The sequence below is a fragment of the Aegilops tauschii genome, chromosome 7, assembly GCF_002575655.3.
Source record: "Aegilops tauschii subsp. strangulata cultivar AL8/78 chromosome 7, Aet v6.0, whole genome shotgun sequence".
NCBI classification, from domain to species: Eukaryota; Viridiplantae; Streptophyta; class Magnoliopsida; order Poales; family Poaceae; genus Aegilops; species Aegilops tauschii.
Window position 1 is genome coordinate 58,588,004 of NC_053041.3, and position 72,089 is coordinate 58,660,092.

Consider the following 72,089-nt stretch of genomic DNA (forward strand, 5'->3'; position numbering starts at 1 on the left):
TCCTATGCATAGGCATTTTATAAGCAAACAAATTATCAAGGCAAGCAAAAACTACCATACGCAAGGAAGAAGAAAGAAACAATAGCAATCTCAACATAACGAGAGGTAATCTTGTAACATGAAAATTTCTACAACCATATTTTCCTCTCTCATAATAATTACATGTAGGATCATAAGCAAATTCAACAATATAGCTATCACAAAACATATTCTTAACACGATCCACATGTATGCAAAGTTGACACTCTTCCAAAATAGTGGGATTAACATTAACTAAAGTCATGACCTCTCCAAACCCACTTTTATCAAAAACTTCATAAGATTGAACATTCTCCAAATATGGGGGATCTAAAGTTGACACTCTTCCAAACCCACTTTCAATATTATTGCAAACATTATTATCAATCTCATATTCATCATGGGGCTTAAATAAATTTTCAAGATCATAAGAAGAATCACCCCAATCATGATCATTGCAACAAGTAGATGACATAGCAAAACTAGCATCCCCAAGCTTAGGGTTTTGCATATTATTAGCACAATTTACATCAATAGAATTTATAATAAAATCATTGCAATCATGCTTTTTATTCAAAGATCTATCGTGAATCGCTTCATAAAGTAATTCATCACACTTTTCAGATTCACGAATTTCAAGCAAAACCTCATAAAGATAATCTAGTGCACTCAACTCACTAGCAATAGGTTCATCATAATTGGATGTCTTAAAGAGATTAGCAAGTGGATGAGGATCCATAAACTTTTAGCAAGTGAAGATGCAAGCAAAAAGAAGGTACATGGTAACACAAGATCAAACGGAAGAAGGGCGAAAGAAAAGGGAAAAGGTGAAGTGGGGGAGAGGAAAACGAGAGGCAAATGGCGAATAATGTAATGCGAGGGATAAGAGTTTGTGATGGGTACTTGGTATGTCTTGACTTGACTTGACTTGGCGTAGATCTCCCCGGCAGCGGCACCAGAAATCCTTCTTGCTACCTCTTGAGCTTGCGTTGTTTTTTCCCTTGAAGAGGAAAGGGTGATGCAGCAAAGTAGCGTAAGTATTTCCCTCAGTTTTTGAGAACCAAGGTATCAATCCAGTAGGAGACTACACATAAGTCGCCTCGTACCTACACAAACAAATAAGAACCTTGCAACCAACGCGATAAAGGGGTTGTCAATCCCTTCACGACCACTTGCAAAAGTGATATCTGATAGAGATGATAAGATAATATTTTTGGTATTTTTATGATAAAGACTGAAAGTAAAGATTGCAAAGTAAAAATAGATTGGAAACTTATATGATGGAGAATAGACCCGGGGGCCATAGGTTTCACTAGTGGCTTCTCTCAAGATAGCATAAGTATTACGGTGGGTGAACAAATTACTGTCGAGCAATTGATAGAATAGTGCATAGTTATGAGAATATCTAGGCATGATCATGTATATAGGCATCACGTCCGCGACAAGTAGACCGAAACGATTCTGCATCTGCTACTATTACTCCACACATCGACCTCTATCCAACATGCATCTAGAGTATTAAGTTCATAAGAACAGAGTAACGCATTAGGCAAGATGACATGATGTAGAGGGATAAACTCAAGCAATATGATATAAACCCCATCTTTTTATCCTCGATGGCAACAATACAATACGTGTCGTTTCCCTTTCTGTCACTGGGATCGAGCACCGCATGATTGAACCCAAAGCTAAGCACTTCTCCTATTGCAAGAAAGATCAATCTAGTAGGCCAAACCAAAATGATAATTCGAAGAGACTTGCAAAGATAACCAATCATACATAAAAGAATTGAGAGGAGATTCAAATATTGTTCATAGATAATCTTGATCATAAACCCACAATTCATCGGATCTCGACAAACACACCGCAAAAAGAGTTACATCGAATAGATCTCCAAGAAGATCGAGGAGAACTTTGTATTGAGATCCAAAGAGAGAGAAGAAGCCATCTAGCTAATAACTATGGACCCGAAGGTCTGTGGTAAACTACTCACACATCATCAGAGAGGCTATGGTGTTGATGTAGAAGCCCTCTGTGATCGATGCCCCCTCTGGTGGAGCGCCGAAAAAGGCCCCAAGATGGGATCTCACGGGTACAGAAGGTTGCGGCGGTGGAAATAGGATTTCGTGGTGCTCCTAGATGTTTTCGGGGTATATGGATATATATAGGAGGAAAAAGTAGGTCGGTGGAGCTGCGAGGGGCCCACGAGGGTGGGGGGCACGCCCAGGGGGGTAGGCGCGCCTCCCTGCCTCGTGGCCTCCTCGTTTCTTTCTTGACGTCCACAACAAGTCCCTTGGATCACGTTTGTTCCAAAAATAACTCTCCCGAAGGTTTCATTCCGTTTGGACTCCGTTTGATATTCCTTTTCTGCGAAACACTAAAATAGGCAAAAAAAAGCAATTTGCACTGGGCCTTCGGTTAATAGGTTAGTCCCAAAAATAATATAAAAGTGCTTAGTAAAGCCCATTAAACATCCAAAACAAATAATATAATAGCATGGAACAATCAAAAATTATATATACGTTGGAGACGTATCACGGGGCAGGGCAAATGGCTGGGCGGGGCGGGCGGCGTTGGGGGAACGGCGGGGCAGGGCGGGCAGCGATGGGAAACAGCGGGGTGGGGTCTGGGGGCGTAGGGACTCTGGCAGCGGCGCAGTTCTGGAGAAGTGGAGAGGAAAGTTGATCTGGGTGTGGGGTGGACAGATGGAGAAGGAGGAGTCTTGACTCGGTCAAAATTATTTCCTTCTACGCGCCACTCGTCGATTGTTGTCGTTCTGCTCTTTCTTATTGAGCACTGGGCCCAGCGTACATGACAGATGGTAAATGGCGCGAACCATCAAAATATGTGGCGCGCGCTCTGCTGAAAACGCGTCAGATACTATCTACGTGTCCATGGTGGGGTTTCACATGGTGTTATTTTAAGATTTGTTGGCATTTGCATAGTCCAGCCCTAGGGAAAGTATATTTCCAATTTTTTTGCCTTGAAATCCATCTTTACCTAGGGTGCACTGTTCATTACTTTTCTTTCCCTTGAGGAGGCCAATTAGCTCTAGGTGAAGAACTTGGCCCTAGGTAAAATCGTAGTTTCTAGTAGTGATCCATCACATGGGAGAACCGTAGAAGATCTGGTCATTTGGGCATAATCGTATGCTCCCAGCTGCCCTGCTCTTTAGATCTTCCCACTCTTCAGCATCCATCTTGACAGGCTTTACAACATTAGCTTTGATTGTCCTCGGGCATCCTTGTTGACACAGGATGTCCTTGACTCTTATCTACCACATTGCGAAGTTCCTCGTACCATTGAATTTTGACGCATCGAATCTTGTTGTTGTAGACATGTCTGCCCACCCCGGTCTAACAGACCGCTCTCCAAGATCCGCGAACAACCATCGCCGATCTAGCCGCTTAGTTCAAGGCGGCTGAAGTGACCCAAGCCTCTCTGTTCAGTTCAGCAAAGCCTTCCGTGTGCGCCACCTTGCTTTCGAAACTCGTGCTCGAGCTCTGGGGCCAAGAACATGTTATCTCTTTTTCATTGCCTCTCCCAGCCCCTCCTTTTGTGACCTTGTGGCACCTATCCCTCAACAGACCATATGTCTTATCCGAGTAGGACTCCACCAACCCGATCGTATCATGATTCGAGATAGATTTGGACCATATCTCCACCTTCAATCCGACCCCACGTGGTGGTCTTGAGCTCCAAGTCACCTTGCGTCATCTGACCTGGCCATCTGTTCCATCATGTGCACGAAGTATTGAGTGGTCCACACCATTATCGAATTGAACCATATGACCCTCACAGGCACACCCGAACCTTAAGAGTCACAGACACCGCGCACCAAAGACACAATCCTAACGACCTCGGACTCAAGATCCTTGTCGTCTCACACCTGGTTTCTGATTCATTTGGGACGGTCCCTCCGGTTGAACCGACCGGTCCAACCGCCCGAACCCATCCGCGTCGCCTCAATCCTCCTGACTTGCGTGCCAAGACACCTAACCAATGCTGCTTGCTAATCAGATCGATATCGCTTCAACCATCTCTTGTGATCGTTGTTTAGCAGACGCCGGACCGCCCCGTCATCATGCCCACGATCAATGCCGCCCTTCGTCCATGGTGTTCCTTCACCGCTGACAACTCGTACTATTCCGCTCCGGGACACCGCTCCGCTCCGCTATGGCCACCGCTCCGACTGAAGCCCACCTTTCCAAGAAAACAACATCGCCTTCATCGCCCCTGTCTAGATTATCCGCACCATGATCCGATCCTCGCAACCATAGCTCATGATACTACTTGTTAGAAAATATGCGAGTAGATCATTGCAGAAATAGTAGATGGGATACACAATGTTTTGTAAACGAGGTTCACCATCGTGTGTAATCTACCTCTCCAGGTACTAAATCACATTATACAGATCTACAATATGCCCTCCAAGGCCATCAGGCAACGCTCTGACCACCGCGCCACGGCCGACGCACCCCTGCCACGGGCGCTCGGGCCGTCCCTCTTGTGATCTCTGTCTAGCCTACAACTTATGTCTAGTCTATTTTGGCTACCCGCGGTGACCTTATATTATAGTCCCGGTTACATGTGCCCGAATCAAACACCTAAAATCCTCCACATACTCCAAGTCTCAACCGTAATCAAATACACATATTCAACATAATTTTAACATGCATCATTATGAGCACACAGTTATAGCTTCTGTGGCATAATTGTATTAATTAAAAGTAATTTGGCAGACCTTAAAAGATTGAATATCAGCCAGCCACATATGGTTTAACTAACATCACGAGTTCTAACTTTGTTTTCATACTGTATTGCAGTCACCTTGGCCACTCCTCTTTGAATATGCAATTCCCACATATTAAAAGTTCACAACCACTGAAAGTGGCAGATACTAAATTTCGCTAAGGTCACGAAATTATCGATGATTGAAAGCAAGACTACCCATGATATATGCCCAGAAAAAAAATGCTAGGATTGAAAAACTACTCTATGACTCTATGTGTACAACTGGCCCCCATTTGGTCAATGATGTGAGATTCGATCATGGATGCCACCAGATCTAGTATATTCAAGACACATGGTGTCGATAATAATTGTACTTATGCCCTGCAATAGTCAAATAGGACGTTTGGACATATAGTCTCCGACTGCCACCAGCCAGAGCATCAAAATTCTACATTAAACTCTGTGGACTACCAAGTCATGCATACCAACTCTCACATGGCTGTACGGAGAAACAATTGCAAGCCCAAACAAACCGGACCATCGCCATCGCTGCCAACTCAATTGCACAAAACTCTAACAGCGAAAGAACAGGAAGTTGGAACAGGGCCTGCATGACCTAATTCCAGAAGAAGATACAATTTCCATGGAAAAGGTGAAGAGTTTGTTGCCACTGGACGTGGATTGCTCGAGTCGTGAAATACAGAGATACAGAGTTCCTGCGTGAGATACAGAGAGGAGGAAGAAGAACGACATGTGGGCCCCACCTGGCATAACGGTCAACTTAACGGTCAAAATAAACAGAGTTGACTGTGCCGCCACGTCACCCCTGACGGATGGGTCCCGCACGTCATAAACCTGTTTAAATCGTCTAAACCGGTCATTTTTCAAATGTGGTAGTTTTTAGTCACAAAATTAGAATTTTTTGGTAGTTATCAGTCACTTTTTTGAACGTGGTAGTTCTGTGGGACGGTAACCCCTAATGTGGTAGTTTTTTGTCAAACACTCGAAACTTGACAAGCACACATACCTTGATTTTTAAAAATCAAGGTTTTACCTACCTCTTTAATTGCTGCAAATTTCAATCCCGGAGCCACCTAACACAGTGTGTAAAGTCCAGCCCGTGTGCACAAATTCAAATACCAAGCTTGAACGGCACTTCAGCTTCCAAATGGAAAATTACGCAAATCAACTAAGCTTGGATTAACAGAAATAAGTTCTTCTCTAGCCGGGTAAATGCTGGATGCAGTTATTGATAATTTTAGCGTAGAGATCAGCTCTGTTGCAAATGGACGACGAGAACCATGAACTGTAAGCAATAGAAAAAAGAAGGTTTCAACGCATTGGGATCTAAAAAGAATGGTAACACTAAATCCATGATAACTGTAAGAGCACCAGTGGGATCACCAGAGGAGGCAGCCAGAACTATACTCACACGGTATTCTAGGCAATCGGCACAACTAACTTTGGATCACAGCACTGTACCTTTTCTTAATCCCCATGAGATTAGCCATGATTAAGGTCAATGGTCTTGCATTTGATTAATGTGTTGATATGTTGATTTCCCAAAGAATTCCATGCAAGTAGTCCACTACTGAACGTGCATGCCTGTGGAAGAGGGGAACCTTGGATCTAGGGAGATTTATCTACGTACTTATTGTCTAGCTAGTCATGGTCCAAGCCTTGCAGTTCTAGCCCAGTTTTTGATGATAGATCTGGCTAGCTAGCGAGAAATCATTAGTTTTACTGTTTTTTTTGTGATTTCCGTTAAAAAAAGAATTTTTGTGAATAAATTATTTTTCTGACCATTCTTAGTCTAATTCATTTTTCTCTGACATAATTACATGACTACTAATCATAGTTTCAAATAGCGCGCTAAGCCTCTTAGCGTCGGACCTCTTCTAAATGCTATAGTGTGCTATAGCGGAGCTATAGCGCGCTATTTAAAAGGGTTTGTTCATTTGTTTGGACCAATGTCTTTTAGCGCAAGACATTTTGTAAATGCTATAGCTCCGCTATAGCGGGCTATTTAAAACCATGCTACTAATAACAAGTACACCGTCGAATTAAGTGGACTTCTTTCTGGCAGGAAATTCTGACTTGTCTAGAAGACACATGGGCCCCCCCTGTCCTCCATGCCCCTCACCAAATCTCATTACATGGATCAAAGACATATATGTATGAGCGATTACGATTGAACTTCCTCTAACGAACGGGCCTACAGGACTGAAATTTGGTCTGAAAGTGATTCCTTGCTTGACGAAAGAGTCTCCCGTTCTATAATAGTGGGCCGAGGTGACGCCGACGCCGAGGACGAGGACGGGGACTCGCGGGAAGCTTCATCAACGCCAGAGGAGGACACGCTCGACGACGTACGCAACAGTCTGGACGCGCATCTTAGTTATAACCGGGGCCAGCAGACAGCAGCAGCATGTGGCGCACGTTGAAGCCTATTTGACACACGTAAATCTCAGTCTCCTCCGCCGATATATGGATTTTTCTGGCTCTCTGCGAGTCTTCACCAAAGAGTGCGGCTATGTTTGACATCTCTGACGCTGACTGCCTGATCAGCGTACGGCGTTTGTTTATGCCAAAATACATCCAGTCCAAACAGGAGGGGGGTGGAAGAGAAGAGAAGGTCGAGGCCATGGTCTAGGCTTCTAGCTGCCTGCCTATATATACAAGGCCATGGCAAGGTCTGGTGCTGGCTAGAGAAGGAAGTGCTGGAAGGCTAGAGAAACTAGAAAGAGGAGGAGAGGGACGTTGCCAGAAAGGAGATCGAGATGATCAAGGGAGACCAGAGTCAGCTTGGCGGCCATGAAGAGCGGCTGAAAGATCAGGTTTAGAGCTGTTTAATTACTTCTCTTGATTTTGTGCTTTGCATATATATATATGCTTCAAAGAGTTTGATTCTTTTTCTTGAACGAGTGTTCATTTGGTTGGATGAGTATATGGTACGCCTAGTTATTAGGACTGAAGACTTGGTTGAGTTCCTCTCTTGTCTGGCCTGCGGGTTGGATGAGTATCTTGATCCGTGAATGGAATGGGATCAGGGACTTCTCCTTCTGATCGATGTCAAAATCAATCAGATAATCATCTTTAGGGACCACAGATCCTGGTGCACGTAGAATAATAGTCAAATTAAACATGTGGATGAGCCAAGAAATGGAATTTTCCACATCTTGTCATCCAATAAATTCATGCTGTTATTAATTGTTTGCTCATCTTATACTAATTAATATGACTTTCATGTTTGTGTTGCAGATAAGAGATGATCATCGAGCCTCGGATCACAATTTTTTCAAGTTCTTGCAAAACCAGTCAAGCACAAAAAAAGAGGTACATAATTATCTTTTAAACTAAAACTACTAATAGGTAGTCTTTAAATTTCCTAATTGCCCTGAAATTCCCAAAAATTCAAGAAAAAGAACCTACATCTATTAGCTGTATTTATTTCACTACAATTTTGTTCATCTTCCTATGTAGTACAAACTAGTTAGTCTCCAGTAGTCAAATAGTACCTACACACCAATCCAAATGGCCAACTGGGCATTATCATATGTGCTTTGCTTCACCAATGAGTATATAGCTAATAACGGGTCTTGCTGTTGTGATGCTTTCATCGATTCAGGATCAAGAAGACAAGATCGCGTCCACAAGGGCAGAGATGGGTGAAGTCAGAAAAGAGAACGAGAGGCTGAAGATGATGCTGTCAAGAATGGTGGAGGACCATCGATCCCTTCAGAAGCAGTTGGATGCTCTCCACCAGCAAGGGCGAGGCAAGAACCTCGCTGTGGGCTCAGCGGCGCACACATCGCCTTCCAACAATGTCAAGGAGCCTGGGTTCGTCTCTTTGCGCCTCGGAATGAGTGCCGGCACGAGCAGGCAGAACATGGGAGAAAAGATCAAGAGAGGCACTAATAATCCAGAAGGCAGAGACATGTCTCTTGAACTATCACCAGGCTGCAAAGCTGTTGGTGCAGCCGGTCAAAGTGAGACGAAGGTGCGTCGGGATGTGCTGATGTTGAGCCCTGGAGGCAGCTCCGAGGAGGAGGCCGTGGAGACGACGACAACGTCAGCCGCAGCGAGCAAAATGGTGAAGAACCCGAGGAGCACCGGCAGTGGCGTGGAGACGGAGGACGAAGTGGCCCAGCAGCCACTGCCCAAGAAGGCCAGGGTGTCTGTGAGGGCTAGGTGTGACACGCCAACGGTACGTACATATATACATATATACATACACAAGTGACTAAACAATGAAATGTTAAATGGGTGAGATGGAAATTCATTATAAAGATTATTTGTGTTTGCCTTATATATGAAACGGAGTGAAAGCCTGTTTCAAGAGAACATAAATGATTTGTGTGGTTTGTTGGCCTCAGATGAATGATGGATGCCAGTGGAGGAAGTACGGGCAAAAGATATCCAAAGGGAACCCATGTCCGCGCGCCTACTACCGCTGTACGATCGCAACAGGGTGCCCCGTCAGGAAGCAGGTATGGTTTGCATGATCATTAGCACAAAGTAAAATTCTTAACTGATGTTTGGTAATTGGTACTACCAGTATACTACATGGATCAGTGTACTGTGCGTCTGAAGCCCTCGGGCGATCAGTGTACCTAACGTCAAAAATATATCCATGCTAAAAGTTCTCAAACAAAATTAAAGCAACCAAGTTCATACCCGTAGCATACCTCTCACATACCACAAAATTTCAAATATAAGTGGTCAGCTTCAGAAATAAATATAACAGATTCAAATAATGTGGTAGGTTAACATGCACATTCACATCCCTATTTGAACTGCTTAGTGTTCGTGGCATGATTTGTCTTTTTTTTTTTCCTCAGGTTGCGAGTTCAATTTATAACTGAAATTTCATGACAAGATAGATGTAAATTGTGTGTGCGTGTGTACTCAATTATTTACATGATTTTTAATAACTTTTGGCATGGATTTTCTAAGCAGCTGCACAAGGACCATGTACAAATGAGTGCACATTTGTGCGCTCGGTATAAGAAAAAACAATCTTCTCTTTGGTAATAGCAGTGGCAGGGATTTGCACTTGAACTAATAAAGTTTGCAAGTAAAATTCTTAACTAATCGTAGATGCTTTAACAGTTGCGTAGTTGCGCTCATATTTCTTCAATGACATGAACACACACTCAACACAACATCCTTCCTGTTAGTAATTTGCGACGAATTAGCACAAAACTGATAGCCTTTTGTTAGGTCTCGCAATTATGGTATTTTTAGCCGACGCTTGCCATCATATTAGTAATTTTTTTGCTATTTACTGTCACCATCATGACCAAGTGACCATGCATTTATGTTTTTCCCCAGGTGCAGAGATGTAAGGAGGACATGTCGATCCTGATCACCACCTACGAGGGTGCGCACAACCACCACCTCTCCGCCTCCGCCACCGCCATGGCATCCACCACTTCTGCCGCTGTGTCCATGCTCATGTCAGGCTCCTCCACCTCACTTGGCTTCCCCTCCACCGCCTCCAGCCTCCACGACCTCAGGTTCGGCCTCCCAACGGCAACCATCGTCAACCCGTCCAACCAGCTGACCGGCCAACCGTTCTTCCTACCGGTAGCCGGCGACGCATCAATCAGTGCCACCCCGTCATACTCCACCATCACCCTCGACCTCACCTCGCAGGCCACCTCGCAACACGCCTTCTCCCTTAGCAATAGCAACAGGTTCTCCTCCAGCTTCATCGACTCTCACGGCCACAACAACAACACTAGTAGGTACCCTTCCACGAGCTTCTCCTTCTCTAGCTTCGACGAGTGTAGCCTACCCGACGCCGCCACGTGGCCATCAGGCATTGGATCATACCTGGGCTACGGATCCTCGTCCGGCACGTCCTACAACGGCCCCAACAAGGGCACATTCAAAGCTGCACTGAGCAGCATCCATGGAAGGCAACAAGGCTCGACGGCATCGCTCTACCAGCCAGTGCATGTGCTACAGAGGGCGGCTGAGTTGAGCGGTGGTGGCACGAGCACGGCGGCGCCGATCATGCTCACTGATACGATCGCCAAGGTGATTACCTCGAACCCAGGCTTCCACACGGCGCTTGCAGCTGCTATCACATCGTACGTCGGCAATCCGACAACAGGAGGCGAGAAGGGGCTCGAGCGGGGGGACCACCTCGGGCTCGGGCCGTCGAGTGCGGCGACTGCAGTGTGCTCGCCAGCGCTTCTGGCACAGTTGTCTTCAACGGCAGCCACCCAGAACGGTTCTCCAAATGGCAGGATGAGGTTGGAGCCGTCGTTGCAACTGTCAAGCTCCACAAGTGCTACTGCTTCGACATCTCCCATATAAAGAGCATGGAGCACATCAATTGGTTAGATGAAGGTTATGAGTTATGTTAGTGGATTAATTTGATCATTTAGTGTAGATATATATTGACTGTAGCATAATTGCTGAAAATGTGTTGGTTGATTCACCATTCACAGCCTAAACACACACCAAGATTTTGTGTTTGTGACAAGCTATTTGCATTTCCCAAGAAAAAAATGGTGCAATGATCATATGAGACAAACTAAAACTCAGATAAGAGAGTAACTAGGCTAGCCGATTTCCCCCATCTCCCCACATTGCTTGCCGCCCTCTGCCACAATTGACCCAGTTTCCTGTTGAATTAGCACATAATTATGGCATGAAATACAGTGGAAACAAGTAATCTTAGGTTCCGTTCGATTCAACTTCCAGACCTGAGCTATGTTGTGAAATGTCAAAAGCTAATCAAATGGGAAATTTATACCATAGATTCTCACATGACAACGACTTTAGCATAGTGTATTTTCCACAGCCGCATGCAACTGCTCTACACTAGTTACCACCACTGTGAGGGCATACATTTTGCGAAAAGTAACCACCTTCCTTTCATTTAGTTGTTGCTCAAGACAACTTCATCTAGTAATTCAATGATCATTGCTCAGTACAGAAGAAAACATATGCATCAACATAGATGGAGAAAATAGCTCTAGCAATACCCCACATGCTCCTCAGACAATGGTTGGGTCAAGAGAACCTCCTCCAAACTGCAATAGTAATATCAACACATTAACACCATATTTTAATGTGGAACCCTTTCACAAAACCAGGGGCCGAAGTCACCCAAATCTTCTTCCACTATTATCAAATGTGGCACACAACAAGTTTTTTCTCTAGGTAACACTATAGACAATCATACATCAAGATTTCTATATGTTGGATAGGAAAAACAAGATTAGGGTTTGCAAGAATAAGGGATTGAAACAATCTCACCCAAAAAATGGTGGAACCACAACTTGAAGGAGAGAAAGTGGTGAATATAATCTTCACAACCTTGGGGATGGATTCCTTTGCTTGATCGGCAAGCTTTTTTCCTTCAATCTCCCTCTCTCCCTTTCACTCTCTTGGTTTTCTTTTTTCCTCTCCAATGGACGCTAAACCTAGATTTGTCGTTCTTCTTGGTGGCTGCTAGATGGGAGGCTATACATCCCCTTTCCCTCATGTGCAAAGTCCAAAATCACCCTAGCTAGGTCATAAACCAAATGGGTAGTGGGCTCTTGCACAACATTGGGCTGCCCAAAAGGCTTCAAATGGTCATCTTCCTACAATCGACATGAAGAGGATATTCCAACACCTCTACCACTGGTCCAACAGCTACCCCGCCACATTGCGGTGGGCGTTGTTGCCACATCGCCTCACAACATGGCCACCCCTCTAACCACTTTGTGGCGCAGACAAATCCCCTCTTACCCAGACACCGAACCGTCAACCTTTGGACTCACCTTCACCGGCGCTGGCACGACCAACCGCATCGTCTATGTCTCCAGCTCGTTCAAAGGATCACCTCCGCCAAAGGGGTCATGGCCAACCAGACGGCTATAGCATCCCCATCAGTGATTTGGTACTGCATGCATGGAATGGACTGATGCCTAAATCATTTGTAGGCAACTTACAAATAGCAAACGTGTTTGTGTTTTATGGGTTAACAGACGACGAGTTGAATTGAACATGATATTGATGGAAATATGACATACAGGCAATAATAAAATGGTTATTATTGTATTTTCCCTCATAATGATAAACGTTTATTATTCATGCTAGAAATGTATTAACCCGAAACTTAAATACATGTGTGGATACATAAACAAATACCGTGTCCCTAGTGAGCCTCTACTAGACTAGCTCGTCGATCAAAGATGGTTATTAAGGTTTCCTAACCATAGACATCATTAGGAGAATGATGTGATGGACAAGACCCAACTGTTAGCATAGCATATGATCGTTCAATTTATTGCTACTGCTTTCTTAATGTCAAAGACATGTTCCTTTCGACCATGAGATCATGCAACTTCCGGATACCGGAGGAATACCTTGTGTGCAATCAAATGCCACAATGTAATTGGGTGATCATAAAGATGCTCTACAGGTATCTCCGAAGGTGTCTGTTGAGTTGGTGTGAATCGAGATTGGGATTTGTCACTCCGTGAACCGCAGAGGTATCTCTGGGCCCTCTCGGTAAGACACATCACAAGAAGCTTGCAAGCAAAGTGACTAAGGAGTTAGTTGCAAGATGATGTATTACAGAACGAGTAAAGAGACTTGCCGATAACGAGATTGAAGTAGGTATAGAGATACCGACAATTGAATCTCGGGCAAATAACATACCAATAGACAAAGGGAATTACGTATGTTGTCATAAAGGTTCAACCGATAAAAGATCTTCGTGGAATATATAGAAATCAGTATGGGCATCCAGGTCCCGCTATTGGTTGTTGACCGGAGAGGTGTCTTGGTCATGACTACATAACTCCCGAACCCGTAGGGTCGCACGCTTAACGTTCGTTGACGCTAGAGTAGTATTGGGATATTTGATGAGTGGTAACCAAATATTGTTCAGAGTCCCAGATGAGATCCCGAACGTCACGAGGAGTCTCGGAATGGTTGAGAGGTAAAAGTTTATATATGGGAAGTCATATTTTGGGGTCTGGAAAAAAGTGCAGTTTTTCGGTATTATACCGGGAAGCTTCTAGAAGGTTCCGAAGAATTCCGGATGGGTCTGAAAGTCCACAAGTGGGTTCACCACGACCCAAGGGCTAGCATGGGCTATGGGGAGGCGCCCTGTCCTTATTGGGCTAGGCGCACCAAGTCCTCAAAAGCCCATGTGGCTAGGGAAGGCAAAAAAGGAAGGAGTCCTAATAGGAATAGGATTGGACTTCGAGTCCAGGTCCTCTCCCCCTTAGTTGCGCCCTAGGGCTTGGAGGGGCTGTTTCCCACACCCCTCCTCCTATATATAAAGGGGAGGGGCGCCCCAAGAGTATACACCAAGCCCTTGGCGCCCCTCTATCTCCCGTTACTCCGTAGTTCCACTGGCTCGTCCCAGCGACGCTTAGCGAAGCGCTGTCGGTGCTCCACCACCACCATCACCACCACGCCGTCGTGTTGGTTGGGATCCCATCTACTTCTCCTCTCCCGATTCCTGGATCAAGAAGGAGGAGACGTCATCGAGCCGCACGTGTGATAAACTCGGAGGTGCCGTTCGTTCGGCACTAGATCGGTTAGATCATGATCGGATCGCGAAGAGTATGACTACGTCAACCATGTGATAAACGCTTCCGCTTAGCGATGTACAAGGGTATGTAGATGCTCTCCCCTCTCGTAGCTATGCATCTCCATGGATAGATCTTGCATGTCCGTATAATTTTTTTGTTTTCCATGCAACGTTCCCCAACAATGACATCACGAGCCAAGTCTATGCATAGATGATATGCACGAGTAGAAAACAAAGAAGTTGTGGGTGGTGATGTTCATACTGCTTACCACCAACGTCTTATTTTGATTCGGCGGCATTGTGGGATGAAGCGGCCCGGACCAACCTTACATGTCCACGTACATGAGACCGGTTCCACCGACTGATATGCAACTTTTTTTGCGTAAAGGTGGCTGGCGGGTGTCTGTTTCTCCTACTTTAGTTTAATCAAATTTGACTACGGTAGGTCCTTGAAGAAAGTTAAAACAGCAAACTTGATAATCACCATTGTGGTTTTGCGTAGGTAAGAACGGTTCTTGCTACTTTCCCGTAGCAGCCACGTAAAACTTGCAACAACAAAGTAGAGAACATCTAACTTGTTTTTGTAGGGTATGTTGTGATGTGATATGATTAAGACGTGATGTGATATACGTCGTTGTATGAGATGATCATGTTTTCTAAAATTGACAACCGACAGGAGCCTTAGGCTTGTGATAATCCCCAAGTGCAAGGAATCATCGTAGCAATTTCCAAAGGTGGAAGTGATAAGTATGGAGTGTCGAACCCACAAGGAGCTAAAGGTAAGATCAATATTCTCTCAAGCCCTATCTGCCACTGATACGACTCTACGTACACCGAACGTTTGCTTCCAACTAGCAACGAGAAATAAAACTACGTTGTGGGTATGAAGTGGATAACTTTGTCTGATATCGGAGAGCTAAAATATGAAAGTAGGTGCTATTATCATAAAGTTAGAATATATTACTAAATATTATAAATAGCGAGTGTGGTATAATGGTGGATCGGTGTGCGGAATTGTCCTAGGCAACCGTTGACAAGACCGGTGATCACTATTGCAGTTTCATATGAGGGAGAGGCATAAGCTAACATACTTTCTCTACTTGGATCATATGCACTTATGATTGGAACTCTAGCAAGCATCCACAACTACTAAAGATCATTAAGGTAAAACCCAACCATAGCATTAAAGCATCAAGTCCTCTTTATTCCCATACGCAACAACCCCCTTACTCGGGTTTGTGTTTCAGTCACTCACCAACCCACTATAAGCGAATCATGAACGTATTGCAACACCCTACAACAGAAACCCCTCACGCTTGCGCGACACGGAGGGCATCATAGGACAGCATCAAAGTAAAACATACAACTCATACCAATCTAGATCATCAATCAACCCAAAGACAAAAGATATCTACTCAAAACATCATAGGATGGCAACACATCATTGGATCATAATATGTGACATAAAGCACCATGTTCAAGTAGGGATTACAGCGGGGTGCGGGAGAGTGGACCGCGTAAAAGAGATGAGGATGGTGATGATGATGGTGATGTTGATGAAGAATCACCGCGGCGATGATTCCCCTCTCGATGGCACTCCGGTGCCACCAAGAGAGAGGAGGAGAGGTTCTCTCCATTGTGCATCCTCCTCCATGGCCTCCCCCCTCTGGTCCTTGGCCTTCATGGTGATAATGGCCCCTCCGGGATCCTCCTCCATGCCCTCCGGTGATGATGGCCCCCTCCGGCAGGGTGCCAGAGAGGGCCTAGATTGGTTTTCGGTGGCTACGGAGGCTTCTGGCGGCAGAACTTCTGATCTAGGTTAATTTTCCGAGGTTTCTGTATTTATAGGAATTTTTGGCGTCGGTCTCACGTCAAGGAGGTGCCCGAGCTGTCCACGAGGCAGGCCCACACACCCAGGGGGGTGGGCGCGTCCCGCACCCTCGTGGGCAGCCCGGGACTCTTCTGGCCCAACTCCGATGCTCCGTGGTCTTCTTTTGGTCTATAAAAAATCATCAAAAATTGGCACGTCAATTGGACTCCGTTTGGTATTCATTTTCTGCAAAACTCAAAAACAAGGAGAAAACAGAAACTGGCACTGGGCTCTAGGTTAATAGGTTAGTCCCAAAAATCATACAAAATAGCATATAATATAATAGCATGAATACTTCATAAATTATAGATACGTTGGAGACGTATCTGTTGGGGAACGTAGCAATAATTCAAAATTTTCCTACGTGTCACCAAGATCAATCTAGGAGATGCTAGCAATGAGAGAGAGGGAGTGCATCTTCATACCCTTGAAGATCGCTAAGCGGAAGCGTTACAAGAACGCGGTTGATGGAGTCGTACTCGCGGCGATTCAAATCGCAGAAGATCCAATCTAGCGCCGAACGGACGGCGCCTCCGCGTCCAACACACGTACAGCCCGGGGACGTCTCCTCCTTCTTGATCCAGCAAGGGGAGAGGAGAAGTTGAGGGAGAACTCCAGCAGCACGACGGCATGATGGCAATGGAGCTTGTGGTTCTCCGGCAGAGCTTCGCTAAGCACTACGGAGGAGCAGGAGGAGTTGGAGGAGGAGAGGGCTGCGCCAGGCTAGGGGTACGGCTGCCCTCCCACCCCCTCACTATATATAGGGGGAAGGGGAGAGGGGGCCGGCCCCTCTAGATGGATCTAGAGGAGGAGGCGGCGGCCAGGGGAAACCCTAGATGGGTTTGGGCGCCCCCACCCCCTAGGAAACTTGCCACCAGATCTAGTCTACTCAAGACACATGTGGTGTAGACATATAGTGAAATTAATAGGACATTTGGATATATAGTCTCCGACTGCTTCCAGCCAGAGCATCATCTACATTAATCTCTGTGGACTACCAAGTCATATATACCAACTCTCACATGGCTCTACGAAGAAACAATTAATCCGAAACAAACCGAACCATCGCCATTGCAGCCAACCCATTTGGACATAATTGTGACAGCAAAATTACGTGGAGTTGGAACAGGGTCTGCGTGACCTTAATTACCAGAAGAAGATTTAATTTCCATGGAAAAGGTGAAGAGCTTGTTGCCGCAAAGCTGAAGGTAGTGTCAGGAGGGGAGATGCACCACTGACAAAACCACCTACAAGTCCGATGCCTGGAGAGAATTCAAAGTTTTTAGGGGGGATGCTTTGTTCATCATTCATATCAAGTATTTCACACATAATTACATGGTTCTCCATGAGGATGCGCGCACCTGGAGAATGGTATGGTTAAATATAGAAAGGCCTACTGAACTGTTTGAAGATATATTCTGCTCTTGAGAAATCCAGTCAATTAGGAATGTGGGATACATCGTATTTTGGCTTCGACGATCGCCAATATTATCTTCTGAAGAAACAAATTGTCATTATTATTGATGATCTGTCATGAACTGTACTTGAGAATGTTGAGCTAATAAACAACCGAAACCTCAGACTCATTAGAGAATAATGTAAATGGGTGACTGACCATACAATCAACGTCACTTGCGATCGAACAGTTCATGAGAAATAAACACGTCTTCTCCTCCTCTGGACCACCTACAATGAACCTACATAATTCTAATACCGACAATTCTAAAGTTCAGATACTAGCAGCAATCTTGACCGTCGGATGCCACTGGTGCACATTTTAATGGGAAAAATAAAACCCAATCAATAGTTGGCACATGCATGCTACTAGTTGAGGACTCCCAATACTGTGTACGCCATGTAAGTTGACGGAAGAATACAAAAACCAGGCATGGGTAAGAGACTCCTTCAGCCAAGGAACAGGTTTGAAACTGGATGATTTTTACCCCAAATTTCCCAATTGTCTGCCTACTTAATTCTTTCCTACCAGTGACAATGAGTAGCCCTTCCCTTGTCCCCATGTGGATTGTACTGTTACCAGGCTCCACTTGTTGACGTTATTATTGAAAATCTCGGCCCCAGACGCCGCCACATGATGTCGACAGAGGAATCGGTATTGTAATTTATCTTATAAGAAACTTCGTATATATTGGATGCTCGGTACACTTTTTTTTTCTGCAGCGAGGTTAATTATCAGCATAGAAATTCCATCATCTCTGCCTTAATTTTTCTCTGAAGAAGTGCTGCTTTCTGATCTGTACTTATCCTACCACGAGTCTAGGACACTTGCATGTTAGGAAGCCAACAAGGGCACAGCTAATCTCCGATGCTAGCATAAAAAATTGGTTCATGTCACATAAGCATGACGTAGCTTGGGCGTCAACTTGAAGCTTCCCTCTCATCATTGCTGGCACTTAGTGAATTAATTAACTATCAACAGCACGTTCTTTGTGTCATGTCAATCTGCTCGTGTGCTCAATCTGTTCTCCATGGAGGACCCAACTGCAACCACCCTATGGGTTCTACTTTCCAAACTCTTTGTGACCTAAACAATACTATATTTTACCAAGATCATCCAAGCTAGATATAGGTTAGCTAGCTCCTACAAAATCGCCATTCTATATATGCACCCTTCCTGATATTATCGATGACCACCACTACTCATGTCACCATGCCAGAGATTAACCGATTGTTTTGCAGTATGGTTGTCATCAAAACCATTGGGCTCCATCGTGTACACATTGTTGCTAACATCCATTTGAGACCATGTGCATTCAAAGATAAAGATGCAGGTTGCAAAGTCGCACTTGCTGCATATTAACAAGCTATCGGCCGTTTTTTGGTGTCAACTTTTTTTCATACACATTCTATATTTTTTGTATAGATAAGGAATATTTTTTATACACACATTTAACAATTTTTAAATACATGATTAACACTTTTTAAAACATATTTTTAGTCAACTCTTTTGCATATATATTGTACATTTTTTGTATACATCAGGAACATTTTTTATACACGTTTAACATTTTTTAATTACATAATTAACATTTTTTAAAACATATATTTTTTATGCCTACTTTTTTTGCAAAAACAATTAGCCCACAGCGAGCCAATTAGCTCTGACCCAATCAGCCCACAGTGGGCCGACAGGGGCCAGTCGGCCAGCTGTAGGCCGACTGGAGTCCAATCGGCCTGCAGCAGGCCGACGGTGTATTATTTTTGAAAAAAAATTACCCAGTGTAATATTTATGAAAATTAATAAAAAATGTATTATTTAAAAAAAATTAGCCAACTATTGTGCCACCGTGGCTTCGAGGTAATTTGTCATTCTGTGTCCTCTAATCCTCTCGGTATGTGCAGGCGAGCCGCCCGTGGGCGAGGTTGAGCGGCTATGCCATGACGAGAGGTCCATGAGCGGCAACTATTGTGCCACCGTGGCTTCGAGGAGCCAGCCCCAGCCCCTGTACCTATGTCCACTGTGATTATTTGTTCCCCGTGACTCGTCAGATCGGAGTTGATTACAGGAGAAACTTGGGGTGGAGAAAACATCAAAAGAAAGAGGTCAAATTCAAACTGAACAAGAATGCCCCCTCGCATAATTGGACCACGGACCTTCAGTTTACTAGACTGAGGATCTGATTATAATGCTTAATATGATTCAGGGGATGAAGAGAAGGAAAAATAAGCGCACACAAGAACAGCATAGGAAGATTGACATGATGGTAGCCATGAGATTATAATTATATTATCTAAAAATACTTATTTCTACCACGTCTTCATTCTAGGTACCACCGCTAGCAGTCTCTGCTTCAGTCTTGTTATTCCTTGCATGAAACTATATCACAGTTCTCTTCTTGGTTTGTCTTTTTGATATATTATGTATAAAGCTGAAAGTGAAGTAACTGAGACAAACCATGAGCAATGTGCTAAGCAAAACATCAGTAGCTATCAACTGAGACTCTTGTGTATTTCCCGTCATGTTTTGTCGGTTGCTTTGATTGATGGTCCATTTAATATCATGGTGATTCAGAGAAACATAAAGTTAGCAGCTATACTATGTATGGAAATGAAAAATCTTCATATTTTAAATCCTGGTGCCGTTTATCTGATACAACTGAAATGTTGATTTGACCAGGCCGGTAAACACGGATGGAGCCTTCATCCTGCTAGAGCTTTTAAATGCATGGATGCAGAGCAAATCGAAGTTAGACATTTTTTTTTGAATAATGGTCATCTATTTGGGAAAGACAAGTGTTATGTAATCTGTACTTTATGTATGGGCAATAAGATTTTTATGTAATCTTTACTTTAGCTGTAAAATTTCTTTTTGTCATTAGATAGAAACTGAAGAATTTGGAGACATGATGTCAGGGAGTCCTGTATGTTTATGATCGACGTTTGGACTGGTGTTCTTATTCAGTGCAAAAAACAATCAAACAGTGAATGAGAAGAGCATCCTATTTTAATTGTGATGACAACACTCATGTAATAAAGAGACTTGTTCAGATGTAATGATGGCCGTTCAACTGTATTTACTACTACTATGTGTATCAATTTATAAGATATTTTTTTTTGAAGAAACTACCTTGATCTTAACAGAACTAAGATACTCCCTCCGTCCGAAAAAGCTTGTCCCAAGCTTGTCCGTAGATGTGTCTAGCACCAACTTGATGCTAGATACATCCATTTGAGGGACAAGTTTTTTCGGACGGAGGGAGCAGATCTCGAATTCTTCACATGAAACTCTACTAGTAAAGCAGATTCATCGCATCATTTGCACTGATGATCTATATGCAACTTCAGCATTGCAAATTGGGACAAGTTAGCAAAAAAGATGAACCGAGCGAAGACTAGCAGCAATGCCATGCCAATTCAGTCGCCATTCTAAACAAAACATCATCATATTATGTCGTCGATGGACATATTCAGCACACTGAATTCATCTGACCAAATCTCTGGACTGGATTTACATAATACATCACAAATCGAAAAACAAATGAACTACTAACAAAGCCCCAACTCATCACACAATGGATATGCTTTACCAAAATGGAAACTGTGACTCCAAGAATCATGGTGCCAAATGAATCAGAGTAGTGAGGAAAATTGAAGAATTTTGGCACTGCTATTTCCAGATGTTCACAAGATACAACTGCATGATATCTCCGACTTCCCTTTTTGCTACGCTTCTGGTTTTCTTTTTCACTACACGTCACATTAATTGTGGTCCGACAAGCTCAATACCAACATCAAAGAAAAAATAATCTAACTACACCATGTACAAGAAGAATGTTATCATCATCAACAGCGGAGCTGGTCGGGGATCACCATGCCCTCGTGGTGTGGCACCTTAAAGGACCTCGAACCATGGCTCCAACGGTTGCTCAGCGGAAGGAGTATCCTTGCTGAAGATTTTGTTCAAATGACTAAACTTATTTTGGATTGCAGATAATGAAACCTCAACCTCTGTGGTTTTTGTAGCTAGAGCACTTTTCATCTGCAAAAAGAAAATGTAACATAGATAATTCAGCTGGTTTTAGTTCACATTAAGCAAATCTCTTAATTTTGCATTGGTTTCTTAACAGTCCGGAATTATGTAAGCTACAGAGATTAATAGGAAACCCTTTAATAGATCGTACAAACATATGTAAAATGGGAAAAATCCACAAATGTGTAAAGTTACTATTTGATGATCATGGCTAGGTAAGAAATTCAGTGTTTCCTGTAAAATTAAATCACCCCAGTGCATGATATCGCTTAAAGAAGCACAATCCAGGAGGAGGTATGTCACGACCAAACATGCACCTTCCTGTATGTATGAGCTATTACGGTCCTGCATTACATGCGAGAGATGATGCTTAACAAAGCTGACTGTAACCAGTAAGACTGTCGGGTGAGGCAGAATTTCTTATCTCAGATATGCAGGATCCTCTCTAACCAGCTACAAACACTTTATGCGGCGACCGAAGACACTGTAGACTACATGCACGACGACTGCAGGACCTACGATCGCTCGATCGAACGCGATGGACGGGGACGGCGGCGACACCTGCAAAGAATCGCAGGGGATACAGCGAGGGCAGGGCCTACAATCCTTCGATGGGGGGAGAGCGCGGTGGCCGATGCTGCCGGCGATGGCAGGGGAGGGCGCCGCCGGGCAAACGGGATTTAAGAAAAATATAAATCCTAATCGGGTTGTGTGCTCTGGCAAGAGAAAAGTCCGAAAAAGCCTTTGGGAAAAGACGGGATTGCCCTCTCAAACGAACGGCCGGATTCATGTGGTACTCCGGTGTATGCTTTGGGAGTACCAGGGTACGCTAAAAGAGCTCAGATATTATGAGTCGATGTTCCTCAAGAAGCAAAAGAAGGGTTGACATCCAAATTCTGATCCATACGTAGGCATGAATGCATACTACCGTAGTGCCAATTTTGTATGTCACATTGTAACAGCTTGCAACTCATACGTAGTCAAACAAGTATATATGCACATGTGCCAATAAAAAAATATCAGAGACTAAGACATACTCCCTCCGTTCCAAAATATTTGTCTTTCTAGATATTTCAATAACTGATTACATACGGAGCAAAATGAGTGAATCTACACTCTAAAATATATCTATATATATCCGTATGTGGTAGTCCATTTGAAATCTCTAAAAAGACAAACATTTAGGAACGGAGGAAGTATAATCAACTGCCTATAAGTTTGAAATATAGTGGTTGTAAACACAAAGATCCAACTAACGAATGTATTGTATTGAATTAGTAATGCACTTGTTACCTAGAAAAATACAAGTCCTTTGGTTTTTCTTCCGGATAAATAGAAGAGGAAGGAAACTTGACAAGCATGCATACCTTGATTTAAAAAATCAAGGTTATACCTACCTCTTGAATTGCTGCAAATTTCAATCCCTGAGCCACCTAACACAGTGTGTAAAGTCCAGCCCGTGTGCACAAATTCAAATACCAAGCTTGAACGGCAGTTCAGCTTCCAAAAGGAAAATTAGGCAAATTAACCAAGCTTGGATTAGCAGAAATAATGTTTTCTCTAGCCGGGTAAATGCTGGATGCAGTTATTGATAATTTTAGTGTAGAGATCAACTCTGTTGCAAATGGACGACGAGAACCATGAACTGTAAGCAATAGAAAAATGAAGGTTTCAACGCATTGGGATCTAAAAAGAATGGTAACACCAAATCCATGATAACTGTAAGAGCACAGAGCACCAGTGGGTTCACCAGAAAAGGCAGCCAGAACTATACTCACACGGTACTCTAGGCAAATGGCACAACTAACTTTGAATCACAGCACTGTACCTTTTCTTAATCCCCGTGAGATTAGCCATGATTAAGGTCAATGGTCTTGCATTTGTTTACTGTGTTTATATGTTGATTTCCCAAAGAATTCCATGCAAGTAGTCCACTACTGAACGTGCATGCCTGTGGAAGAGGGGAACCTTGGATCTGGGGAGATTTATCTACGTGCTTATCGTCTAGTCATGGTCAAGCTTTGCAGTTCTATCCCAGTTTTTGATGATAGATCTGGCTAGCTAGCGAGACATCATTAGTTTAATTAAAAAAAGTGATTTCCGTTAAAAATAGATTTTTGGGGAATAAATTCTTTTTCTGACCATTCTTAGTCTAATTCATTTTCCTCTGACATAATCACATAATTACTAATAACAAGTACACCGTCGAATTAAGTGGACTTTTTCTGGCAGGAAATTCTGACTTATGTAGAAGACACATGGGCCTCCCTGTCCTTCCCTCCCCCTCACCAAATCTCATTACATGGATCAAAGACATATATATTGTATGAGTATGAGCGATTATGACTGAACTTCCTCTAACGAACGGCCCTACAGGACTGAAATTTGGTCTGAAAGTGATTCCTTGCTTGACGAAAGAGTCTCCCGCTCTATAATAGTGGGCCCAGGCGACGCCGACGCCGAGGACGAGGACTCGCGGGAAGCTTCATCAACGCCAGAGGGGGCCAGACAGCAGCAGCATGTGGCGCACGTTGAAGCCTATTCGACACACGTAAATCTCAGTCTCCGCCGATATATGTATTTTTCTGGCTCTCTGCGAGTCTTCACCAAAGAGTGCGGCTGTGTTTGACATTTCTGACGCTGACTGCCTGATCAGCGTAGGTAAGCACCGGCGTACGGCGTTTGTTTATGCCAAATAAATCCAGTCCAGACAAGAGAGGGGTGGAAGAGAAGAGAAGGTCGAGGCCATGGTCTAAGCTTCTAGCTAGCTGCCTATATATACAAGGCCATGGCCATGGCAAGGCTGGTGCTGGGCTAGAGAAGAAAGGGCTGGAAGGCTAGAGAAACTAGAAAGAGGAGGGACGTTTGCCTTGCTCCCAAGGAGACAGAGATAGCTTGTCTTCTGTGAAAGGAGATCGAGATGATCAAGGGAGACCAGAGGCAGCTTCACGGCCATGAAGAGCGGCTGAAAGATCAGGTTTAGAACTGTTTAATTACTTCTCTTGATTTTGTGCTTTGCATATTTCTGCATGCTTCAAAGAGTTTGATTCTTTTCTTGAACAAGTATGGATAAGACTAGTGATTAGGACTTAGGACTAAAGACTTGGTTGAGTTTCTCTCTTGTCCGGCCTGTGGTTCTTGAATCTTGATCCATGCATGTATGGAAGATAGGACTAGGCTGAGTTTCTCTCTTCTCTGGGTTCTGGTTCTTGATCAATGGATGGAAGTCGGGGACTTCTCTTTCTCATGTCAAAATCAATCAGGTGCTCATCTTTAGGGACCACGCAGATCCTGGTGCTCGTAGAACAGTCAAATTAAACATGTGGATAAGCCAAGAAATGGATTTTTCCATAGCTTGTCATCCAATAAATTCATGCTGTTATTAACTGTTTGCTCATCTTATACTAATTAATATCGACTTTCATGTTGGTGTTGCAGATGAGAGATGATCATCGAGCCTCGGAAGGCAATTTTTTCAAGTTCTTGCAAAACCAGTCAAGCACAAAAAAAGAGGTACATAATTATTCTTCAAACTAAAACTACTAATAAGTAACCTTTAAATTTCTTAATTACCCTGAAATTCCCCACAAATTCAAGAAAAAAGAACCTGCATCTATTAGCTGTATATATTTCAATACAATTGTGTTCATCTTCCGATGTAGTACAAAACTAGTTAGTCTCAGTAGTCAAATAGTACCTACACACCAAGCCAAGTGGCCAACTGGGCATTATCATATGTGATTTGCTTCACCAATGAGTGTATAACTAATAACGGGTCTCGCTGTTGTGATGCTTTCATCAATTCAGGCCCAAGAAGACAAGATCGCGTCCACAAGGGCAGAGATGGGCGAAGTGAGAAAAGAGAACGAGAGGCTGAAGACGATGCTGTCACGGATGGTGGAGAACCATCGATCCCTTCAGAAGCAGTTCGATGTTCTCCACCAGCAAGGGCGAGGCAAGAACCTCGTTGTGGGCTCACCGGCGCACACATCGCTTTCCAACGACGTCAAGGAGCCCGGGTTCATCTCTTTGCGCCTCGGAACGAGTGCCGGCACGAGCAGGCAGAGCATGGGAGAAAAGATCAAGAGAGGCATTAATAATCCAGAAGGCAGAGACATGTCTCTTGAACTATCACCAGGCTGCAAAGCTGTTGGTGCAGCCGGTCAAAGTGAGACGAAGGTGGGTCGGGATGTGCTGACGTTGAGCCCTGGAGGCAGCTCCGAGGAGGAGGCCGTGGAGACGACGACAACGTCAGCCGCAGCGAGCAAAATGGTGAAGAACCCGAGGAGCACCGGCAGTGGCGTGGAGACGGAGGACGAAGTGGCCCAGCAGCCACTGCCCAAGAAGGCCAGGGTGTCTGTGAGGGCTAGGTGTGACACGCCAACGGTACGTACATATATACATATATACATACACAAGTGACTAAACAATGAAATGTTAAATGGGTGAGATGGAAATTCATTATAAAGATTATTTGTGTTTGCCTTGTATATGAAATGGAGTGAAAGACTGTTTCAAGAGAACATAAATGATCTGTGTGGTTTGTTGGCCTCAGATGAATGATGGATGCCAGTGGAGAAAGTACGGGCAAAAGATATCCAAAGGGAACCCATGTCCGCGCGCCTACTACCGCTGCACGGTCGCAACAGGGTGCCCCGTCAGGAAGCAGGTATGGTTTGCATGATCATTAGCACAAAGTAAAATTCTTAACTGATGTTTGGTAATTGGTACTACCAGTATACTACATGGATCAGTGTACTGTGCGTCTGAAGCCCTCGGGCGATCAGTGTACCTAACGTCAAAAATATATCCATGCTAAAAATTCTCAAACAAAATTAAAGCAACCAAGTTCATACCCGTAGCATACCTCTCACGTACCACAAAATTTCAAATATAAGTGGCCAGCTTCAGAAATAAATATAACAGATTCAAATAATGTGGTAGGTTAACATGCACATTCACATCCCTATTTGAACTGCTTAGTGTTCGTGGCATGATTTGTCTTTTTTTTTTCCTCAGGTTGCGAGTTCAATTTATAACTGAAATTTCATGACAAGATAGATGTAAATTGTGTGTGCGTGTGTACTCAATTATTTACATGATTTTTAATAACTTTTGGCATGGATTTTCTAAGCAGCTGCACAAGGACTTCATGTACAAATGAGTGCACATTTGTGCGCTCGGTATAAGAAAAAACAATCTTCTCTTTGGTAATAGCAGTGGCAGGGATTTGCACTTGAACTAATCAAGTTTGCAAGTAAAATTCTTAACTAATCATAGATGCTTTAACACTTGCGTAGTTGCGCTCATATTTCTTCAATGACATGAACACACACTCAACACAACATCCTTCCTGTTAGTAATTTGCGACAAATTAGCGCAAAACTGATAGCCTTTTGTTAGGTCTCGCAATTATGGTATTTTTAGCCGACGCTTGCCATAATATTAGTAATTTTTTTGCTATTTACTGTCACCATCATGACCAAGTGACCATGCATTTATGTTTTTCCCCAGGTGCAGAGATGTAAGGAGGACATGTCGATCCTGATCACCACCTACGAGGGTGCGCACAACCACCACCTTTCCGCCTCCGCCACCGCCATGGCATCCACCACTTCTGCCGCTGCGTCCATGCTCATGTCAGGCTCCTCCACCTCACTTGGCTTCCCCTCCACCGCCTCCAGCCTCCACGACCTCAGGTTCGGCCTCCCAACGGCAACCACTGTCAACCCGTCCAACCAGCTGACCGGCCAACCGTTCTTCCTCCCGGTAGCCGGCGACGCATCAATCAGTGCCACCCCGTCATACTCCACCATCACCCTCGACCTCACCTCGCAGGCCACCTCGCAACACGCCTTCTCCCTTAGCAATAGCAACAGGTTCTCCTCCAGCTTCATCGACTCTCACGGCCACAACAACAACACTAGTAGGTACCCTTCCACGAGCTTCTCCTTCTCTAGCTTCGACGAGTGTAGCCTACCCGACGCCGCCACGTGGCCATCAGGCATTGGATCATACCTGGGCTACGGATCCTCGTCCGGCACGTCCTACAACGGCCCCAACAAGGGCACATTCAAAGCTGCATTGAGCAGCATCCATGGAAGGCAACAAGGCTCAGCGGCATCGCTCTACCAGCCAGTGCATGTGCGACAGAGGGCGGCTGAGTTGAGAAGTGGTGGCACGAGCACGGCGGCGCCGATCATGCTCACTGATACGATCGCCAAGGTGATTACCTCGAACCCAGGCTTCCACACGGCGCTTGCAGCTGCTATCACATCGTACGTCGGCAAGCCGACAACAGGAGGCGAGAAGGGGCTCGAGCGGGGGGACCACCTCGGGCTCGGGCCGTCGAGTGCGGCGACTGCAGTGTGCTCGCCAGCGCTTCTGGCACAGTTGTCTTCAACGGCAGCCACACAGAACGGTTCTCCAAATGGCAGGATGAGGTTGGAGCCGTCGTTGCAACTGTCAAGCTCCACAAGTGCTACTGCTTTGACATCTCCCATATAAAGAGCATGGAGCACATCAATTGGTTAGATGAAGGTTATGAGTTATGTTTGTGGATTAATTTGATCATTTAGTGTAGATATATATTGACTGTAGCATAATTGCTGAAAATGTGTTGATTGATTCACCATTCACAGCCTAAACACACACCAAGATTTTGTGTTTGTGACAAGCTATTTGCATTTGCCAAGAAAAAAATGGTGCAGTGATCATATGAGACAAACTGAAACTCAGATAAGAGAGTAACTAGGCTAGCCGATTTCCCCCATCTCCCCACATTGCTTGCCGCCCTCTGCCACAATTGACCCAGTTTCCTGTTGAATTAGCACGTAATTATGGTATGAAATACAGCGGAAACAAGTAATCTTAGGTTCCGTTCGATTCAACTTCCAGACCTGAGCTATGTTGTGAAATGTCAAAAGCTAATCAAATGGGAAATTTATACCATAGATTCTCACATGACAGCGACTTTAGCATAGTGTATTTTCCACAGCCGCATGCAACTGCTCTACACTAGTTACCACCACTGTGAGGGCATACATTTTGCGAAAAGTAACCACCTTCCTTTCATTTAGTCGTTGCTCAAGACAACTTCATCTAGTAATTCAATGATCATTGCTCAGTACAGAAGAAAACATATGCATCAACATAGATGGAGAAAATAGCTCTAGCAATACCCCACATGCTCCTCAGACAATGGTTGGGTCAAGAGAACCTCCTCCAAACTGCAATAGTAATATCAACACATTAACACCATATTTTAATGAGGAACCCTTTCACACTCCCCCCCCCACCCCCTAAAAAACAAACTGGGTGAAAACCAGGGGCCGAAGTCACCCAAATCTTCTTCCACTATTATCAAATGTGGGACACAACAAGTTTTTTCTCTAGGTAACACTAGAGACAATCATACATCAAGATTTCTATATGTTGGATAGGAAAAACAAGATTAGGGTTTGCAAGAACAAGGGATTGAAACAATCTCACCCAAAAAATGGTGGAACCACAACTTGAAGGAGAGAAAGTGGTGAATATAATCTTCACAACCTTGGGGATGGATTCCTTTGCTTGATCGGCAAGCTTTTTTCCTTCAATCTCCCTCTCTCCCTTTCACTCTCTTGGTTTTCTTTTTTCCTCTCCAATGGACGCTCAACCTAGATTTGTCGTTCTTCTTGGTGGCTGCTGGATGGGAGGCTATACATCCCCTTTCCCTCATGTGCAAAGTCCAAAATCACCCTAGCTAGGTCATAAACCAAATGGGTAGTGGGCTCTTGCACAACATTGGGCTGCCTAAAAGGCTTCAAATGGTCATCTTCCTAAAATCCACATGAAGAGGATATTCCAACACCTCTACCACCGGTCCAACAGCTACCCCGCCACTTTGCGGTGGGCGTTGTTGCCACATCGCCTCACAACATGGCCACCCCTCTAACCACTTTGTGGTGCCGACAAATCCCCTCATACCCAGACACCGAACCGTCAACCTTTGGACTCACCTTCACCGGCGCTGGCACGACCAACCGCATCGTCTATGTCTCCAGCTCGTTCAAAGGATCACCTCCGCCAAAGGGGTCATGGCCAACCAGACGGCTATAGCATCCCCATCAGTGATTTGGTACTGCATGCATGGAATGGACTGATGCCTAAATCATTTGTAGGCAACTTACAAATAGCAAACGTGTTTGTGTTTTATGGGTTAACAGACGACGAGTTGAATTGAACATGATATTGATGGAAATATGACATACAGGCAATAATAAAATGGTTATTATTGTATTTTCCCTCATAATGATAAATGTTTATTATTCATGCTAGAAATGTATTAACCCGAAACTTAAATACATGTGTGGATACATAAACAAATACCGTGTCCCTAGTGAGCCTCTACTAGACTAGCTCGTCGATCAAAGATGGTTATTAAGGTTTCCTAACCATAGACATCATTAGGAGAATGATGTGATGGACAAGACCCAACTGTTAGCATAGCATATGATCGTTCAATTTATTGCTACTGCTTTCTTAATGTCAAATACATGTTCCTTTCGACCATGAGATCATGCAACTCCCGGATACCGGAGGAATACCTTGTGTGCAATCAAATGCCACAATGTAATTGGGTGATCATAAAGATGCTCTACAGGTATCTCCGAAGGTGTCTGTTGAGTTGGTGTGAATCGAGATTGGGATTTGTCACTCCGTGAACCGCAGAGGTATCTCCGGGCCCTCTTGGTAAGACACATCACAAGAAGCTTGCAAGCAAAGTGACTAAGGAGTTAGTTGCAAGATGATGTATTACAGAACGAGTAAAGAGACTTGCCGATAACGAGATTGAAGTAGGTATAGAGATACCGACAATCGAATCTCGGGCAAATAACATACCGACAGACAAAGGGAATTACGTATGTTGTCATAAAGGTTCAACCGATAAAAGATCTTCGTGGAATATATAGAAATGAATATGTGAATCCAGGTCCCGCTATTGGTTGTTGACCGGAGAGGTGTCTCGGTCATGACTACATAATTCCCGAACCCGTAGGGTCGCACGCTTAACGTTCGTTGACACTAGAGTAGTATTGGGATATTTGATGAGTGGTAACCAAATATTGTTCAGAGTCCCAAATGAGATCCCGAACGTCACGAGGAGTCTCGGAATGGTTGAGAGGTAAAAATTTATATATGGGAAGTCATATTTTGTGGTTCGGAAAAAAGTGCAGTTTTTCGGTATTATACCGGGAAGCTTCTAGAAGGTTCCGAAGAATTCCGGAGGGGTCTGGAAGTCCACAAGTGGGTTCACCACGACCCAAGGGCTAGCATGGGCTGTGGGGAGGCGCCCTGTCCTTATTGGGCTAGGCGCACCAAGTCCTCAAAAGCCCATGTGGTTAGGGAAGGCAAAAAAGGAAGGAGTCCTAATAGGAATAGGATTGGACTTCGAGTCCAGGTCCTCTCCCCCTTAGTTGCGCCCTAGGGCTTGGAGGGGCTGTTTCCCACGCCCCTCCACCTATTTATAAAGGGGAGCCCCCCCCCCAAGAGTATACACCAAGCCCTTGGCGCCCCTCTCTCTCCCGTTACTCCGTAGTTCCACTGCCTCGTCCCAGCGACGCTTAGCGAAGCGCTGCCGGTGCTCTACCACCACCATCACCACCACGCCGTCGTGTTGGTTGGGATCCCATCTACTTCTCCTCTCCCGATTCCTGGATCAAGAAGGAGGAGACGTCATCGAGCCACACGTGTGATAAACTCGGAGGTGCCGTCCGTTCGGCACTAGATCGGTTGGATCATGATCGGATCGCGAAGAGTATGACTACATCAACCATGTGATAAGCGCTTCCGCTTAGCGATCTACAAGGGTATGTAGATGCTCTCCCCTCTCGTAGCTATGCATCTCCATGGATAGATCTTGCATGTCCGTATAAATTTTTTGTTTTCCATGCAACGTTCCCCAAAAATGGCATCACGAGCCAAGTCTATGCATAGATGATATGCACGAGTAGAAAACAAAGAAGTTGTGGGTGGTGATGTTCATACTGCTTACCACCAACGTCTTATTTTGATTCGGCGGCATTGTGGGATGAAGCGGCCCGGACCAACCTTACATGTCCACGTACATGAGACCGGTTCCACCGACTGATATGCAACTTTTTTTTGCATAAAGGTGGCTGGCGGGTGTGCGTTTCTCCTACTTTAGTTGAATCAAATTTGACTACGGCAGGTCCTTGAAGAAGGTTAAAACAACAAACTTGATAATCACCATTGTGGTTTTGCGTAGGTAAGAACGGTTCTTGCTAGTTTCCCGTAGCAGCCACGTAAAACTTGCAACAACAAAGTAGAGAACATCTAACTTGTTTTTGCAGGGTATGTTGTGATGTGATATGGTTAAGACGTGATGTGATATACGTCGTTGTATGAGATGATCATGTTTTGTAAAATTGACAACCGACAGGAGCCTTAGGCTTGTGATAATCCCCAAGTGCAAGGAATCATCGTAACAATTTCCAAAGGTGGAAGTGATAAGTATGGAGTGTCGAACCCACAAGGAGCTAAAGGTAAGATCAATATTCTCTGCCACTGATACGACTCTACGTACACCGAACGTTTGCTTCCAACTAGCAACGAGAAATAAAACTACGTTGTGGGTATGAAGTGGATAACTTTGTATGATATCAGAGAGCTAAAATATGAAAGTAGGTGCTGTTATCATAAATTTAGAATATATTACTAAATATTATAAATAGCGAGTGTGGTATAATGTTGGATCGGTGTGCGGAATCGAACTAGGCAACCGTTGACAAGACCGGTGATCACTATTGCAGTTTCATATGAGGGAGAGGCATAAGCTAACATACTTTCTCTACTTGGATCATATGCACTTATGATTGGAAATCTAGCAAGCATCCACAACTACTAAAGATCATTAAGGTAAAACCCAACCATAGCATTAAACCATCAAGTCCTCTTTATTCCCATACGCAACAACCCCCTTACTCGGGTTTGTGTTTCAGTCACTCATGAACGTATTGCAACACCCTACGGCGGGAACCCCTCACGCTTGCGCGACACGGAGGGTACCATAGGATAGCATCAAAGTAAAACATACAACTCATACCAATCTAGATCATCAATCAACCCAAAGACAAAAGATATCTACTCAAAACATCATAGGATGGCAACACATCATTGGATCATAATATGTGGCATAAAGCACCATGTTCAAGTAGGGATTACAGCGGGGTGCGGGAGAGTGGACCGTGTAAAAGAGATGAGGATGGTGATGATGATGGTGATGTTGATGAAGACGATCACCGCGGCGATGATTCCCCTCTCGATGGCACTCCGGTGCCACCAAGAGAGAGGAGGAGAGGTTCTCTCCATTGTGCTTCCTCCTCCATGGCCTCCCCCCTCTGGTCCTTGGCCTTCATGGTGATGATGGCCCCTCCGGGATCCTCCTCCATGCCCTCCGGTGATGATGGCCCCCTCCGGCAGGGTGCCAGAGAGGGCCTAGATTGTTTTTCGGTGGCTACGGAGGCTTCTGGCGGCAGAACTCCTGATCTAGGTTAATTTTCCGAGGTTTCTGTGTTTATAGGAATTTTTTGCGTCGATCTCACGTCAAGGAGGTGCCCGAGCTGTCCATGAGGCAGGCCCACGCACCCAGGGGGTGGGCGCGCCCCCCACCCTCGTGGGCAGCCCGGGACTCTTCCGGCCCAACTCCGATGCTCCGTGGTCTTCTTTTGGTCCATAAAAAATCATCAAAAATTGGCACGTCAATTGGACTCTGTTTGGTATTCCTTTTCTGCAAAACTCAAAAACAAGGAGAAAACAGAAACTAGCACTGGGCTCTAGGTTAATAGGTTAGTCCCAAAAATCATACAAAATAGCATATTAATGCATATAAAACATCCTAGATGGATAATATAATAGCATGAATACTTCATAAATTATAGATACGTTGGAGACGTATCAGCATCCCCAAGCTTAATTCCTGCTCATCCTCGAGTAGGTAAATGATAAAAGAAATAATTTATGAAGTGTGAATGCTAGCAGGTGCACAAGTTTGATCAATGATAATTTCAATCACCTTTTCTAGCATCATTATATGTCATAACAGTAGCTCATCTCATAAAACTTTTCATGATCAAGTAACAAGCTATTCACATGTTAAAGTATAGATCATAAACTTTCTTGAAAACTGACAAACAGTGCTCTTAGTCATCAAACAATTGCAATTCGTCTTATTTTCAGGAAGGGTCTATGTCAGAGCTTTAATTTAGCAAATCCCACATACTCAACTATCATATAGTCTTTCACACTTGCTAACACTCACATGATATTTATGGGTTCAAAGTTTTAATCGGACACAGAGAAAGATAGGGGCTTATAGTTTTGCCTCCCAACCTTTTACCTCAAGGGTAATGTCAACAATAATAATTTGTGAAAACCTACATCCAAGTGGATATATATATCAGGATCTTTCCAACACAATGTGCTTGCCAAAGGATAGAATGTAAAAAGGAAAGGTGAAGATCACCATGACTCTTGCATAAGGTATAAGACAAGAATAAAAGATAGGCCCTTCGTAGAGGGAAGCAGAGGTTGTCATGCGCTTTTAAGGTTGGATGCACAAAATCTTAATGCAAAAGAACGTCACTTTATATTGCCTCTTGTGATAGAGACCTTTATTATGCAGTCCTTCGCTTTTATTTCTTCCCTATCACAAGTTCGTATAAAGCTTATTTTCTTCACACTAATAGATCATACATATTTAGAGAGCAATTTTTATTGCTTGCACCGATGACAACTTAGTTGAAGGATCTTACTCAATCCATAGGTAGGTATGGTGGACTCTCATGGCAAAACTAGTTTAAGGGATATTCGGAAGCACAAGTAGTATCTCTTACTTGGTGCAAAGAATTTGGCTAGCATGAGGGGGAAAGGCAAGCTCAACATGTTGGATGATCCAAGACAATATACTTTATTTCGGATATAAGAAAACATAACCCATTACGTTGTCTTCCTTGTCCAACATCAACCTTTTATCATGTCATATTTTAATGAGTGCTCACAATTACAAAAGATGTCCAAGATAGTATATTTATATGTGAAATCCCTCTTCCTTCAATATTCTTTCATGAATTGTTCAAGTGACCAATTCTACGTTTGCTAACTTTCAATAAGTTTACTACCTATACTTATTATGTGTGAAGTCATTACTCCCCATGTTATAAGCATATGAAACATATATAAATTCAGATTTATGACATTCAATTCATTCAACCATTTACTCATAGGATATACGTGAAGCACATGAGTGAATGACAAACTACTCCAAAAGATATGAGTGAAGAACACTGAGTAGTCAAATAATTAACTAGCCATGGGAGGATTCTTTTTCATTCAATATTTCAGATCCAATGATTTTATTCAAACAGCAAGTAAAATTGAAAATATGTTCCAAGCAAAACACATATCATGTGACGAATAAGAATATAGCTCCGAGTAAGGTATACCGATAGTTTTGAAGACGAAAGAGGGGATGCCTTCCGGGGCATCCCCAAGCTTAGGTACTTGAGTCTTCCTTGAATATTACCTTGGGGTGCCTTGGGCATCCCCAAGATTAGGGTCTTTCCACTCCTTATTCTCCTCATATCGGTATCTCACCCAAAGCTTGAAAACTTCAATCACACAAAACTTAACAAAACTTCGTGAGATAGGTTAGTATGATAAAGTGTAAACCATCCAGTTTGGTACTGTCTAAGACAAGGTTCATAATTGTTCCCACACAATTTCTACTGTACCATATCATTTCTACAATTTATATTGAGACATATAAGCCATAGAAACTAGAAAACAAGCAAACTATGCAATGAAAATAGAATCTGTCAGAAATAGAACAGTCTGTAATGATCTGAACATAAACCATACTTCTGCTACTCCAAAAATTATGAAATAAATTGGTGCACGTGAGGAATTTGTCTATTAATCTTCTGCAAAAATAATCAACTCAAAAGCACTCTTCTGTAAAAAATGACAGCTAATCTGGTGAGCGCAAAGTTTCTGTTTTTTACAGCAAGATCACATTAACTTTCACCCAAGTCTTCCCAAAGGTCTTACTTGGCACTTTATTGAAACAAAAGCTATAAAACATGATTACTACAGTAGCTTAATAATGTAAACACACAAAAACAGTAAGGGTAAATATTGGGTTGTCTCCCAACAAGCGCTTTTCTTTAGTGCCTTTTAACTAGGCATGATGATTTCAATGATGCTCACATAAAAGAAAAGAATTGAACATAAAGAGAGCATCATGAAGAATATGACTAGCACATTTAAACATAACCCACTTCCTATGCCTAGGGATTCTGTGAGCACACCATTTATGAGAACAACAATCAACTAGCATAGGAAGGCAAAACAAGTATAATCTTCAAAACTTTAAGCACTTAGAGAGGAAACTTGATATTATTGCAACTCCTACAAGCATGTATTCCTCCCTCATAATAATTTTCAGTAGCATCATGGATAGCAACTTTGTTCTCATACTCAATTGGAACCTCTTCCGAAATAGTGGAATCATTACTAGCTAAAGTTGACACTCTTCCAAATCCACTTTCATAAATATCACACTAAGATTCAACACCCTCCAAAATAGTGGGATCACTAATTCCTAAAGTTGACACTCTTCCAAACCCACTTTAAATGATAGTATTATTCATACTCCAAAAGATATAATTGAAGTTCATGGAGCATTCTACAATTAATATAGACTAGCCAATATCCAAGCTCAAAATATGTAAGTGAAGCACACGAAGCATTCTATAAAACCATACTCAAAAGATTTAAGTGAAGCACAAAGAGCAATTCTATAAGATCATACTTAAAAGATATAAGTGAAGCACACGAAGTATTATATAAATCAATGCAGGGCTATCTCATGCTAGCATGGTTCTTAAAGGAAAAACAAAAACACAAAGGACACAAACCATGTGAACAAAACAAAAAACCGAGGTATACCGATATTTGTTGAAGAAGAAAGATGGGATGCCAACCGGGGCATCCCCAAGCTTAGATGCTTGAGTATCCTTTGAAATATTTACTTGGGGTGCCTTGGGAATCCCCAATCTTGAACTCTTGCCTCTCTTTATTCTTCTCGTATTGATAACTCCTCGTTCTTCGAACACTTCATCCACAAAAACTTAACAAAAACTTTGTGAGATCCGTTAGTGTAATAAAGCAAATCACTATGTTTAGGTACTGTAATGAACTCACTATTTATTTATATTGGTGTTAAACCTACTGTATTCCAACTTCTCTATGGTTCATACCCCCCGATACTAGCCATAGATTCATCAAAATAAGCAAACAACACACGAAAAACAGAATCTGTCCAAAACAGGACAGTCTGTAGTAATCTGGAAGTTTAGTAAACTTATGTAACTCATAAATTATGAAATAAATTTGAAAATTTCAAAAATTTGTACATAAGTAATGTGCAAAAAGTTTCAGACCCATTTGACCTTCCAGTAAAAAATGTAAATTCATGCACTACAGCCAAAGTTTCTGTTTTTGTTCTGCACATAGTAAACAAGCAATCTAATCATCCTAAAACCAAAGCTTGGCACATTATTTTTATAATACAATGAATATATACAAGGGGATAATTATGTACAGAGAAACTTCCATGAAAAATTCTACATTGTTTCCGTGAGCATGAACACGAGTGCTCAAGGTCGACCCTCACTTCTTCAATGCATAACTTTCCAATCACTTCTCTTTTTTGAAAAACCCTTTTTTTTAGGCATGAGAGGCAAGTAATTTTTTTTGTATTTCCATTATTTAATTTTTTTGTATGTTTCACCCGCAACTAAACAGAAACAAAAAGGAAAAACAAAATCTACTTAGTGAAGAAAGCAAACAAGCACACACGAGAATATCAACCCCACGCTATTGCTCCCCGGCAACGGCGCCAGAAAAGAGCTTGATAATCCCCAAGTGCAAGGAATCATCGTAGCAATTTCCAAAGGTGGAAGTGATAAGTACGGAGTGTCGAACCCACAAGGAGCTAAAGGTAAGATCAATATTCTCTCAAGCCCTATCTGCCACTGATACGACTCTACGTACACCGAACGTTTGCTTCCAACTAGCAACGAGAAATAAAACTACGTTGTGGGTATGAAGTGGATAACTTTGTATGATATCGGAGAGCTAAAATATGAAAGTAGGTGCTGTTATCATAAAGTTAGAATATATTACTAAATATTATAAATAGCGAGTGTGGTATAATGGTGGATCGGTGTGCGGAATTGTCCTAGGCAACCGTTGACAAGACCGGTGATCACTGTTGCAGTTTCATATGAGGGAGAGGCATAAGTTAACATACTTTCTCTACTTGGATCATATGCACTTATGATTGGAACTCTAGCAAGCATCCACAACTACTAAAGATCATTAAGGTAAAACCCAACCATAGCATTAAAGCATCAAGTCCTCTTTATTCACATACGCAACAACCCCCTTACTCGGGTTTGTGTTTCAGTCACTCACCAACCCACTATAAGCGAATCATGAACGTATTGCAACACCCTACAGCGGGAACCCCTCACGCTTGGGCGACACGGAGGGTACCATAGGACAGCAACAAAGTAAAACATACAACTCATACCAATCTAGATCATCAATCAACCCAAAGACAAAAGATATCTACTCAAAACATCATAGGATGGCAACACATCATTGGATCATAATATGTGGCATAAAACACCATGTTCAAGTAGGGATTACAGCGGGGTGCGGGAGAGTGGACCGCGTAAAAGAGATGAGGATGGTGATGATGATGGTGATGTTGATGAAGACGATCACCGCGGCGATGATTCCCCTCTCGATGGCACTCCGGTGCCACCAAGCAAGAGGAGGAGAGGTTCTCCCCCTTGTGCTTCCTCCTCCATGGCCTCCCCCCTCTGGTCCTTGGCCTTCATGGTGATGATGGCCCCTCCGGGATCCTCCTCCATGCCCTCCGGTGATGATGGCCCCCTTCGGCAGGGTGCCAGAGAGGGCCTAGATTGTTTTTCGGTGGCTACGGAGGCTTCTGGCGGCGGAACTCCTGATCTAGGTTATTTTTCCAAGGTTTCTGTATTTATAGGAATTTTTGGTGTCAGTCTCACGTCAAGGAGGTGCCCGAGCTGTCCACGAGGCAGGCCCACGCGCCCAGGGGGGTGGGCGCGCCCCTCACCCTCGTGGGCAGCCCGGGACTCTTCTGGCCCAACTTCGATGCTCCGTGGTCTTCTTTTGTTCCATAAAAAATCATCAAAAACTGGCACATCAAGTGGACTCCGTTTGGTATTCTTTTTCTGCAAAACTCAAAAACAAGGAGAAAACAGAAACTGGCACTGGGCTCTAGGTTAATAGGTTAGTCCCAAAAATCATATAAAATAGCATATTAATGCATATAAAACATCCTAGATGGATAATATAATAGCATGAATACTTCATAAATTATAGATACATTGGAGACATATCAGCTTGTCTTTCAATTTGTATGACATGCAAGCGCCATGTAATTGCTTTACTTTATCGCTATGCGTTAGCAATAGTTGTAGAAGCAATAGTTGGCGAGACGACCCTGACGCAACGATGGAGATCAATGTGTCGAGCCGATGACAATGGAGATCATGCCGATCCTTTGGAGATGGAGACCAAAAGCACAAGATGATGATGGCCATATCATGTCACATATTTTGATTGCATGTGATGTTTATCCTTTATGCATCATATTTTGCTTATAACGACGGTAGCATTTTAAAATAATCCCTTCACTTAATTTCAAGATAAAAGTGTTCTCCCTGAGTATGCACCGTTGCCAAAGTTCTTCGTTTCGAAGCACCACGTGATGATCGGGTGTGATAGACTCTACGTTCACATACAACGGGTGTAAGCCAGTTTTGCACATGCAGAATATTTGGGTTAAACTTGACGAGCCTAGCATGTATGGACATGGTCTTGGAACACTAGAGACTGAAAGGTCGAACATGAGTCATATAGTAGATATGATCAACATAAAGATGTTCCCCATTGAGGACTACTCCATCTCATGTGATGATCGGACATGGTTTAGTTGATTTGGATCATGTATCACTTAGACAACTTGAGGGATGTTGATTTAAGTGGGAGTTCATTAGTAATTTGATTAATTGAACTAAGATTTATCATGAACATAGTCAGAATGTCTTTGCAAAATATGTTCTAGTTCAATAGCTCACGATGTAGCTGCCACATTTTTTTGATTCATTCCTAGAGAAAACTAAGTTGAAAGATGATGGTAGCAATAATGCGGACTAGGTCTGTGATCTGAGGATTATCCTCATTGTTGCACAGAAGAATTATGTCCTTGATGCACCGCTAGGTGACAGACCTGCTGCAGGAGCTGATGCAGACGTTATTAACGTTTAACAAGCTCGATCTGATGACTACTTGATAGTTTAGTGCGCCATGCTTTACGGCTTAGAATCACGGCTCCAAAGACATTTTGAACACCATGGAACATATGAGATGTTCCAAGAGCTGAAATTGGTATTTCAGGCTCATGCCAGTGTTGAGAGGTATGAAACCTCTCACAAGTACTTTGCCAACAAGATGGACGAGAATAGCTCAGCTAGTGAGCATGTGCTCAGAATGTCTGGGTATTACAATCGCTTGAATCAAGTGGGAGTTGATCTTCCAGAAAAGATAGTGATTGACAGAGTTCTCCAGTCACTATCACCAAGCTACTAGAGCTTCGTGATGAACTATAATATGCAAGGGATGACGAAAAGGATTCCCAAGCTCTTCGCGATGTTGAAATCGACGGAGGTAGAAATCATGAAAGAACATCAAGTGTTGATGGTTAACAAGACCACCAGTTTTAAGAAAAAAGGCAAGGGAAAGAACGGGAACTTCAAGAAGAACAGCAAGCAAGTTACCGCTCCCGTGAAGAAGCCCAAAGCTGGACCCAAGCCTGAAACTGAGTGCTTTTACTGCAAAGGAAATAGTCACTTGAAGCGGAACTGCCCCAAATATTTGGCAGATAAGAAGGATGGCAAAGTAAACAAAGGTATATTTGATATACATGTTATGGATGTGTACCTTACCGGTGCTCGTAGTAGCCCCTGGGTATTTGATACCGGTTCAGTTGCTAAGATTAGTAACTCAAAACAAGAGTTGCAGAATAAATGGAGACTAGTTAAGGGCGAGGTGACGATGTGTGTTGGAAGTGTTTCCAAGATTGATATGATCGCCATCGCAGACTCCCTCTACCTTCGGGATCAGTGTTGAGCCTAAATAAATGTTATGATGTTTGCGTTGAGCATGAACATGATTAGATCGTGTTTATTGCAATACGGTTATTCATTTAAGTCCGAGAATAATTGTTGTTCTGTTTACATGAATAAAACCTTCTGTGGTCATACACCCAATGTGAATGGTTTATTGAATCTCGATCATAGTGATACACATATTCATAATATTGATGCCAAAAGATGCAAATTTGATAATGATAGTGCAACATACTTGTGGCACTGCCATTTAGGTCATGAGGAAACTCCATGCAGATGGACTTTTGGAATCACTTGATACTTGCGAACCATGCCTCATGGGCAAGATGACTAAAACTCCGTTCTCCGGAACAATGGAGCGAGCTAATGACTTACTGGGAATAATACATACTGATGTATGGGGTCCGATGAGTGTTGAAGCACGCGGTGGGTATAGTTATTTTCTCACCTTCACAAATGATTTAAGTATGTATGGGTATATTTACTTGATGAAACACAAGTCTGAAACGTTTGAAAAGTTCAAAGAATTTCAGAGTCAAGTGGAGAATCATCGTAACAAGAAAATAAAGTTTCTACGATCTGATCGTGGAGGCGAATATTTGAGTTACGATTTTGGCCTTCATTTAAAAAAAGTGGAATAGTTTCAAAACTCACGCCACCTGGAACACCACAACATAATGGTGTGTCCGAACGTCGTAATCGTACTTTATTAGATATGGTGCATTTTATGATGTCTCTTACGGATTTGCCACTATCGTTTTGGGGTTATGCATTAGATACAGCCACATTCACGTTAAATAGGGCACCGTCTAAATCCGTTGAGATGACATCGTATGAACTGTGGTTTGGCAAGAAATCTAAGCTGTCGTTTCTTAAAAGTTTGGGGATGCAACGCTTATGTCAAAAGGCTTCAGCCTGATAAGCTCGAACCCAAAGCGGAGAAGTGCGTCTTCATAGGATACTCGAAAGAAACTATTGGGTATACCTTCTACCATAGATCCGAAGGAAAAATATTTGTTGCTAAGAATGGGTCCTTTCTAGAGAAGGAGTTTCTCTCGAAAGAAGTGAGTGGGAGGAAAGTAGAACTTGATGAGGTAGTTGTACCTTCTCTCGAATTGGAAAGTAGTACATCAGAGAAAGTCGTTCATGTGATGCTGCTACCTCTTGAGCACTACGTTGGTTTTCCCTTGAAGAGGAAAGGGTGATGCAGCAAAGTAGCGTAAGTATTTCCCTCAGTTTTTGAGAACCAAGGTATCAATCCAGTAGGAGGCCACGCACGAGACCCTCGCACCTACACAAACAAATAAATCCTCGCAACCAACGCGATAAGGGGTTGTCAATCCCTTCACGGTCACTTACGAGAGTGAGATCTGATAGATATGATAGGATAATATTTTTGGTATTTTTATGATAAAGATGCAAAGTAAAAGTAAACAAAATAAAAACGGCGCCAGAAATAGCTTGTTGTCGGGAGATTAATATGATGGAAAATAGACCCGGGGGCCATAGGTTTCACTAGTGGCTTCTCTCAAGAGCACACGTATTTACGGTGGGTGAACAAATTACTGTTGAGCAATTGACAGAATTGAGCATAGTTATGAGAATATCTAGGTATGATCATGTATATAGGCATCACGTCCAAGACAAGTAGACCGACTCCTGCCTGCATCTACTACTATTACTCCACACATCGACCGCTATCCAGCATGCATCTAGAGTATTAAGTTCATAAGAACAGGGTAACGCTTTAAGCAAGATGACATGATGTAGAGGGATAAACTCATGCAATATGATATAAACCCCATCTTGTTATCCTCGATGGCAACAATACAATACGTGCCTTGCTGCCCCTACTGTCACTGGGAAAGGACACCGCAAGATTGAACCCAAAGCTAAGCACTTCTCCCATTGCAAGAAAGATCAATCTAGTAGGCCAAACCAAACTGATAATTCGAAGAGACTTGCAAAGATAACCAATCATACATAAAAGAATTCAGAAGATTCAAATATTGTTCATAGATAAACTTGATCATAAACCAACAATTCATCGGTCTCAACAAACACACCGCAAAAGAAGATTACATCGAATAGATATCCACGAGAGAGGGGGAGAACATTGTATTGATTCAAAAATAGAGAAGAAGCCATCTAGCTAATAACTATGGACCCAAAGGTCTGAGGTAAACTACTCACTCATCATCGGAGAGGCTATGGTGTTGATGTCGAAGCCCTCCGTGATCGATGCCCCCTCCGGCGGAGCTCCGGAACAGGCCCCAAGTGTTGGGGAACGTAGCAATAATTCAAAATTTTCCTACGTGTCACCAAGATCAATCTAGGAGATGCTAGCAACGAGAGAGAGGGAGTGCATCTTCATACCCTTGAAGATCGCTAAGCGGAAGCGTTATAAGATAGCGGTTGATGGAGTCGTACTCGCGGCGATTCAAATCGCGGAAGATTCGATCTAGCGTTGAACGGACGGCGCCTCCGCGTTCAACACACGTACAGCCCGGGGACGTCTCCTCCTTCTTTATCTAGCAAGGGGAGAGGAGAAGTTGAGGGAGAACTCCAGCAGCACGACGGCGTGGTGGCAATGGAGCTCGTGGTTCTCCGGCAGGGCTTCGCCAAGCACTACGGAGGAGGAGGAGGAGGTGTATGAGGAGGGAGGGCTGCGCCAGGGAAGAGAGGTGCGGCTGCCCTCCCACCCCTCCACTATATATAGGGGCAAGGGGAGAGGGGGAGGCGCCCTAGGGTTTCCCCTAGGGGGCGGCGGCCAAGCAGATTGGATCTCCCTAGGGAAAATCCTAGGGAGACTTGCCCCCCAAGCCAAGCAGGTGGAGGCTTGCCTCCCAAGCCAGGTGGACGCGCCCCACCTCCCCAAGTAACGTGGGAAAGGGTGTGGGGGGCGCACCACCCCTTAGTGGGCTGGTTTGCCCCTTCCCCTTTGGCCCATGAGGCCCTCCAACACTTGCCGGGGCTCCCGAAACACCTTTCGGTCATGCTGGCCGTAGCCTGGTACCCCCGGAACACTTCCGGACTCCAATACCCTTCGTCCAATATATCGGTCTTCACCGCCGGACCATTCCGGAACTCCTCGTGACGTCCGGGATCCTATCCGGGACTCCGAACAACCTTCGGTAACCACATATAATTTCTCATAACAACTCTAGCGTCACCGAACCTTAAGTGTGTAGACCCTACGGGTTCGGGAACCATGCAGACATGACCGAGACACCTCTCCGGCCGATAACCAATAGCGGGATCTGGATACCCATATTGGCTCCCACATGTTCCACGATGATCTCATCGGATGAACCACGATGTCGGGGATTCAATCAATCCCGTATACAATTCCCTTTGTCTATCGGTATGTTACTTGCCCGAGATTCGATTGTCGGTATCCGAATACCTCGTTCAATCTCGTTACCGACAAGTCTCTTTACTCGTTCCGTAACGCATGATCCCGTGGCTAACTTATTAGTCACATTGAGCTCATTATGATGATGCATTACCGAGTGGGCCCAGAGATACCTCTCCGTCATACGGAGTGACAAATCCCAGTCTCGATTCGTGCCAACCCAACAGACACTTTCGGAGGTACCTGTAGTGCACCTTTATAGCCACCCAGTTACGTTGTGACGTTTGGTACACCCAAAGCATTCCTACGGTATCCGGGAGTTGCACAATCTCATGGTCTAAGGAAATGATACTTGACATTAGAAAAGCTCTTAGCAAACGAACTACACGATCTTGTGCTATGCTTAGGATTGGGTCTTGTCCATCACATCATTCTCCTAATGATGTGATCCCGTTATCAATGACATCCAATGTCCATGGCCAGGAAACCATAACCATCTATTGATCAACGAGCTAGTCAACTAGAGGCTTACTAGGGACATGTTGTGGTCTATGTATTCACACATGTATTACGGTTTCCAGTTAATACAATTATAGCATGAACAATAGACAATTATCATGAACAAGGAAATATAATAATAACCATTTTATTATTGCCTCTAGGGCATATTTCCAACAGTCTCCCACTTGCACTAGAGTCAATAATCTAGTTCACATCACTATGTGATTGTAATGAATCCAACACCCATGGGGTTTGTTCATATCTCGCTTGTGAGAGAGGTTATTAGTCAATGGGTCTGAACCTTTCAGATCCGTGTGTGCTTTACAAAACTCTATGTCATCTTGTAGATGCAGCTACCACGCGCTACTTGGAGCTATTCCAAATAACTGCCCTACTATAGGAATCCAGTTTACTACTCAGAGTCATCCGGATTAGTGTCAAAGTTTGCATCGACGTAACCCCTTACGACGAACTCTTTTACCACCTCCATAATCGAGAAAATTCCTTAGTCCACTAGTTACTAAGGATAAGTTCGACCACTGTCATGTGATCCATTCCTGGATCACTCTTGTACCCCTTGACTGACTCATGGCAAGGCACACTTCAGGTGCGGTACACAGCATAGCATACTGTAGAGCCTACGTCTAAAGCATAGGGCACGACCTTCGTCCTTTCTCTCTCTTCTGCCGTGGTCATGTTTTGAGTCTTACTCAACACTCACACCTTGTAACACAGCCAAGAACTCCTTCTTTGCTGATCTATTTTGAACTCCTTCAAAATCTTGTCATGGTATGTATTCATTTGAAAGTACTATTAAGCGTTTTTTATCTATCCTTATAGATCTTGATGCTCAATGTTCAAGTAGCTTAATCCAGGTTTTTTCCATTGAAAAACACTTTTCAAATAACCCTATATGCTTTCCAGAAATTCTACATCATTTCTGATCAACAATATGTTAACAACATATACTTATCAAAAATTCTATAGTGCTCCCACTCACTTCTTTGGAAATACAAGTTTCTCATAAACTTTGTATAAACCCAAAATCTTTGATCATCTCATCAAAGCGTACATTCCAACTCCGAGATGCTTACTCCAGTCCTTAGAAGGATTGCTGGAAATTTGCATACTTGTTAGCATATTTCAGGATTGACAAAACCTTCTGGTTGTATCACATACAACCTTTCCTCAAGAAAATCATCGAGGAAAGAATGTTTTGACATCCTATCTGCAAGATTTCATAAATAATGCAGTAACTGCTAATATAATTCCAACAGACTCTTAGCATCGCTACGAGTGAGAAAGTCTCATCGTAGTCAACTCTTGAACTTGTCGGAAAACACCTTAACGACAAGTCGAGCTTTCTTAATGGTGACACTTACCATCATTGTCCGTCTTCCTTTTAAAATCCATCCGCACCCAACAGCCTTACGACCATCAAGTAGTTCTGCCAAAGTCTATACTTTGGTTTTATACATGGATCCTCTCTCGGATTTTATGGCCTCGAGCCATTCGTCGGAATCTGGGCCCACCATCGTTTCTACATAGCTTGTAGGTTCATTGTTGTCTAGCAACATGACTTCCAAGACAGGATTACGTACCACTCTGAAGTAGTACGCATCCTTGTCGTCCTACGAGGTTTGGTAGTGACTTGATCCGAAGTTTCATGATCACTATCATAAGCTTCCACTTCAATTGGTGTAGGTGCCACAGGAACAACTTCCTGTGCCCTGCTACACACTAGTTGAAGTCATGGTTCAATAACCTCATCAAGTCTCCACCATCCTCCCACTCAATTCTTTCGAGAGAAACTTTTCCTCGAGAAAGGACCCGTTTCCAGAAACAATTACTTTTGCTTCCAGATCTGAAATAGGAGGTATACCCAACTGTTTTGGGTATTCTATGAAGATGCATTTATCCGCTTTGGGTTCGAGCTTATCAGTCTGAAACTTTTTCACATAAGCATCGCAGCCCCAAACTTTTAAGAAACGACAGCTTAGGTTTCTCTAAACCATAGTCATACGGTGTCGTCTCAACGGAATTGTGTGGTGCCCTATTTAAAGTGAATGCGGTTGTCTCTAATGCCTAACCCATAAACGATAGTGGTAATTCGATAAGAGACATCATGGTATGCACCATATCCAATAGGGTGCAGTTATGATGTTCAGACACACCATCACACTATGGTGTTCCAGGCGGTATTAGTTGTGAAACAATTTCCACAATGTCTTAATTGTGTGCCAAACTCGTAACTCAGATACCTCTATGATCATATCATAGACATTTTATCCTCTTGTCACGACGATCTTCAACTTCACTCTGAAATTACTTGACCCTTTCAATAATTCAGACTTGTGTTTCATCAAGTAAATATACTCAGCATCTACTCAAATCATTTGTGAAGTAAGAACATAACGATATCCACTGCATGCCTCAGCACTCATTGGACTGCACACATCAAAATGTATTACTTCCAACAAGTTGCTTTCTTGTTCCATCTTACTGAAAACGAGGCCTTTCAGTAATCTTGCCCATGTGGTATGATTTGCATGTCTCAAGTGATTCAAAATCAAGCGAGTCCAAACGATCCATCTGTATGGAGTTTCTTCATGCATATCTACCAATACACATGGTTCGCATGTCTCAATCTTTTCAAAAATGAGTGAGTCCAAAGATCCATCAACATGGAGCTTCTTCATGCGTTTTATACCAATATGACTCAAATGGCAGTGCCACAAGTATGTGGTACTATCATTACTATCTTATATCTTTTGGCATGAACATGTGTATCACTACGATCGAGATTCAATAAACCATTCATTTTAGGTGCAAGACCATTGAAGGTATTACTCAAATAAACAGAGTAACCATTATTCTCCTTAAATGAATTACCGTATTGCAATAAACATAATCCAATCATGTCTATGCTCAACGCAAACACCAAATAACAATTATTTAGGTTTAACACCAATCTCGATGGTAGAGGGAGCGTGCGATGTTTGATCACATCAACCTTGGAAACACTTCCAACACATATCGTCATCTCACCTTTAGCTAGTCTCCGTTTATTCCGTAGCCTTTTATTTCGAGTTACCAACACTTAGCAACCGAACCGGTATCTAATACCCTGGTGCTACTAGGAGTACTAGTAAAGTACACATTAATATAATGTATATCCAATATACTTCTGTCGACCTTGCCTGCCTTCTCATCTACGAAGTATCTAGGGTAGTTCTGCTTCAGTGACCGTTCCCCTCATCTCAGAAGCACTTAGTCTCGGGTTTGGGTTCAACCTTGGGTTTCTTCACTAGAGCTGCAACTGATTTGCCGTTTCATGAAGTATCCCTTCTTGCCTTGCCCTTCTTGAAACTAGTGGTTTTACTAACCATCAACAATTGATGCTCCTACTTGATTTCTACTTTCGCGGTGTCAAACATCGCGAATAGCTCAAGGATCATCATATCTATCCCTGATATGTTATAGTTCATCACGAAGCTCCAGTAGCTTGGTGGCAGTGACTTTCGAGAACCATCACTATCTCATCTGGAAGACAACTCCCACTCGATTCAAGCGATTGTAGTACTCAGACAATCTGAGCACATGCTCAATGATTGAGCTTTTTCTCCCTTAGTTTGTATCCTTAAGAAACTTGTCGGAGGTCTCACACCTCTTGACGTGGGCACAAGCTTGAAATCCCAATTTCAGCCCTTAAAACATCTCATATGTTCCGCGATGTTTCAAAACGTCTTTGGTGCCTCAATTCTATACCGTTTAACATTACGCAATGAACTATCACGTAGTCATCAAAACGTGTATGTCAGATGTTCGCAACATCCACAGACGACGCTCGAGGTTCACACACCGAGCGGTGCATTAAGGACATAAGCCTTCTGCGCAGCAATGAGGACAATCCTCAGTATACGGACCCAGTCCGCATAATTGCTACTATCAACTTTCAACTAAATTTTCTCTAGGAATATATCTTAAACAGTAGAACTAAAGCGTAGGCTATGACATAATTTGCAAAGACCTTTTGACTATGTTCATGATAATTAAGTTCATCTAATTATTTAATGAACTCCCACTCAGACAGACATCCCTCTAGTCATCTAAGTGATACATGATCCGAGTCAACTAGGCCGTGTCCGATCATCACGTGAGACGGACTAGTCATCATCGGTGAACATCTTCATGTTGATCGTATCTACTATACGACTCATGTTCGACCTTTCGGTCTCTTGTGTTCCGAGGCCATGTCTGTACATGCTAGGCTCGTCAAGTCAACCTATGTGTTTCGCATGTGTAAATCTGGCTTACACCCGTTGTATGCGAACGTTAGAATCTATCACACCCGATCATCACGTGGTGCTTCGAAACAACGAACCTTCGCAACGGTGCACAGTTAGGGGGAACACATCTCTTGAAATTTTAGTGAGGGGTCATCTTATTTATGCTACCGTCATTCTAAGCAAATAAGATGTAAACATGACAAACATCACATGCAAATCATAAAGTGACATGATATGGCCAATATCATCTTGCGCCTTCCATCTTCGAGGCGCGGCATGATCACCTTCGTCACCGGCATGACACCATGATCTCCATCATCATGTCTTCATGAAGTTGTCTCGCCAACTATTACTTCTACTACTATGGCTAACGGTTAGCAATAAAGTAAAGTAATTACATGGCGTTTTTCATTGACACGCAGGTCATACAATAAATTAAGACAACTCCTATGGCTCCTGCCAGTTGTCATACTCATCGACATGCAAGTCGTGATTCCTATTACAAGAACATGATCAATCTCATACATCACATATATATAATTCATCACATCCTTTTGGCCATATCACATCACATAGCAAACCCTGCAAAAACAAGTTAGACGTCCTCTAATTGTTGTTGCATGTTTTATGTGGCTGCTATGGGTTTCTAGCAAGAATGTTTCTTACCTACGCAAAAGCCACAACGGTGATATGCCAATTGCTATTTACCCTTCATAAGGACCCTCTTCATCGAATCTGATCCGACTAAAGTGGGAGAGACAGACACCCACTAGCCACCTTATGCATCAAGTGCATGTCAGTCGGTGGAACCTGTCTCACGTAAGTGTACGTGTAAGGTCGGTCTGGGCCGCTTCATCCCACAATGCCGCCGAATCAAGATAAGACTAGTAACGGCAAGAAAATTGAACAAATCATCGCCCACAACTACTTTGTGTTCTACTCGTGCATAGAATCTACGCATAAACCTGGCTCTGATACCACTGTTGGGGAACGTAGCAATAATTCAAAATTTTCCTACGTGTCACCAAGATCAATCTAGGAGATGCTAGCAACGAGAGAGAGGGAGTGCATATTCATACCCTTGAAGATCGCTAAGCGGAAGCGTTACAAGAACGCGGTTGATGGAGTCGTCCTCGCGGCGATTCAAATCGCGGAAGATCCGATCTAGCGCCGAACGGACGGCGCCTCCACGTTCAACACACGTACAGCCCGGGGACGTCTCCTCCTTGTTGATCCAGCAAGGGGAGAGGAGAAGTTGAGGGAGAACTCCAGCAGCACGACGGCGTGGTGGCAATGGAGCTCGTGGTTCTTTGGCAGGGCTTCGCCAAGCACTACGGAGGAGGAGGAGGAGGTGTATGAGGAGGGAGGGCTGCGCCAGGGAAGAGAGGTGCGGCTGCCCTCCCACCCCTCCACTATATATAGGGGCAAGGGGAGAGAGGGAGGCGCCCTAGGGTTTCCCCTAGGGGGCGTCGGCCAAGCAGATTGGATCTCCCTAGGGAAAATCCTAGGGAGACTTGCCCCCCAAGCCAAGCAGGTGGAGGCTTGCCTCCCAAGCTAGGTGGAGGCGCCCCACCTCCCCAAGTAACGTGGGAAAGGGTGTGGGGGCTCACCACCCCTTAGTGGGCTGGTTTACCCCTTCCCCTTTGGCCCATGAGGCCCTCCAACACTTGCCGGGGCTCCCGAAACACCTTTCGGTCATGCTGGCCATAGCCTGGTACCCCCGGAACACTTCCGGACTCCAATACCCTTCGTCCAATATATCGATCTTCACCGCCGGACCATTCCGGAACTCCTCATGACATCCGGGATCCTATCCGGGACTCCGAACAACATTCGGTAACCACATATAATTTCTCATAACAACTCTAGCGTCACCGAACCTTAAGTGTGTAGACCCTACGGGTTCGGGAACCATGCAGACATGACCGAGACACCTCTCCGGTCGATAACCAATAGCGGGATCTGGATACCCATATTGGCTCCCACATGTTCCATGATGATCTCATCGGATGAACCACGATGTCGGGGATTCAATCAATCCCGTATACAATTCCCTTTGTCTATCGGTATGTTACTTGCCCGATTCGATCGTCGGTATCCCAATACCTCGTTCAATCTCGTTACCGGCAAGTCTCTTTACTCGTTCCGTAACGCATGATCCCGTGGCTAACTTATTAGTCACATTGAGCTCATTATGATGATGCATTACCGAGTGGGCCCAGAGATACCTCTCCGTCATACGGAGTGACAAATCCCAGTCTCGATTCGTGCCAACCCAACAGACACTTTCGGAGATACCTGTAGTGCACCTTTATAGCCACCCAGTTACGTTGTGACGTTTGGTACACCCAAAGCATTCCTACGGTATCCGGGAGTTGCACAATCTCATGGTCTAAGGAAATGATACTTGACATTAGAAAAGCTCTTAGCAAACGAACTACACGATCTTGTGCTATGCTTAGGATTGGGTCTTGTCCATCACATCATTCTCCTAATGATGTGATCCCGTTACCAATGACATCCAATGTCCATGGTCAGGAAACCATAACCATCTATTGATCAACGAGCTACTCAACTCGAGGCTTACTAGGGACATGTTGTGGTCTATGTGTTCACAAATGTATTACGGTTTCCAGTTAATACAATTATAGCATGAACAATAGACAATTATCATGAACAAGGAAATATAATAATAACCATTTTATTATTGCCTCTAGGGCATATTTCCAACACCAAGATGGGATCTCACGGGTACAGAAGGTTGCGGCGGTGGAATTAGGTTTTTGGCTCCGTATCTGGTAGTTTGGGGGTACGTAGGTATATATAGGAGGAAGAAGTACGTCGGTGGAGCAACAGGGGGTCCATGAGGGTGGAGGGCGCGCCTGGGGGGGGGGGGGGGGGTAGGCGCGCCCCCTACCTCGTGGCCTCCTGTTTGATGTCTTGACGTAGGGTCCAAGTCCTTTGGATCACGTTCGTTCCGAAAATCACGTTCCCGAAGGTTTCATTCCGTTTGGACTCCGTTTGATATTCTTTTTCTGCGAAACTCTGAAATAGGCAAAAAAACAACAATTCTGGACTGGGCCTCCGGTTAATAGGTTAGTCCCAAAAATAATATAAAAGTGTATAATAAAGCCCAATAATGTCCAAAACAGAATATAATATAGCATGGAGCAATCAAAAATTATAGATACGTTGGAGACGTATCAGGCATCCCCAAGCTTAATTCCTGCTCGTCCTCGAGTAGGTAAATGATAAAAATAGAATTTTTGATGTGGAATGCTACTTGGCATAATTTCAATGTAATTCTTCTTAATTGTGGTATGAATATTCAGATCCGAAAGATTCAATATAAAAGTTCAATATTGACATAAAAGTAATAATACTTCAAGCATACTAACTAAGCAATTATGTCCTCTCAAAATAACATGGCCAAAGAAAGTTCATCCCTACAAAATCATATAGTTTAGTCATGCTCCATTTTCATCACACAAGAATGCTCTCATCATGCACAACCCCGATGACAAGCCAAGCAATTGTTTCATACTTTAGTAATCTCAAACTTTTTCAACCTTCACGCAATACATGAGCGTGAGCCATGGATATAGCACTATGGGTGGAATAGAATATAATGATGGGGGTTATGTGGAGAAGACAAAAAAAGGAGAAAGTCTCACATCAACGAGGCTAATCAATGAGCTATGGAGATGCCCATCGATTGATGTTAATGCAGGGAGTAGGGATTGCCATGCAACGGATGCACTAGAGCTACAAATATATGAAAGCTCAACAAAAGAAACTAAGTGGGTGTGCATCCAACTTGCTTGCTCACGAAGACCTAGGGCACTTGAGGAAGCCCATTGTTGGAATATACAAGCCAAGTTCTATAATGAAAAATTCCCACTAGTATATGAAAGTGACAAAACAAGAGACTCTCTATCATGACGATCATTGTGCTACTTTGAAGCACAAGTGTGGAAAAAGGATAGTAACATTGTCCCTTCTCTCTTTTTCTCTCATTTTTTTGGGCCTTCTCTTTTTTTATGGCCTTTCTCTCTCTTTTTTTATTCCTCACTTGGGACAATGCTCTAGAAAATGATGATCATCACACTTCTATTTATTTACAACTCAATGATTACAACTCGATACTAGAACAAAGTATGACTCTATATGAATGCCTCGGGCAGTGTACCGGGATATGCAATGAACCAAGAATGACATGTATGAAAGAATTATGAACGGTGGCTTTGCCACAAATACTATGTCAACTACATGATTATGCAAAGCAATATGACAATGATGAACGTGTCATGATAAATGGAACGGTGGAAAGTTGCATGGCAATATATCTCGGAATAGCTATGGAAATGCCATAATAGGTAGGTATGGTGGCTGTTTTGAGGAAGATATAAGGAGGTTTATGTGTGAAAGAGCGTATCATATCACGGGGTTTGGATGCACCGGCGAAGTTTGCACCAACTCTCAATGTGAGAAAGGGCAATGCACGGTACCGAAGAGGCTAGCAATGATGGAAAGGTGAGGGTGCGTATAATCCATGGACTCAACATTAGTCATAAAGAACTCACATACTTATTGCAAAAATCTACAAGTCATCAAAAACCAAGCACTACGCGCATGCTCCTAGGGGGATAGATTGGTAGGAAAAGACCATCGCTCGTCCCCGACCGCCACTCATAAGGAGGACCATCAAAGAACACCTCATGTTTCAAATTTGTTACATAACGTTTACCATACGTGCATGCTACGGGACTTGCAAACTTCAACACAAGTATTTCTCAAATTCACAACTACTCAACTAGCACAACTTTGATATCACTACCTCCATGTCTCAAAACAATCACCAAGAATCAAACTTCTCTTAGTATTCAACACACTCATAAGAAAGTTTTTACTAATCTTGAATACCTAGAATATTAGGATTATTTAAGCAAATTACCATGCTATTTAAGACTCTCAAAATAATCTAAGTGAAGCATGAGAGATCAATAGTTTCTATAAAACAAATCCACCACCGTGCTCTAAAAAGATATAAGTGAAGTACTAGAGCAAAAACTATATAACTCAAAAGATATAAGTGGAGCACATAGAGTATTCTAATAATTTCCGAATCATGCGTGTCTCTCTCAAAAGGTGTGTACAGCAAGGGTGATTGTTGTAACTAAAAAAACAAAGACTCAAATCATACAAGACGCTCCAAGCAAAACACATATCATGTGGTGAATAAAAATATAGCTCCAAGTAAAGTTACCGATGGAAGTAGCCGAAAGAGGGGATGCCTTCCGGGGCATCCCCAAGCTTTGGCTTTTAGGTGTCCTTATATTATCTTGGTGGTGCCATGTGCATCACCAAGCTTAGGCTCTTGCCACTCCTTGTTCCATAATCCATCAAATCTTTTACCCAAAACTTGAAAACTTCACAACACAAAACTCAGCAGAAAATCTCGTGAGCTCCGTTAGCGAAAGAAAACAAAAGACCACTTCAAGGTACTGTAATGAACTCATTCTTTATTTATATTGGTGTTAAACATACTGTATTCCAACTTCTCTATGGTTTATAAACTATTTTAATAGCCATAGATTCATCAAAATAAGCAAACAACACACGAAAAACAGAACCTGTCAAAAACAGAACAGTCTGTAGTACTTTGTAACTAACGCAAACTTCTGGAACTCCAAAATTTCAGCCAAGATAGGAAGACCTAGAAAATTTATTTTTCGATCAGCAGCAATTGGAATCAATATTTTATCACGTTCTGGTAATTTTTAACAATTATTTTCGTGAACAGAAAGTTTCTGGAATTTTCAGCAAGATCAAATAACTATCATCCAAGAAGATCCTATAGGTTTAACTTGGCACAAACACTAATTAAAACATAAAAACACATCTAACCAGAGGCTAGATCAAAGATTTATTCCTAAACAGAAGCAAAAAGCAAAAAACTAAAACTAAAATTGGGTTGCCTCCCAACAAGCGCTATCGTTTAACGCCCTTAGCTAGGCATTGATAATTTTAACGATGCTCCCATCAAAGACAAGAATTGAAGCGCAAAGAGAGCATCATGAAACACGTGACAAACACATCTAAGTCTAACATACTTCCTATGCATAGGCATCTTATAGGCAAACAAATGATCATAGCAAGCAAAAACTAGCATATGCAAGGAAGAGGAAAGAAACAATAGCAATCTCAACATAACGAGAGGTAATTTAGTAACATGAAAATTTCAACAAACATATTTTCCTCTCTCATAATAATTACATGTAGGATCATAAGCAAATTCAACAATATAGCTATCACAAAACATAGGCTTAACAGGATCCACATGTATGCAAAGTTGACACTCTTCCAAAATAGTGGGATTAACATTAGCTAAAGTCATGACCTCTCCAAACCCACTTTTATCAAAAATATCATAAGATTGAACATACTCAAAATATGTGTAATCTAAAGTTGACACTCTTCCAAACCCACTTTCAATAATATTGCAAACACTATTATCAATCTCATATTCATCATGGGGCTTAAATAAATTTTCAAGATCAAAAGATGAATCACCCCAATCATGATCATTGCAACAAGTAGAGGACATAGCAAAACTAGCATCCCCAAGCTTAGGGTTTTGCATATTATTAGCACAATTGACATCAAGAGAATTTATAGTAAAATCATTGCAATCATGCTTTTTATTCAAGGAGCTATCGTGAATCTCTTCATAAAGTACATCATCACAATTTTCAGATTCACAAATTGCAAGCAAAACTTCATAAAGATAATCTAGTGCACTCAACTCACTAGCAATAGGTTCATCATAATTGGATCTCTTAAAGAGATTAGCAAGTGGATGAGGATCCATAAACTCTTAGCAAGCGAAGATGCAAGCAAAAAGAAGGCACATGGTAACACAAGATTGAACGGAGGAAGGGCGAATAAAACGGCAAGGGTGAAGTGGGGGAGAGGAAAACGAGAGGCAAATGGCAAATAATGTAATGCGGGAGATAAGGGTTTGTGATGGGTACTTGGTATGTTGACTTTTGCGTAGACTCCCCGGCAACGGCGCCAGAAATGGCTCATTGTCGGGAGTCCAAATCTTGACTTGACCTTGCGTAATCCTCCCCGGCAACGGCGCCAGAAATCCTTCTTGCTACCTCTTGAGCACTGCGTTGGTTTTCCCTTGAAGAGGAAAGGGTGATGCAGCAAAGTAGCGTAAGTATTTCCCTCAGTTTTTGAGAACCAAGGTTTTCCCTTCACGGTCACTTACGAGAGTGAGATCTGATAGATATGATAGGATAATATTTTTGGTATTTTTATGATAAAGATGCAACGTAAAAGTAAACAAAATAAAAACGGCGCTAGAAATAGCTTGTTGTCGGGAGATTAATATGATGGAAAATAGACCCGGGGCCATAGGTTTCACTAGTAGCTTCTCTCAAGAGCACAAGTATTTACGGTGGGTGAACAAATTACTGTTGAGCAATTGACAGAATTGAGCATAGTTATGAGAATATCTAGGTATGATCATGTATATAGGCATCACGTCCGAGACAAGTAGACCGACTCCTGCCTGCATCTACTACTATTACTCCACAGATCGACCGCTATCCAGCATGCATCTAGAGTATTAAGTTCATAAGAACAGAGTAACGCCTTAAGCAAGATGACATGATGTAGAGGGATAAACTCATGCAATATGATATAAACCCCATCTTATTATCCTCGATGGCAACAATACAATACGTGCCTTGCTGCCCCTACTGTCACTGGGAAAGGACACCGCAAGATTGAACCCAAAGCTAAGCACTTCTCCCATTGCAAGACAGATCAATCTAGTAGGCCAAACCAAACTGATAATTCGAAGAGACTTGCAAAGATAACCAATCATACATAAAAGAATTCAGAAGATTCAAATATTGTTCATAGATAAACTTGATCATAAACCCACAATTCATCAGTCTCAACAAACACACCGCAAAAGAACATTGTATTGAGATCCAAAAAGAGAGAAGAAGCCATCTTGCTAATAACTATGGACCCAAAGGTCTACTCACACATCATCGGAGAGGCTATGGTGTTGATGTAGAAGCCCACCGTGATCGATGCCCCCTCCGGCGGAGCTCCGGAACAGGCCCCAAGATGGGATCTCACGGGTACAGAAGGTTGCGGCGGTGGAATTAGTTTTTTGGCTCCGTATCTGGTAGTTTGGGGGTACGTAGGTATATATAGGAGGAAGAAGTACGTCGGTGGAGCAACAGGGAGCCCACGAGGGTGGAGGGCGCGCCTGGGGGGGAGGCGCGCCTCCCTACCTCGTGGCCTCCTGTTTGATGTCTTGACGTAGGGTCCAAGTCCTCTGGATCACGTTCGTTCCGAAAATCACGTTCACGAAGGTTTCATTCCGTTTGGACTCCGTTTGATATTCTTTTTCTGCGAAACTCTGAAATAGGCAAAAAACAGCAATTCTGGGATGGGCCTCCGGTTAATAGGTTAGTCCCAAAAATAATATAAAAGTGTATAATAAAGCCCAATAATGTCCAAAACAGAATATAATATAGCATGGAGCAATCAAAAATTATAGATACGTTGGAGACGTATCAGATGCCTACACTAACCAGAGAGGAAGCAAATGATGATGATCATGAAACTTCAGATCAAGTTACTACTGAACCTCATAGGTCGACCAGAACACGTTCCGCATAAGAGTGGTACAACAATTATGTCCTGGAAGTCATGTTGTTGGATGATACGTCTCCGTCGTATCTATAACTTTTGATTGTTCCATGCCAATATTATTCAACTTTCATAGACTTTTGGCAACTTTTTATATTATTTTTGGGACTAACATATTGATCCAGTGCCCAGTGCCAGTTCCTGTTTGTTGCATGTTTTATATTTCGCAGAAACCCAATATCAAACGGAGTCCAAACGGGATAAAAATGGACGGAGAACTATTTTGAAATATTTATGATTTTTGGGAAGTAAAATCAACGCGAGACGGTGCCCGAGGGGGCCACGAGGCAGGGGGCGCGCCCCAGGGGGCCAGGCACGCCCTGGACCCTCTTGGGCACCCCGTAAGGCAGTTGACGCTCTTATTTTGCCGCAAGAAAGCTAATTTTATGAGAAAAATCTGGGCGAAAGATTCAACCCAATCGGAGTTACGGATCTCCGGATATAAAAGAAACGATGCCAGGGCAGAAACGAGAACACAGAAACAGAGAGAGACAGAGAGATAGATCCAATCTCGGAGGGGCTCTCGCCCCTCCCACGCCATGGAGGCCAAGGACCAGAGGGGAAACCCTTCTCCCATCTAGGGAGGAGGTCAAGGAAGAAGAAGACGAACCCTCTCCCCTTCTCTTCCGGTGGCGCCGGAACGCTGCAGTGGCCACCATCATCATCACCGCAATCTTCACCAACAACTTCACCGCCATCATCACCAACTCTTCCCCCCTCTATGCAGCGGTGTAACCTCTCTCTTACCCGCTGTAATCTCTACTTAAACATGGTGCTCAACGCTATATATTATTTCCCAATGATGTATGGCTATCCTATGATGTTTGAGTAGATCCGTTTTGTCCTATGGGCTATTTGATGATCAAGATTGGTTTGAGTTGCATGTTTTATTATTGGTGCTGTCCTATGGTGCTCTCCGTGTCGCGCAAGCGTGAGGGATTCCCGCTGTATGGTTTGAAATATGTTCATGATTTGCTTATGGTGGGTGGCGTGAGTGACAGAAGCACATACCCGAGTAAGTAGGTTGTTTGCGTATGGGATAAAGAGGACTTGATACTTTAATGCTATGGTTGGGTTTTACCTTAATGATCTTTAGTAGTTGCGGATGCTTGCTAGAGTTCCAATCATAAGTGCATATGATACAAGTAGAGAAAGTATGTTAGCTTATGCCTCTCCCTCAAATAAAATTGCAATAATGATTACCGGTCTAGTTATCGATTGCCTAGGGACAAATAACTTTCTCGTAACAAAAAGCTCTCTACTAAAACTAATTTAGTTGTGTCTTTATCTAAACAGCCCCTACTTTTTATTTACGCTCTCTTTATTATCTTGCAAACCTATCCAAAAACACCTACAAAGTACTTCTAGTCTCATACTTGTTCTAGGTAAAGTGAACGTTAAGAGTGCGTAGAGTTGTATCGGTGGTCGATAGAACTTGAGGGAATATTTATTCTACCTTTAGCTCCTCGTTGGGTTTGACACTCTTACTTATCTAAAGAGGCTACAATTGATCCCCTATACTTGTGGGTTATCAAGACCTTTTTCTGGCGCCGTTGCCGGGGAGCAATAGCGTGGGGTGAATATTCTCGTGTGTGCTTGTTTGCTTTATCACTAAGTAATTTTTATTTGATGTTCTTAGTTGTTTTCTATATTTAGTTATGGGTAGGAAACGCAAAATACCAAAAAAATTAGTTGTACCTACTGAACCAATGGTTGAAGAACCACTCAAAATCTATCACACTCCTGAAGCTTATTACTTGGATCATCTTCGATCCCTTTGTGCTCGTGCTGAAACCCCAACTAGCTTAGTTGAGGGCAAATCTTTAGATGAGCATGCTTGTTATGTGCGACATCGCATATCTGAAAAAGGGAAACTTTTACTGGGTCAAATTCATCGTTTGCAATGCTATGCTTGGAATTTATGTGAAATATATGATTTTACTTGTTGTTCTGAAAACCCTAAGAAACACCTTCCCTATCAATGTGAGTTTAGTGATAATGGAATCGTATCTTCATATGCTAAGGGTGTTTATAGTTACTATGATGTTCAACAAATTGAAGAATTTGTTGCTTTTAAGGGTGCTTATGAAATTGCTTCTTTGATTGAAAAGTATGATGCTACTCTTTACAAATCTGAAAATTTTGCCATACTTAAATATTGCTATGATAATTATGCTTCTAATGCCTATGTTGAACCATATATAGAGGACTACTCCGCTGTCCAAGAAGAGACTAATATTTTGCAGGAGTCTATGGAAGAAGAAATTGATGAAACTATGAGCTCATTGGATGAAAAAGATGATGAGGAGAGCGAAGAACAAAAGGAGGAAGAGTGGATTAGCTACCCGTGCCCACCTTCTAATGAGAGTAACTCTTCAACTCATACATTGTTTAATTTCCCTTTGTGCTTACTGAAGGATGATTGCTATGATGACTATTATGATCCCGTTGATTCTCTTGAAATATCCCTTTTTATGACGCTTGCTATGCTTGTGGCCAAGATGCCAATATGAATTATGCTTATGGAGATTAACTTGCTATAGTTCCTTATGTTAAACATGAAATTGTTGCTATTGCACCCACGCATGATAGTCCTATTATCTTTTTGAATTCTCCCAACTACACTATATTGGAGAAGTTCACCCTCATTAAGGATTATATTGATGGGTTGCCTTATACCGTTGCACATGATGATTTTGATGAATATAATATGCATGTGCTTGCTGCTCCAACTTGCAATTATTATGAGAGAGAAACTATATCTCCACCTCTCTATGTTTCCAATATGATAAAATTGCAAGAAACTGTTTATACTATGCATGGCCTTTACTATGTGTGCATGAATTGTTCTTTTATGACATGCCGATGCATAGGAAGAGAGTTAGACTTCGTCATTACATGATATATGTTGCTTTATCCTCACTACCAAATTAAAAATCATTGTTGATTCAAATTGGCTTTGATATACCTTGGGATCCGGGTGGATTCACTACTTGAGCACTATATGCCTCGCTTAATGGCTTTAAAGAAAGCGCTGCCAGGGAGACAACCCGGAAGTTTTAGAGAGTCATTTATTTATGTTGAGTGCTTTCATATATTTTAAAAACAACAAAAATAAAGAGGGGAACACAAAACATTTCAGAAAGAAAAGTGAAAGTGAGAAAGACGAGCATTGTTAAAGTGGGAGCTAGCCTTGAACTTTGTTCATGCTCATGGAAACTTTTTGAATCTTGATTACAGAAACTTTTCAATAAAAATAATTATCCCCTTGTACAATTCCATTGTATTATAAAAATAATGTGCCAAGGTTTGCCTTTAGGATGTTTACAATGCTTGTTGGTTTGTACGGTGCAGGACATAAACTTTGGCTGTAGTGCGCGATTTTTAATTTTTTACTGGAAGTCAAACGGTTCTGATTCTTTTTGCACTGTCTTTCTATACAAATTGTTTATTTTTCCTAATTTTGGCAGAAACTTTCAAGTACCAGAGGTATGGTGAATGTTCAGATTATTACAGACTGTTCTGTTTTAGACAGATTCTGTTTTTGATGCATAGTTTGCTTGTTTTGATGAAACTATTGATTTATATCAGTGGATTAAGCCATGAAAAATCTATATTACAGTAGACACAATGAAAAAACAAAATATGAATTGGTTTGCAACAGTAATTAGAGTAGTGATTCGATTTATTATACTAACGAATCTTACCGAGTTTTCTGTTGAAGTTTTGTGTGGATGAAGTGTTCGATGATCGAGAAGGTCTCGATGTGAGAAGAAGGAAGAGAGGCAAGATATCAAGATTGGGGATGCCCAAGGCACCCCAAGTAAATATTCAAGGAGACTCAAGCGTCTAAGCTTGGGGATGCCCCGGAAGGCATCCCCTCTTTCTTCAACAAGTATCGGTATGTTTTCAGATTCGTTTCGTTCATGCGATATGTGCAAATCTTGGAGCGTCTTTTGCTTTAGTTTTCATTTTTCTTTTATGAACCGTGCTGGTATGAGATAGTCCTTGGTTGATTTATAGAATGCTCATTGCACTTCACTTATATCTTTTGAGTATGGCTTTATAGAATGCTTCATGTGCTTCACTTATATCATTTGAAGTTTGGATTGCCTGTTTCTCTTCACATAGAAAACCGCCATTTGTAGAATGCTCTTTTGCTTCACTTATATTTGTTAGAGCGTGGGCATATCTTTTGTAGAAAGAATTGAACTCTCTTGCTTCACTTATATCTATTTAGAGAGATGACAGGAACTGGTCATTCACATGGTTAGTCATAAAATCCTACATAAAACTTGTAGATCACTGAATATGATATGTTTGATTCCTTGCAATAGTTTTGCGATATAAAGATGGTGATATTAGAGTCATGCTAGTGGGTAGTTGTGGATTAGTAGAAATACTTGTGTTAAGGTTTGTGATTCCCGTAGCATGCACGTATGGTGAACCGTTATGTAACGAAGTCGGAGCATGAGGTATTTATTGATTGTCTTCCTTATGAGTGGCGGTCGGGGACGAGCGATGGTCTTTTCCTACCAATCTATCCCCCTAGGGGCATGCGTAGTAGTACTTTGCTTCGAGGGCTAATAAACTTTTGCAATAAGTGTATGAGTTCTTTATGACTAATGTGAGTCCATGGATTATACACACTCTCACCCTTCCATCATTGCTACCCTCTTCGGTACCGTGCATTGCCCTTTCTCACCTAGAGAGTTGGTGCAACTTCGCCGATGCATCCAAACCCCGTGATACGATACGCTCTATCACACATAAACCTCCTTATATCTTCCTCAAAACAGCCACCATACCTACCTATCATGGCATTTCCATAGCCATTTCGAGATATATTGCCATGCAACTTCCATCATCATCATATACATGACTTGAGCATTTATTGTTATATTGCTTTGCATGATCGTAAGATAGCTAGCATGATGTTTTCATGGCTTGTCCGTTTTTTGATGTCATTGCTACGCTAGATCATTGCACATCCCGGTACACCGTCGGAGGCATTCATATAAAGTCATATCTTTGTTCTAGATATCGAGTTGTAATATTGAGTTGTAAGTAAATAAAAGTGTGATGATCATCATTATTAGAGCATTGCCCCAGTGAGGAAAGGATGATGGAGACTATGATTCCCCCACAAGTCGGGACGAGACTCCGGACGAAAAAAAAAAGAGAAAGGCCAAAAAAAAGAGAAGGCCAAAAAAAAAAGAAAAAAAAGAAAAAAAAGAAAAAAAAATGAGAGAAAAAGAGAGAAGGGGCAATGTTACTATCCCTTTACCACACTTGTGCTTCAAAGTAGCACCATGTTCTTCATATAGAGAGTCTCTTGAGTTATCACTTTCATATACTAGTGGGAATTCTCATTATAGAACTTGGCTTGTATTTTCCGATGATGGGCTTCCTCAAATGCCCGAGGTCTACATGAGCAAGCAAGTTGGATGCACACCCACTTAGTTTCAGTTTGAGCTTTCATACACTTATAGCTCTAGTGCATCCGTTGCATGGCAATCCCTACTCCTCACATTGACATCAATTGATGGGCATCTCCATAGCCCGTTGATTAGCCGCGTCGATGTGACACTTTCTCCTTTTTTATCTTCTCCACATAACCCCCATCATATTATTCTATTCCACCTATAGTGTTATGTCCATGGCTTACGCTCATGTATTGCGTGAGGGTTGAAAAAGCTGAAGCGCATTAAAAAGTATGAACCAATTGCTGGCTTGTCATCGGGGTTGTGCATGATGTGAATATTTTGTGTGGTGAAGATGGAGCATAGCCAGACTATATGATTTTGTAGGGATGACTTTCTCTGGCCATGTTATTTTGAAAAGACATGATTGCTTTATTAGTAGGCTTGAAGTATTATTGTTTTTATGTCAAATGATAGACTATTGCTTTGAATCACTCGTGTCTTAATATTCATGCCATGATTAGACATATGATCAAGATTATGCTAGGTAGCATTCCACATCAAAAGTTATCTTTTTATCATTTACCTACTCGAGGACGAGCAGGAATTAAGCTTGGGGATGCTGATACGTCTCCGTCGTGTCTATAATTTTTGATTGTTCCATGCCAATATTATTCAACTTTCATATACTTTTGGTAACTTTTTATATTATTTTTGGGACTAACATATTGATCTAGTGCCCAGTGCCAGTTCCTGTTTGTTGCATGTTTTATGTTTCGCAGAAACTGAATATCAAACGGAGTGCAAACGGGATAAAAATGGACGGAGAATTATTTTGGAATATTTATGATTTTTGGGAAGTAAAATCAACGCGAGACGGTGCCCGAGGGGGCCACGAGGCAGGGGGCGCGCCCCAGGGGGGCAGGCGCGCCCTGGACCCTCGTGGGCACCCCGTAAGGCAGTTGACGCTCTTCTTTTGCCGCAAGAAAGCTAATTTTATGAAAAAATCTGGGTGAAAGATTCAACCCAATCGGAGTTAGGGATCTCCGGATATAAAAGAAACGGTGCTAGGGCAGAAACGAGAACGCGGAAACAGAGAGAGACAGAGAGACAGATCCAATCTCGGAGGGGCTCTCGCCCCTCCCACGCCATGGAGGCCAAGGACCAAAGGGGAAACCCTTCTCCCATCTAGGGAGGAAGTCAAGGAAGAAGAAGACGAAGGGGCGCCCTCTCCCCTTCTCTTCCGGTGGCGCCGGAACGCTGCCGTGGCCACCATCATCATCACCGCAATCTTCACCAACAACTTCACTGCTATCATCACCAAATCTTCCCCTCTCTATGCAGCAGTGTAACCTCTCTCTTACCCGCTGTAATCTCTACTTAAACATGGTGCTCAACGCTATATATTATTTCCCAATGATGTATGGCTATCCTATGATGTTTGAGTAGATCCGTTTTGTCCTATGGGCTATTTGATGATCAAGATTGGTTTGAGTTGCATGTTTTATTATTGGTGTTGTCCTATGGTGCTCTCCATGTCGCGCAAGTGTGAGCGATTCCCGTTGTAGGGTTTGCAATATGTTTATGATTTGCTTATGGTGGGTGGTGTGAGTGACAGAAGCACAGACCCGAGTAAGTAGGTTGTTTGCGTATGGGATAAAGAGGACTTGATACTTTAATGCTATGGTTGGGTTTTACCTTAATGATCTTTAGTAGTTGCGGATGCTTGTTAGAGTTCCAATCATAAGTTCATATGATCCAAGTAGAGAAAGTATGTTAGCTTATGCCTCTCCCTCAAATAAAATTGCAATAATGATTACCGGTCTAGTTATCGATTGCCTAGGGACAAATAACTTTCTCGTAACAAAAAGCTCTCTACTAAAACTAATTTAGTTGTGTCTTTATCTAAACAGCCCCTACTTTTTATTTATGCTCTCTTTATTATCTTGCAAACCTATCCAAAAACACCTACAAAGTACTTCTAGTTTCATACTTGTTCCAGGTAAAGTGCACGTTAAGCGTGCGTAGAGTTGTATCGGTGGTCGATAGAACTTGAGGGAATATTTATTCTACCGTTAGCTCCTCGTTGGGTTTGACACTCTTACTTATCGAAAGAGGCTACAATTGATCCCCTATACTTGTGGGTTATCATTGGACAACAGTGAACCTACAAACTATGAAGAAACTATGATGAGCCTAGATTCCGAAAAATGGCTTGAGGCCATAAATTATGAGATAGGATCCATGTATGAGAACAAAGTGTGAACTTTGGTGGATTTGCCCGACGATCGGCAAGCCATAAAGAATAAATGGGTTTTTAAGAGGAAGACGGACGCTGACGGTAATATCACTGTCTACAAAGCTCGACTTGTTGCAAAAGGTTTTTGACAAGTTCAAGGGGTTGACTACGATGAGACTTTCTCACCCGTAGCGATGCTTAAGTCTGTCTGAATCATGGCAATTGCCGCATTTTATGATTATGAAATCTCGTCAATGGATGTCAAAATTTTGTATTCCTTAACGGGTTTCTTGAGGAAGAGTTGTATTTGATGCAACCGGAAGTTTTTGTCGATCCTAAAGGTGCTAACAAAGTGTGCAAGCTCTAGCGATCCATCTATGGACTGGTGCAAGCATCTCGGAGTTGGAATATACGCTTTGATGAGGTGATCAAAGCATATGGTTTTATACAGACTTATGGTGAAGCTTGTATTTACAAGAAAGTGAGTGGGAGCTCTGTAGCATTTTTGATATTATATGTGGATGACATATTGCTGGTTGGAAATGATATAGAATTTCTGGATAGCATAAAAGGATACTTGAATAAGAATTTTTCAATGAAAGACCTCGGTGAAGCTATTTACATATTGGGCATCAAAATCTATAGAGATAGATCAAGATGCTTAATAGGACTTTCACAAAGCACATACCTTGACAAAGTTTTGAAGGAGTTCAAAATGGATCAGTCAAAGAAAGGGTTCTTGACTGTATTCAAGGTGTGATGTTGAGTAAGACTCAAAGCCCGACCACAGCAGAAGACAGAGAAAGAATGAATCATTCTCTTTACCTCAGCCATAGGTTCTATAAAGTATGTCATTCTGTGTACAAGACATGTTGTGTGCCTTGCCATGAGTCTGGCAAGGGGGTACAATATTGATCCAGGAGTGGATCACTAGACAGCGCTCAAAATTATCCTTAGGTACCTAAAGAGGACTAAGGAAATGTTTCTCGGTTATGGAGGTGATAAAGAGCTCGTCGTAGAGGGTTACGTTGATGCAAGCTTTGACATTGATCCAGATGACTCTGAGTCTTAATTTGGATATGTATTGAACGTGGGAGCAATTACCTAGAGTAGCTCTATGCAAAGCATTGTAGACATAGATATTTGCAAAGTACACATGGATCTGAATGTTGCAGACCCGTTGACTAAAAACCTCTCTCACAAGCAAAACACGACCACACCTTAGAACTCTTTGGGTGTTAATCACATGGCGATGTGAACTAGATTATTGACTCTAGTGAACTCTTTGGGTGTTAATCACATGGCGATGTCAACTAGATTATTGACTCTAGTGCATTGGGTGACTAATGGAAATATGCCCTAGAGGCAATAATAAAATGGTTGTTATTATATTTCCTTAATCATGATAAAGGTTTATTATTCATGCTAGAATTGTATTGACCGGAAACTTAAATACATGTGTGGATACATAAACAAATACCGTCTCCCTAGTGAGCCTCTACTATACTAGCTCGTTGATCAAAGATGGTTAAGGTTTCCTAATCATGGACATGAGTTGTCATTTGATAACGGGATCACATCATTAGGAGAATGATGTGATGGACAAGACCCAACCATTAGCATAGCATAGGATCGTTTAGTTTATTGCTACTCCTTTCTTAATGTCAAATACATGTTCCTTCGACCATGAGATCATGCAACTCCCGGATACCAGAGGAATACCTTGTGTGCTATCAAACGTCACAACATAAATGGGTGATCGTAAAGATGGTCTACAGATATCTCCGAAGGTGTCTGTTGAGTTGGTGTGAATCGAGATTGGGATTTCTCACTCCGTGTATCGAGGAGGTATCTCTGGGCCCTCTCGATCGGTAATACACATCACAAGAAGCTTGCAAGCAAAGTGACTAAGGAGTTAGGTGCAAGATGACGTATTACGGAACGAGTAAAAATACTTGCCGGTAACGAGATTGAACTATGTATGTAGATACCGACAATCGAATCTCGGGCAAGTAACATACCGACAGACAAAGGGAATTATGTATGTTGTCATAAAGGTTCAACTGATAAAAGATCTTCATGGAATATGTAGGAATCAATATGGGCATCCAGGTCCCGCTATTGGTTATTGACCGGAGAGGTGTCTCAGTCATGAATACATAATTCCCGAACCCGTAGGGTCGCACGCTTAACGTTCGTTGGCACTAGAGTAGTACTGGGATATTTGATGAGTCGTAGCCTAATGTTGTTCGGAGTCCCGGATGAGATACCGGATGTCACGAGGAGTCTCGGAATGGTCGAGACGTAAAGATTTATATATGGGAAGTCATATTTTGGGTTCCGGAAAAAAGTGCAGTTTTTTCGGTATTATACCGGGAAGCTTCTAGAAGGTTCCGGAGGATTCTGGAGGGGTCCGGAAGTCCACAAGTGGGTACACCACGACCCAAGGGCTAGCATGGGCTGTGGGGAGGCGCCCTGGACTTATTGGGCTAGGTGCACCAAGTCCTCAAAAGCCCATGTGGCTACGGAAGGCAAAAAAAAGGAACGAGCACTACTAGGGAAAACCTTATACACAGAATCTTAGCAGCAGCGTGGTTTAAAAACAGACGCTACTGCTAATTAGCAGTAGCGAGCTTCAGAAAACCGCGCTACTAATAGCACGGTAGCAGCAGCGGTCTAGGTGAAACAAGCGCTACTACTATAATTGCCACGGCGTTGCCCCCAGGCTAGATATAGTAGTAGCGCCTTTCCGAGGACGCGCTACTGCTAAAGTACTTAGTAGCAACGTTTTTCGTCAAAACACGATACTGCTAAGTACTGCACCTAATTAAGTTTAGTCCCATACTGCTAAGCGAACAAGGTGTTTACCACCTTAAATATGTTACTTCTCAAACTATCTCGAGCACTTGGTCTTCATTGAACTATATGTGTAGGATTTGTGGCTGCAATATGAATCTTCACCAGTGCCTATACAGGTACTGTGAGGATTCATGTTGACTATTTAGATTCTACACAAAAAGATCAATGATGATCAATGTATATATTTGAAGTTTTTACATGCTTAGACTTAGCAGTAGCGTTTTTTCCAGGGTAAAGCGCTACTGATATTATAAAACAGAAAGGAATAGTTGTAGCGTGTTTCGCTTGACACGCTATAGATAACTTAGCTATAGCGCGTTCTAGAAAAACGCGCTGCTGCTAGTTTGACTTAACCCCCGGCCGCGCGGGCTCAAAATTTCGCTAAGTCCTTCCCCTCCACTTCCCCCTCTCCCCCAACTTCTCCATCGCCGCCGTCGCCCTGCCGCTCTCGACCTCACCGCCGCCGCCCGCCGCCGCACACCCTCAATGCCGCCCCCGACCCTGACCTCGACGCCGCCCCCGACCTCGACGCTGCCCCCGACCCCGACATCGACGCCGCCCTCCGCCACGCGCCCGACCCCGTCCTCGACGCCGCCTGCCCCTCCCTCGCCGCAGTCACCGTAAGGCTCTGCCTCTCCTCTCCCCTACCTTCCTCTCTCTCTTCTAGGGCAATTCATATATGTGTTGATGCTGTGTTGATGTTCATATGAACCCTAGGTGTTCATATGAACCCTAGATTTGTTTAGGGCAGTAGGCATTATTGAGCATTTAGGAAAAATGATTAGCAATTTTTTAGGAAATTAGCTAGGGCAAATTTTTATGAAAATGCCTAAATAGTAATTTCATTCAAAAAAAAAACAGAATTGTTTTTCTTTCAAAAACTTGGTTAAACTAATTGTTGCTATGTAAACAAAAAACAAGATTGTTGTTATATGATATATGTCATTGATGTTCATTTGCATATTCCATTATTGAAGTGGTTCGATTGTGCCCAAGTGGCTTTGTTGTTTCCAGGGAATGAAGCCGAGTGGCCTATGTTTTGCCGGAATGTTGATTCATTTCCGTTCCGGCAAATTTCAGGTTCTCGATTTGTCCACTTTTTAGTAAAAGTCATGCCGAAATTTTCCGTGAATTTCGGCATGACTTGTGCTACAAACTAGGACATATCGAGTGCCCGGGATTTGCCGCACCGGGAAGGAGTCAACATTCCTGCAAAGCATAGGCCTTTTTTATGTCATTATTCATTTTATTAGGTATAGAATTAATTGACTAGATTTAATCGTAAGAACTAGTTGAATTAATAGAACTAGTTGAACATGTCACATTTGTTGTTATTTTTTAGTTAAAGCAATTTTTCCCGCATCGACGTCGACGATGGCTATCCCGCATCCTCATCGTCGAGTCGGCGGAGGACACTGTTGGAGATCGTAGCAGAATTTAAAAAAAATTCCTACGCTTCACCAAGATCATATATGGAGTATACTAGCAACGAGCGGAAGCGTTCGAATGAACGAGGTTGATGGAGTCGTACTCGCCGTGATCCAAATCACCGATGACCGAGTGCCGAACGGACGGCACCTCCGCGTTCAACACACGTACGGAGCAGCGACATCTCCTCCTTCTTGATCCAGCAAGGGGGAAGGAGAGGTTGATGGAGATCCAGCAGCACGACGGCGTGGTGGTGGATGTAGCGGGATCTCGGCAGGGCTTCGCCAAGCTTCTGCGAGAGGGAGAGGTGTTGCAGGGGAGGAGGGAGGCGCCAAAGGCTGTAGTATTGCTGCCCTCCCTCCCCCCCTTTATATAGGCCCACTGGGAGGGGGGGCGCCGGCCAAGAACCCATCTATGGGGGGGCGGCCAAGGGGGGAAACTTCCCCCCCAAGTCAAGTGGGGCGCCCCCCCCACCCTAGGGTTTCCAACCCTAGGCGCAGGGGGGAGGCCCATGGGGGGCGCCCCAGCCCACTAAGGGCTGGTTCCCTTCCCACTTCAGCCCATGGGGCCCTCCAGGATAGGTGGCCCCACCCGGTGGACCCCCGTGACCCTTCCGGTGGTCCCGGTACAATACCGACAACCCCCGAAACTTTCCCGGTGGCCGAAACTGGACTTCCTATATATAATTCTTCACATCCGGACCATTCCGGAACTCCTCGTGATGTCCGGGATCTCATCCGGGACTCCGAACAACTTTCGGGTTTCCGCATACTCATATCTCTACAACCCTAGCGTCACCGAACCTTAAGTGTGTAGACCCTACGGGTTCGGGAGACATGCAGACATGACCGAGACGCCTCTCCGGTCAATAACCAACAGCGGCATCTGGATACCCATGTTGGCTCCCACATGTTCCACGATGATCTCATCGGATGAACCACGATGTCGAGGATTCAATCAATCCCGTATACAATTCCCTTTGTCAATCGGTATGTTACTTGCCCGAGATTCGATCGTCGGTATCCCAATACCTTGTTCAATCTCGTTACCGGCAAGTCTCTTTACTCGTACTGTAATGCATGATCCCGTGGCTAACTCCTTTAGTCACATTGAGCTCATTATGATGATGCATTACCGAGTGGGCCCTGAGATACCTCTCCGTCATACGGAGTGACAAATCCCAGTCTCGATCCGTGCCAACCCAACAGACACTTTCGGAGATACCCGTAGTGTACCTTTATAGTCACCCAGTTACGTTGTGACGTTTGGCACACCCAAAGCACTCCTACGGTATCCGGGAGTTGCACGATCTCATGGTCTAAGGAAATGATACTTGACATTGGAAAAGCTCTAGCAAACGAACTACACGATCTTTGAGCTATGCTTAGGATTGGGTCTTGTCCATCACATCATTCTCCTAATGATGTGATCCCGTTATCAATGACATCCAAATGTCCATAGTCAGGAAACCATGACTATCTGTTGATCAACGAGCTAGTCAACTAGAGGCTTACTAGGGACACGTTGTGGTCTATGTATTCACACATGTATTACGATTTCTGGATAACACGATTATAGCATGAACAATAGACAATTATCATGAACAAAGAAATATAATAATAACCATTTATTATTGCCTCTAGGGCATATTTCCAACAGTCTCCCACTTGCACTAGAGTCAATAATCTAGTTACATTGTGATGAATCGAACACCCATAGCGTCCTGGTGTTGATCATGTTTTGCTCTAGGGAGAGGTTTAGTCAACGGATCTGCTACATTCAGGTCCGTATGTACTTTACAAATATCTATGTCTCCATTCTGAACACTTTCACGAATGGAGTTGAAGCGACGCTTGATATGCTTGGTCTTCCTGTGAAACCTGGGCTCCTTCGCAAGGGCAATAGCTCCAGTGTTGTCGCAGAAAAGGGTCATCGGTCCCGACGCATTGGGAATCACCCCTAAGTCGGTAATGAACTCCTTCATCCAGATTGCTTCTTGCGCTGCCTCTGAGGCTGCCATGTACTCCGCTTCACATGTAGATCCCGCCACGACGCTTTGCTTGCAACTGCACCAGCTTACTGCTCCTCCATTCAAAATATACACGTATCTGGTTTGTGACTTCGAGTCATCCAGATCTGTGTCGACGCTAGCGTCGACGTAACCTTTTACGACGAGCTCTTCGTCACCTCCATAAACGAGAAACATATCCTTAGTCCTCTTCAGGTACTTTAGGATATTCTTGACCGCTGTCCAGTGTTCCATGCCGGGATTACTTTGGTACCTTCCTACCAAAC

General features: G+C 43.1%; 2 protein-coding genes across 2 annotated transcripts; both read left to right on the plus strand.

The window, feature by feature from the left end:
- Window positions 1-7,459: 7,459 nt before the first annotated feature.
- LOC109776903 (WRKY transcription factor 72B-like) lies at window positions 7,460-11,299 on the plus strand. The gene is made up of 5 exons (XM_073503190.1): window positions 7,460-7,589; window positions 8,014-8,088; window positions 8,381-8,959; window positions 9,129-9,242; window positions 10,087-11,299. The coding sequence occupies exons 1-5, from the start codon at window positions 7,533-7,535 to the stop codon at window positions 11,077-11,079; spliced, it is 1,818 nt and encodes a 605-aa protein (XP_073359291.1). The 5' UTR covers window positions 7,460-7,532; the 3' UTR covers window positions 11,080-11,299.
- A 12,969-nt stretch (window positions 11,300-24,268) lies between these two features.
- LOC109776904 (WRKY transcription factor 72B) lies at window positions 24,269-28,376 on the plus strand. Its single transcript, XM_020335567.4, has 5 exons — window positions 24,269-24,637; window positions 25,099-25,173; window positions 25,468-26,046; window positions 26,216-26,329; window positions 27,175-28,376. The coding sequence occupies exons 1-5, from the start codon at window positions 24,581-24,583 to the stop codon at window positions 28,165-28,167; spliced, it is 1,818 nt and encodes a 605-aa protein (XP_020191156.1). The 5' UTR covers window positions 24,269-24,580; the 3' UTR covers window positions 28,168-28,376.
- Window positions 28,377-72,089: the final 43,713 nt, after the last annotated feature.

Bases quoted from the DNA above. Each gene is read 5' to 3' on its own strand.
- LOC109776903 (XM_073503190.1), top strand. From the start codon at position 7,533: ATGATCAAGGGAGACCAGAGTCAGCTTGGCGGCCATGAAGAGCGGCTG. The intron at 7,590-8,013 runs GTTTAGAGCTGT...TTTGTGTTGCAG, and splicing joins AAGAGCGGCTGAAAGATCAG to ATAAGAGATGATCATCGAGC. The intron at 9,243-10,086 runs GTATGGTTTGCA...GTTTTTCCCCAG, and splicing joins GGTGCCCCGTCAGGAAGCAG to GTGCAGAGATGTAAGGAGGA.
- LOC109776904 (XM_020335567.4), top strand. From the start codon at position 24,581: ATGATCAAGGGAGACCAGAGGCAGCTTCACGGCCATGAAGAGCGGCTG. The intron at 24,638-25,098 runs GTTTAGAACTGT...TTGGTGTTGCAG, and splicing joins AAGAGCGGCTGAAAGATCAG to ATGAGAGATGATCATCGAGC. The intron at 25,174-25,467 runs GTACATAATTAT...TCATCAATTCAG, and splicing joins AGTCAAGCACAAAAAAAGAG to GCCCAAGAAGACAAGATCGC.